Below are 70,844 nucleotides of genomic sequence, written 5' to 3'. Positions count from 1 at the left end.
GTAAATTTTTTTTTCTCGCAAACGCCGTGACCAAAAATTCCGAAACTTTGCACGTGCCTTCCTTAAGAGTCATCCTCGCCTACGGTCGGGTCAGATTTTCTCCGGAAAATTTGATGCGTTAAATTTCTAGCTTTGAAATTTTGAATGAAGTTGAGCCGCATTCAGAGCGGCTGTGCGCAAGGTATGGAAATTTGGCGACCACCGCCCTTTAATTTTGTTCTTAACGCGTCTCCAATTTTCACGTCGATGCCTGTAACGATGCGCCGTAATTTCACCGAACCGTGAACCTCAACGTCCAGAGGTCCCCCCGCCTGCTGGCCGGGCCCGGGGGGAATAAGGGATGGGCCCCCCCGGGTGCTCCCGTCCCCCGCGCCACTCCACCTCCACCTCCGCCCGCCCTGGCCGTCCTGACGGCGCTCTCGTGCGTGTCTGCGTGTCGCCATGTCAAACTGTCTTCGATTCATACCGCACCGCTCAGCATTTCGCGTCCCGTCCCCTGGCCAGGGCTGCGGCTGGACGAAGGCGCGAGGCGTATGCCGGAGGGAAAACCAGGTGCATCGCAGTGTCAGACTTGATGATGCACTTTGCTCGGGGTTCCCACTAGTTCACCTGGCGGTCGTCAACGTAATTAACAAAACTTAATAAATGTAATGAGCGTTCACATCAGGTGTACAAATTATTTGAAGTTATTACCAGGGCCAAAGAAAGGACCTAATCATGCACGTTTGTTCTACCTGCTTGTCGCGCCTGTTTCTCTCCGTTTGTCTCCTCTCCGTCTCCGTTCTTCCTGCCCTGCCTCCGTGCCTGTTCCTCTTTACTCCCTCTTCAGGGCCTGCGCGGAAACCCCTTTGATCTCGCGTGTCGCGATCGGCAGTCACAACACTCAGTCAGGGAACGCGTCATCAAGCACGCGGTGGAAAAGGCGCCACCGCTGTGGTTTCCGCGCCCGCCAGGTTTTCACGTCTTAGTTTAAAAAAATAAAAATATACATTTTTAACGCGGTGACTGCCCGAGGCAAATAGAGGTAGGCGCTTGAACAAAATTTCTCTGTTGAGCTGTAATCAACTGTATTAAACATTAATAACTTGACTAAAGCCACCTTGTTACCACCTAAATCAAATTCTCGTTTTGGTCTTCCATTCGGTACGCGCTTCCACTATACGCGCGGCCGGCAGCCGTGGCCCCGCAGGCCCGGCAAGCTGGTCTCGAGACGCGAAATGCTGAGCGGTGGGTAGAATCGGAAGACAGTTTGACACACTGGCGACACGCAGACACGCACCGAGAGCGCCGTCAGGACGGCCAGGCGAAGCGCGGCGGGTGGAGTGGCGGGGGGGACGGGGCCACGGGGGACCGGTCCCTTATTTCCCCCGGCCAGGCCAGCAGGCGGGGAGACCTCTGCCTTCAGCAGGCGGTCCTCACCGAAATCAACAACATTCGATGGGAATGAAATTTGTTCAAATTGGTGTAACAGTCTATTTTTTACAAAATTTAAACTAACACAAAGGGCAAAGTAAAACCCAAAACTATATAAATTAAATAAAACATAATTACATGGCTCCAGACCCATACCAGATAGACGACCTAGAGCTCTCGACCCGGTCTCCCCGCCTGCTGGCCTGTCGGAAAACTGGTGACACTCAGACACGCACCGAGGGCCGGGCCCGGGGGGGAGAGCGCGGCGCGCGGCGGGCTTATCTCGCAGGTCAAATTACGGCGCACGGCTGCTACCGCGACAGAACGCTGCGCCGAGTCCCCCCCCCCAGTACCGGCAACAACTTTTTAAAAAGTACTATATTTCTATTTTTAAAAGTGATTGGCATCTGCGCAGCCTTGTGGTGTAAGAAGGAAATTGATACTAAAAACAAGGGTTGCGTGCCCCAAAAAAACACATACTTCTAAGTCAGTTGATTGAATGCATATGTCTGCAGGGTTTCACTGCCATCCCAGTAGTAAGTTTTCTTGCCACGGATTTGGCAAGCCCCTTTGATTGCCAAAAATTTGGGAAGCTTGGCCCGGAAATACTCCCCAGCCCGGAATTACTCCCCCGCTTGCCAAAATTTGGCAAGCTTATGACGAGTGCCGACCAAAGCTTGCCAAATTTTGGATTCAAAAGGCTTGCCAAATTTGTGGCAAGCAAAATTACAAATGGCTTTGCAGTGTCTTTGCAATATCTAAATATAAGGCATGTCAATAATGCATTATGTTGACAAATTTTAAATTTTTAAAAAAAGTGTCACGTTAAGCTTTTTTTTCCTTCTTTTTGGCAGGTGAACTGTCACTCTTTCGCATTGCAGTACTTAGAATTTTTTTAATAAAAACCCCGGTAATCTTTGACTAAAATTGGGAGCATTGTTTTCCTCTAACGAATTGCTTCTAGTTCCCGTACCCAAAAAACACGCGACTTATCTCCTAATCTTTAAAAAAATTTTATTTGCTAAAGGGGACAAATCGCATAACCCCAACGGGGGAAAACACCCGAGAGATAAATCAACTTAGCTCATAGAGTGCATGAGTGTACAAGGGACAAGTCGACATGTCCCAAAAAACCCTTTAAACTTCAGAGAGTTAAGTCGACTAACTCTTTCAGCGCGTGAATGCGCAGTGGATAAGTCGACATAGCTCCAAGTGCTCTCAGGTCCGGAAAGATAAGTCGAAATAACTCGTTAGGTGCGTGAGTGGGCAGTGGGACAAGTCGACTTGTCTCGTTTTGACAGGCGCGACCAAACGAGATAAGTCAGAGTCTTGACATATCTACAAAACCATTAACGCTTTGTTGAAATGACTTTTTCTACGTTGATCAGCATTGCAAAGCGAACAAGATGGCGCACCCGAAGTAAAGAATATTATTCGGGAACATGTTTTTCGCCTCTCCTGAAAAATCGTGTTTTTCGACTTATCCCCTTTTTCCGCTTCGCCACTGAACTCCTGTTCATTGCACTCAAGTAAAACCAAGAAACTTCCTCCCGTCAGAACCCTCACATTTTTCTCGTTAAGGAATCATGGGAGTCCCAAATCGTGTGGGAAGCCAGATGACAATTCGATTGCATCTGGATCCTGCACTGTCGTGTGTACTCAAAAAAAAAAAAAAAAAAAAAAAAATGGTCAGCCCCTTGTCCATCATTCCCCCCAGTGCGTTGATCACCGAAGACCAATAAGGCTCTTAATTCATCGACTTTCGAAGCCAGTCAAATCCAAACAAACAACTGGAGACCGCTAAGGGAGGGTGGGGAACCATGACCACTTTTTTTTGTGCCTCCCTCTACTCCACCGTGTGGTTCGAAAAGTAAAGTTTCCAGCATGAGGGGATTCATTGGACCTCCAAGGACCTCTTCCACCCATTGGAACTTGTATGCAATGCACGGCAGGCTCACAGAACAGTTTGGAAAATAAAACGCAAAGTGGTCATGGCGCCCCACCTATGGGGTACCATGACCACCCCGTGGGGCACCATGACCATAGTAATTTTTTGGCCCAAAAAAGTGCACTTTCTACAAGTATTCTCATTGAAATTGTTTATATCGCTGTCCTTACCATCAGGCCAGTCAACTTAACCAAAAAACGCTGTAAAAACCTTCGAAGTATCAAACGTTCTAAGATGCCTTAAAATGGACGGTTTAAAACAGTTAACGCTCTAAGGCTTTCAAATTTCACATCCAAAGCTATGACATGTGTTAACATTTTATGTTTGTCTTGCTAAGACGAATCCAAATTCGTATGCAGATTTCAATTTGGTAAATTTTAAGAAAATTATCGCGGTTACTACACTGCAAACAAGTGAATTAATTGCTGTTTTTCATAATGCCAGAGCCATCTTGGTGCAAAGTAGCCACGGATCGCCTTCGCGGCCAACTTTTGCGGTTTGGAGCTCATTTAGTGCAAGAGAAACTATCATTTCATGTCTCAGTTTCAGAACCATTCTCAATCATCCTGGTGATTCACGATTTGTGATAAACTATCTATTCTGCAGCAATTATTCAACCTTTATACATTTTCAGAAGCAAAAAGCAAATTTTCGACGAAAAAAGTCATTATCAGGCCAAAATACAAGGTAGGTTTACGCCAGACCGCGTCTTGTCGTAACAGGCTTCGCGATGTCTCGCTGCCTGTTCCTCCAATCCACGCCTGGCGTACCTACCTTGGCCTGCGGCGCTAGCCTGCCTGCGGCAGGCAATGGCTTGTCCGTTGTCGGTTATTTTTTAACTTGTTGAATGCTGGGGGGCTCCGCCCCCCAGACCCCCCTACATTCTAAAAAGAGTTGTTTTATCTACAGATAACACGATCTTGACCCTTGTCACTTTTTAACTTGTCGAGGCTGGGGGGCTCCGCCCCCCAGACCCCCCTTTCTCCAAGACAGAAGTGGTCTATCTGCAGAAAACTCTATTTTTCGCCGTTTTTTAGGTGTTTTTCGCCTATAAAAACTGAACCAGTTGAGCTAGGATGGTGAAATTTCGCTTGTGCCGAGCCAAGGACATACCCAAGAAGTGTGCAAAATCTCACCGAGATCGGCCGAGCCGTTCAGGAGGAGTAGTGCGGACAGACAGACCGACAGACAGACCGACAGACAGACCGACAGACAGACAGACAGACAAAACTTTTCAACCCCACTGGAGTAACAGGCTTCGCTATCGCTCAGCCAATGAGGAAAAACACTCAAATATGTATGGTCATGGTGACCCACTAAAAAGTGGTCATGGCTCCCCACAATACAGTTTACGACTCTAAGGCTCCCCGAGCAAGCAAAAAGCTACTTAGAATTAAATGTGATGTTGGATATTTTGCCGGAGAGCCGACACTTTGAGAAAAACCTAAGACATCGAACTTATCTCCTCAAATGTGAGAGTGAGAAAAAATATCTCAGATTTGAAAAACGCCCAATTTAGCCAAAACGCTGTTACAAAAATTTTGGCGAAGAGCTATGGCCGTACCCTTGAAGCTAGAAGGTAGGGCTCTGGCTGAAAATAGTTAGAATTCTATTCTCTCGAAAGTCCGGTCGAGCGGTTGCCGTCGGCAAAGTAGTTCCCGAGAGCGAGGGGGGTGGTCATGGTGCCCCACCCTCCCTTAGTCATTTCACTGACCTGTCGGCACTGCGGACACTGGCGAGACCGCAGGCGCTGCACGCACGCTGAGCAGAGGGAGTGTCCGCATGGTAGAACCTTGGGCCGGGCGTCCCGGGCGTCGAAGGGTTCCAGGCACACTGGACAGTCCATTACCCCGCCAAGTGGTTTCACGCACTGCTTCGGCCAAGGGGAAATCACTGAATTTCAGTGTAAAAATCCAATGAATGTCAGTCTAATTTCGTTGAACTTCAGTCGAGTTCCAATGAATTTCAGTCAAATTTCGTGTTTGATGAACTTCGGTGCACAAATTTGGCTGGAGTTAATTCTTGGCTTTGGCTTGGCTAGCCGTCAGGAGACGTTTTGAATTTTCAAGGCTCTGAAAAGAAATAAACCAAAACGCTAAGGTGAACGATAGCAAATTCCGTGAGCACTGTCGTACGGAAAATGAACAGGAGAATGCATAAAATGGGAAGGACATAAAAGAGCTTACACCCTGGTCACTTGTCAGTGGTGAGTGGGGGACGTGGTCAGTGAGAGTGTGGCAGTGTGGTCGGCTGTCCTAGACCCGAGTGCACGGCGAATGTCCGATCATCGGCGAAACCAGGCTCCGGGCTTTCACCGGCAAGAGTCCGGTTTCGCCTACCCGTAGCGGCGAAAGCCAGTTTTGACATGGCTTTCGCCGACGAATGCCCGAAATCGGACTTTCACCTACAATGTTTTATGATCGGCAAATTCCCGGTTTCGCCGCCGATTGGCAACAATGAGGCTACGTTGCCGATGAACAGTTTTTAAAATTTTCAAACAGTACAGTACACAATGTAGGACCCCAACTAACTCTCGAACCGCGAAATTTTTGATCTCAAATTAAATGAAATTCTGAAAGCCAGAAAGGCACAAAATTTAGCATACATGAACGAAATTGAATATTCCAAATACATCGAAGAAGTGAAGGAGGGAAAGGCGAGAAGGGTGGCTAGGGATAAGCCGTGCTCGCCGATGATCGAACATTCGCCGTAACTTATTCAATATACTGTGAGGAACTGCAGACGGGCTGTGACCGAATCCCGATCCGCCCCGGCACCCAGGCACTTCAACCGCCGCCGCCGCGGCCCTCACTCAGCCAACTATCACTCTACGCCGCTTATCGTAAACCGGACGCCGCGCATCCGTCCTGTTTAGTATCTGAGCAACTTTCGAGGGTAATAAGGCAACAATGGCAAGGTCGCTGATTTTGCATCCTCGCGTGCCGACGAGGGAAACGATTCTAATAGACCCTTGAACCGAATGCGAGGGGGCAAAAACTCGCGCAATCATGTGTACACGGCCCCCGAAATCACACGCGAATCATTGAGAATCACGCGAAATCAAGCAATCCGCAATCAACCAAAATCACTTAAATCGACCGAAATCAGGCAGAATCACACGAAACCAGGCAAAATCAGTCTGAAATCATTTCTTTCCGAACACTATCGCATACAATCACGCTCAACATCACCCTGGTGCGTCGAGAAATAAGGCAGAATCAGCCATTAAATCTATTCAAACCATGCGCAATTACACAAATCACACAAAACCACGCGCAATCAAGATAAAATTTTCAAATGAGACAAAATCACGCAAATTATTCAAAACCACGTGAATTACGCGAATCATGCGAATCATGTGTACACGAAAATCCCCAGTTTTCGCCCCCTCGACCGAATGAATCAAAATGCTGTGGCTGATATCTAGCGGCTGATGTAGTGAACTTCGTCCAGGACTACGCTTTTGACCAATCGGGATTCGGCTTTAATGTTCAGATTAACAGCCACCAAATGGCGCAAAATAGTTCATGGCTTTTTGATTGCTTTTGTTCCCGATTGGCGAGGAGTGAAAGGGGTGAAAGCGGGTGAAAGCGAAATTGGCTGGCTGACCGGGTTTTCGATGGTGTGCGATGCGAATGACAACGAGGCGCACCGAGCCGTATGGGCCCATGGCCAAGGGCGAGTGCAGAGGAGCTTCTCTCTCTCTCCTCTCTCTCTCTCTCTCTCTCTCTCTCCTCTCTCTCGCTCTCTCTCTCCAGGCACTTGGCAGCCGCCTGGAAGGTAGGCGAATTGCGGCACACACTCGACAGGCGTGCAATCCACGCGACACCCACGAGCTTGTAAACAAAAGTGATGCGAGAAAGGCGCTGTCGGTCGAACTCCAACTTACCCCAGAAAAGATTCGCGCTTGGTTTGCTTACTCGCCGCGGCACAGCTTGCCGGTCGGCCGACGCGGGCTGTACTGAGACGGGCGCGCCGCATCAGCGTGAGCGGCGTGGTGGGAGGGCCGCTGAGTCAGTCAAGTCGTGACGTCACGCGTGTACACGTAGGCCGCGGTGCGTCGGTCTGCCGCTCCGCGCCATGCCTCAATGTGTTGCGTCACTAGTAACGCGGTGACATCAGAGAGAGAGAGAGATCCACGGGTGGAATGGTCTACGGGGTTTGAACTTTGATTCTGTATCGCTGTTGGGTCATTCCATATAAGATTTACACGGATCTGGGTGACCTTTGACGATTTCGACCAAATTTGGCACGAAGGTAGCCCTAGTGGTCAGGAACATGCCCACAAATTTTTAGGTCGATATCTCAAGTGGTTTCGTCAGAATCGGCATTTTAATTTTTTACTCTTAAAAATCTTGTAATTTCTTCAAAATGGCTCAACAAGGCTATTTTTTGTCCGATTTTTATGCGGTAAAGCTATTCTGACGTAAAATGCGATGAGGAATCCGAATCTGCCCTCGGATTTGGTCTAGCGTGATTACCAGTGGAGTAAATTGCGAAAAACATGAAAATGAAGCCATATTTCACGAGCCTGCGTACCCTAGTAGAAAATCCAAATCTGCACTTCCGACCGAGCTAAATTGTAGTTCAGTTCGTTCTATAGCGATTTGAAACTTTTTTCAACTTTGAATGTCGCATTCCTTGGCTACTTGGCATTTGTAATGAGAAAGGGACCAGCCAGGTTTCATTGGCTTACCTATAGACTATTGTATCCATATAAACAATAAAATTAGGAAAAAGATGAAAAACTTGGAAATATTTTTTAAAAAATGATTAAAACTTCACAAAAATAGAGCTTGCCAAAATAGGTGGTCCTTCCACATTGGTGATACTTGGTTCCGAGCTCACCTACCCTTAGTCTATCTAATAGACCGGGAAGGATTCCTGAAAAAGGCTCTCTAAATCATGTCGAGAGGCGATTTGTGCTACAAACTGGCAACAGGCGGTTCTAGACTAATTTGACCCCGCTGAAAACGATGCGCCCTGTTGCCAAGCTCGATTTTTGCATTTAAGCCCCTAAATTCAAGATGGCGTCCAAAATGGCCGCTAAAAGGCTTGTTTTTCTAAAATATCGAGGTACGCACAAGCGTCGCTGTGTTATTTTTACATTTCAGGGGTAAAATAATTTAAAGTACATATTGTGTAACCATTTCCAACCATCTGCACATTTTTCAGGGGCCCAAATGCCAAGATGGCGTACGAAAACGTCAAAATACACCAAATATCCGTGTTTTGAAACGGTTTTCTGCTCCTTTTGCTCGTGATTCACATCCAATGGCAGTTCTTGTCGATCTTCGTAAATTTCCACGATTTAGGAGTATACGGGGTCTAATGTGGGAGGGTTTAGTTGCTAAGATGGCGTCCGAAAACGTCAATAAGTACGAAATATTGCTGTTTTTCCTGGAAACTTGCCCTATTTCATTCGGGTTTCGTGTTCGATGTCAGTACTCATTATTCTTTGTACATAGTCACGTGATGTCTAGGTCGGGAAACACTCTTTTACGTCCCTCAAGGGGCGCAAGGCCTTTTATACCCTTCGAAAGGGCGTTAATAACGTAGGAATTGTTTAGCAAAATTTTAATGTCCTGCCAAAAGGCACAAATGATTTACGCCGCTCTGAGGGCGTAAGTCGTTTTCGCCCTTAAATGGCATAATTTAAACGCCTTTGTTTTACCACTGTTATCACCGTAGTATTATTTTTTAAAATCGACGGATCTTGGGCTGAAAGTCGTCCGATCTCAATGACATTAAGCTCGCTGGGAAGGTAATGAAATTCCCCATATTTAGAGACCTTCAGATTTATTGTGTCTCATGAGGTCCGTTCGTAGTTGAGAAAATACTCCAACTTTAAGCTGCATATCAACTTGGGACCCTCTACACTGTCTGAAAAAATGGTTCCCGTCAAATGCGGCTTGGCTATGATGATAAAACGGAGGAGGTGAGTTATTATAAACGGGTGTTACGCCCCTTAACTTCCGTCAAATTCGATGAAACTTGGTGTCTCAAGTTACCCCGTACAGTTACCATTTTCTTTTTAAAAAAAGGCAATATTGCCCGATGAGTGATGGCTTCCCCTCAAAACCAATTCTACATTTAGAATGTTCAAACAATAGGGTTGAGGAGATTCCATACGCTATGAGTATAGCACGTATGGTACAATGCAGCTGAGATATCGCACCATACGTGCAATGAGTCCAGAAAATGCCCTATGCAAATGCATGGGAATGGGGAGGTATTGCACTTCATGTGCAATGCTTTTGCATCGCACCAATTGACGTTAGCGTCTGGATTATTAGTCTAAACTGCAGTCATTTGAGTCTAAACAAGACTTGTTTCGAGTACCAAGAGAGACTCGTCACACTCCTCTAAAATTGTTAAAGTTCTTAAAATTGAAACATCGTTATGAAAGTGGTGAGCCTGGTCCTTACCCGCCGTTCAAACACCTTATCGTCTTTCCAAACAAGTATGAAACACGTGCTAGGGCAGTTTTGACCTCCGAATGTGCCGAGCTAGGTGGCACCTCCTAAAACGGCGGAAAAGCAGAAGTGTCTCAAGTTACCCCGGTTTACGGTAAGTGCCGCATGGTGGGGTGCGAAACGTCCACAGATACGACAAACGGATACTTAGTTTAATTTTGAACGTTTTAAACACTCTCATCCCAATAACGTGTGACAAAATGTCACGTTCGTTTCGATGTGAATCAGTCATAACTTACCTTATTTTCATTCAAACGAATGTGACACAATGCTCAAGGGAACGTGTCACATTCGTTTCAACGTGACGTCAAGTTCCTGGAATGAGAGAGTGGTTCTTCAACGTGTCATTTTAAGTATGAATTAGAGGCACGACTCATGAATGCAAGAATAAATTGAGACTTGCTTGCCCTCTCATGCATTTAGGCCCCTTGCTCGTTTAATCGATTGTTCGCCCTGGGGCTTTCGCTACTCTACCACATGCATAATGTGACAGAACTGACAACTCACGTCACAACGGGTCAAAAAAGGCAGAAACACTAATAATTATCGAATTTTCGTGTTATTTGATGTTTTCGGACGCCATTTTGGCACATACGTCCTCCCGCATTGGATCCTGGACGTTTCCAAATGTGGAAATTTACGAAGATTGACAAGAACTGCTATTTACTATGTACAAAGGATAATGAGTACTGAAATCGAACACGAAACCCGAACGAAATGAGGCAAATGACCCGGGAAAACAGCAATATTTCGTACTTATGGACGTTTTCGGACGCCATCTTAGCAGCTAAACCCTTCCACATTAGACCTTTTATATTCCCAAAGCGTGGAAATTTACGAAGATTGACAAGAGCTGCCATTGGACGTGAATCACGAGCAAAAGGAGCACAAAACCGTTTCAAAACACGGATATTTGGTGTATTTTGACGTTTTCGTACGCCACCTTGGCATTTGGGCCCCTGAAAAATGTGCAGATGGTTGGGAATGGTTACACAATATGTACCTTATATTATTTTACCCCTAAACTGTAAAAAGAATACAGCGACGCTTGTGCGTACCTCGATATTTAAAAAAAACAAGCTTTTTGGCGGCCATTTTGGACGCCATCTTGAATTTAGAGGCTTAAATGCAAAAATCGAGCTTGGCAACAGGGCGCATCGTTTTCAGCGGGGTCGAATTAGTCTTGAACCGCCTGTTGCCAGTTTGTAGCACAAATCGCCTCTCGACATGCAATTCTGTGGCATTACAACAAAGTGACGTAAGTGCACTTACGACAAAAACGAGTTAGTCGCACGATTGGAACCCTCTCATAGATGCAGACCTTGTCCAATATGCACAATTACATTTTTCTCGTTTGGTCTAGGAGATAATGACAAGTAAAATCTGACGTAAGTCAATTTCATTCAGAAGTCAATTTGCCAAAATGTCGTAAGTGCACTTACGACATATTTTTTGAAATCATGTCGTAAAAAATGTGTCGTAAGTACACTTGCGTCACAGATTTTTTCACAGCTGGGCAGGGACCTCGAGTACGATTATGTCATACAGCTAATGACTTGCACTGCCTGAACTTAAGGGGTCGCAACGGAGTAAAATATAAACTTTCAAAGTGACGTAAGTGCACTTACGTCACTTTGTTGGATTAAAAATCACAAATCATGTGACGTAAGTCTAGCGAAGTGGAAAACCAATCATTATTTTAACTTTCTCTTAACATAAAAGTATTTTTTAAGTGCCACAAGAAATTCTCCTATCATCGGTTAAAGTTTTAACCTGTTGCTTGATTTTGAAAAGTATTTTTTACGTCTCCTGAAATACTGATGTTTTTGACTTACGTCACTTTGTTGTATTGCCACAGAATTATCAGCAATCTTTCCCGGTCTATAACAAGCCCACAAAATTTCAGGTCTGGCCCAGCTTTTTAGCTATTGATCGGTTCACATTTTATACCTTACGACCCTATTCTGGTATCGTAACTGGTATCGAACGGCATGAGCCAAAAGGACTTGTGTTAGGTTTAAATCTTTTGAGCTCAGGGATGACCCCTAAACATTCATTAAAATAAGGCATTTCTTGTCCTTAGTCATATATTCAATTGTTGAGCCTCTACATTGATATCTTGGAGATAATGAGAAAAATATATCTACGCAGACCATTTCTGCCATATGGAAGTAACCTTTCCAGACTAAGTATTCTCCTTGCTTCATTTTAACCTTATTAAGATTTCAACACAAAAATTCCAGCTCAAAAGTGATTTTTCGATTTAGTACGAACACTCTTGGCTCATGCTGTTCAAGTTACGATACCAAAATGAGGTCTTAAGGTATAAAATGTGGACCGATCAATTGTTAGTAAGCTGGGACAGAGTTGAAATTTTGTGGCCTTGTCCGACTAAGGAGATGAGTTCTGAACCAAGTATCGTCAAAATCAAAGGACCGCCTTTATTTGCAAGCTCTATTTTTGTGAAGTTTTCGTCAGTTTTTTTCTTAGTAATTCCAAGTTTTTCATCGTTTTCCAAATTTTGTTACTTATATGAATACAAAAGTCTACAGGGAAGCCAATGAAACCTGGCTGGACCCTTTCTGACTACACATGTCAAATGGCCACGGAATGTGACATTCAAAGTTGACAAAAGTTTCAAATCGCTGTAAGGCAAAAAATCAATTGTGGGTCACATTTTTGAAAATTCCAAATTAAGGCCTTTAATTTTGACCTGATGATAAAAGTGCATGTGCGGCCTTTAACAATGGTCCTTGGACTAAGTTTTGCAGCATAGCAGCCCCGTCTATCATCCTTATTTACTAAGCTGCGGCTGTTTTAAAAATAGTCTGTTTTGGCCCACAATTGATTTTTGGAACCAGTTGTGGGTCAGCATTGTAGAAAGCTCAAATTTGGATATGATTTGCTTAGATGCGAAAGGAATTCTCTTTTGAATTTATTTTTCGGAATCGTGAAAACTGCAGGATCTGTAGCACAACGAATCAATTGTGGGTCATATCAATTGTGGGCCATTTCGTCTTTTTGCTTGTAAATTGGCCACTTTTGCAAGATATTTTCTTATTTTCATTAATAAAAGGTCCCTGATTCTCAATAAACCAAGCAGGCACGTTTTTCACTCATAGAGGAAATATACATAAACAGGCTTATTTCACTGTGAGACAGATGTGAGTTAAACGTCCTGGATTAGAGACGAAACTTTTACAGTGCATATTCTAGGGCCGCCGTTGTGGTAGACAATCCAACACCACACCCTGTCATCGTGAAGTATTGCTACAGTTTATAATCTATTTCAGTCAGAATATTTAGACTGTAGGGATTGATTTGACTCGTTTTAACAGGGCCGGACTGGCCTCGGGTGCCTAGCCTGCAGTTAGAGAGCGGTCCCCTTCCGGGCGCTATGTAAGCCCCGCAATGCCCCCCTCCCTCCCCAACAAAAAAAAGCCTTATGGCGGGCTGGAAGTAAGAGCTAGCGTTGTCATTCGGGGCTGTACCCTAAGCTGAACCACCTTCCTATCGTAGTACTAAATGTGACAGTGCAGAAAAATGGAATTTACAGTGATACATCAGTCATTCAGAAGCACAGAAAACAAAAAAATATAAGAAAAACTACCGTAAATTTCGTCTAAAGTAATGGGTCGGACATGGTAGCGAACGCTACTTTGCCATCACCCGCGCACCATGGCATCGAATGATTTCGGCTGTACTATGGTAAATTTATGTTCCCTGACCTATTATGAACCTAAATCAGCAAGGGCGTCCCGTTTTACCTAGTAATAGCTTCACGGTGGCAATTTGAAAAACACACGATTTTTCGCTTCGTTGGATGGGCGCTTTTTTCACGACTTTTTGAAGGGCCTTCCTTTGAAGCCTGATAGGAGCTGTCACAGTCGTCGCTCGGACATACACGCTATTTGGGGAGACAAAGAAAGGTTGGAGGAAGGTCTACCGCGAAATTCAAATCGATTCAATCTCCGTCGGGTCTGCGGTGACCCGTCGAAAAAAATGACCCACAATTGATTCGTGACCCACAATTGATTTTTTACCTTAAAACCTGAACGGTCACTCCAACCATCTCAGTTCAAATTACGATACCATTATTAGGTCTTAAAGTAAAAAATGTGGACCGATCAATAGCTAAATAGCTGGGCCAGACCTGAAATTTTGTGGGCTTGTTCGATTAAGGGTAGGTGAGCTCTGTACCAAGTATCACCAATATGGAAGGACCGCCTATTTTAGCAAGCTCCATTTTTGTGAAGTTTTAATCATTTTTTAAAAAATATTTCCAAGTTTTTTCATCTTTTTCCTCATTTTATTGCTTATATGGATACAATAGTTTGTAGGTAAGCCAATGAAACCTGGCTGGTCCCTTTCTCATTACAAATGCCAAGTAGCCAAGGAATGCGACATTCAAAGTTGACAAAAGTTTCAAATCGCTATAGAATCTGAACGGTTTGGAGTTGCTAAAAAAAATTGCAGAGCAACTCAGGGGGTCATCCTGAGTGGATTGACACCTATTTTGGCCAATTCCATCAGGGCAGGTTGCGGGAGGGGGGCGGGGTAGGGCGAGGGATAGTACGGGTACAGCTAGACATCCCAAGAGAGACGGAAAGACTGCGCGCCGGATTGGCTGCCTACCTTCACGGGGCGTCTCAGCCGATTCGCGCGCACAGGTTCAGTAAAATTGAGAATTCTTGTGTTTAGAGGCCGAAACCCAACTTTTTCTATATACCAATCGAAAGCTTATGAAATTTCGAGTAAGTGAGTACACATTTGACAAGTTAAAATGCTGCCGTTTACTTATTTTCTTAATTGGAAAAACTTGTATTGCAAATTTTGAGTTTTAGCGGCATTTTTGCGAAGTTTGGCATCCACTTACCCGATCGGGCTCATATTGGTACCGTTGGATTTGTCTTAAAATTCCCTTTCGAATGGTATAAGCGGCATGCGTGTAGCTCATCACCCTGAGCTATGAAGCTCAAAAATGTGTATTTTGCTTAGCTAAAATTTGAGTGCAGAGTTGTTTATTGCGGCCTACAGCTCCTAAGGGAGGGCCACACCCACTTTTTTCGCGATTTTCGCGATTCCGAAAAATAAATTCAAAAGTGATTTCCTCACATATTTAAGCAAATAATATCCAAATTTGAGCTTTCTACAAGGCTGACCCACAACTGGTTCCAAAAATCAATTGTGAGCCTAAACAGACTATTTTTAAAACAGCCACAGCTTATAGTAAATAAGGATGATAGACAGGGCTACTATGCTGCAAAACTTAGTCCAAGGACCATAGTTGAAGGCCGCACATGCACTTTTGTCACCAGGTCAGAACTTAAGGCCTCATTTTGAAATTTTCAAAAATGTGACCCACAATTGATTTTTTACCTTATAAGGTAAAAAGGTAAAAAATCCGAATATATTCGGATCAAAACTGGCCCCGAAAAGAAAGTTTCATTTTCCAAATTTGTGGCACTCAGAATTCGCCCATACGCACGGACCCCGTCCCCCTCTCCTTCCACTTCATGGATCATTACTCAGAAACTGTCACGTCTGGCTTCCTTTTTTTGTCTCCCGGGTCAGAGTTCTTTTGAAACAGCAGCGATGCTGCAACAGCCTTACTTCAGCGTGATGCGTTGATGAGTCATCTCCTACAATTGGCAATACATTGAAGGGTCCTCTTTTTTAGGGTCTGATAGAGAACAGTTATCGCTCATGATAAAAGCGCCTGTGATTGCCAACTCGGTGACACTCAGGTCGTAGCCACTCAGTGAGACGATGAACCTGGTCCTACTCGGTTGCATTCTTGCGGCGCTGGGGGTTCCGGGGACACCTGCCCCACTGGCCACGGTCACGGCAGTTTTGGACGCATCAAATGGTAAGTGCTAACGCGAGCCACATTTTTTCTGTAAAATACCAAGATTTTTGGAAATTTCAATGAAGTTATGCCCGGGCTTTCAAACTCAACATTTCCTGACATGTTGAACGACTATAGTAATCGAAAAACCTTGCGAACCGATTTGCTTGTGAAGAATCGAACTTGTTCGTAATCCAAAGAACGCATCCCGTATTGCAAAACGCATTGCAGTGCTCTGGTTCACAACTTGCAAACAGTCTGATTGTATGAACCCTTGCAAGTTCACAACAATCAAGCCCAAATTCTTCGCCGCTATGAACCAAACAGTGTGTTATGAGAGCATTCTTTACAAGATTCAGAGACTGGGCGGCTAGAACTACTAAAATCTGGCTAGTACCACCAAAATTTAGGAGCAAAGTTTGAAGTTATTGTGGGCATATGTTTAAAGTCTGAATTCACTGCAAATTTAAGGGCGAGTCTCACATCCTCGTGGGCGTGGTACATTTTGTCTCACACACTGTAAAAAATTTTGACACGAAATTTCGTGTTGTGGCTAGTGAAACGCCCCTTCTTAGTTATACTTTAAATAAATTTCGTGTGCGCCTTGTCTAAAACAATCCAAACGCCCTGCCTTGAACAACAATCAGGGGCTGTTTCAATGCCGGTTTACAGCACGGCATTTAATTGGTCTGGAGAAACCTAGTTCAGTAGCGGGCTCCACGCTAGCCACTTGACTTCAGTTCCCGTCGGCTGAAAAAGACGCTTCGCAGATCCCTAATATTTTTCTGTTCTCTTTGCAGACGCCCTGGACTTTCGGTCTTCGGAGCCCGTTGGCGCGGAAGGTGATATCGACCCTGCAACGCTCTCAAGTGGAAGAACTGTCTTGGAAACGGGACTGACGCAGCGCGTTCGCCAGGAAGCAGTGGTTCGAGAGCAAGCCGCAGAGTCACTCGGGACGTCCTCAGCGCGCCCGCAGACTCCACGAGCACCGACGAAGCTGAAGAGGTCGACTTCCGGACCATGGGCGCCAGCATCCTCGCGCCCTGTCACGTGGGCCCCAAGAACGTCGCGCCCCTTCACGTGGGCGCCACGGAGGTCGACGCCGGGGTCCTGGGTGCCGGGAGGCTCTGGTGGCTCAGGGGGCTGGGACTCGTGGGATGGGGACTGGGGTTGGGATTCGGACTGGGATTGGGATTGGGTCACTGGAAGTTATCGCCCGTTCGACGCAACCACTGTTCTTATCATAATGGGTCTTCTAATTTTTGTCGTAGCGTTTTTCATGGTGTGCAGGTTAGCCATAGGGTCGTGATAAAGAGGCAAATTATGTATTTTCATTATCCATAGCTATTGTCGTTATCATGTAAGGTATGCACAATGTGTAGACATCAATTGGGGACAAGTACTTCCTACAGTGCTGAAGTATTTTTGAAATTGTACTTAATTTATGCACAAATTTGTACAGACCTTGCACGTATATGGCAATAGCTGTGCACAAGAAGTCCATAGGCATTCAGTGTCGCCGCAGTAAGTTGCGTCACTTCGGCAAAGCCGGGGGTTTACACCAATGGAATGAACCGTGTTCGGACCGTAATAAAGGCATTCAATTACTACCAACACGTAAATTATTTACGTGTGAGCATATCGCGATGGATTCGCAATGGATTCTCCTCGGCTCAGTGAAAAGAGCACAGCATGTTGAAATCACATTGCTGATTTGGAGTTGAAGTAATACACAACGAACTCCGTTTTTCACCGAGTCATGTTCGTTAGAATGTGAATTTTGTCACTCTCGTTTGAATTCGATGTCACATTTACTTGAGCGTTACACGGCCTTCTAATTAGGGTGTCACATTCCTTGGATTGTGGATCAATATTCAAACAAATGTGAAATCTCATTAAAATGACCGCGACAAATTTCACATTCTAACGAATATTACGTCACATTCGCAAAATAACAGGTTGTGACGGTTCATAAATGTTGCATTTTGATGGAAAGGATGTGACAATTTCTCCTGCTGCGTTCGATGGCTCTCTTTAAATACATAGAACTTAAGTCAGGAGTAGATACTCAAATACAAAGTAAGGGAAGCTGGGTCCAACCAGATTCTTAGTCAATATTGGTGGTGTTCTCAAGCAGTGCCACACTAACCAATTTGTCAAGTCTCCTCAACCTGTTTTATGTGATATTTTAATATTGTATTGTATTTTATCGTGCAGTATTTTATGTATAATTTATTATAGTCTACTAGTAGGCGCTAGGTTAATACAAGTATATTTCAAGTTGTATTTTTAAACAAATGTAAAGTTTTATGTTTTATAATACCTATGTAGCTTTTTGTTATTGTGTGAGGTGGATATGGTGTCCGCTGGCAGACAGCGCCCTCTAGACTTGTTGGCTATGTGACCCGAACCCCTGGCCGGAATGTGGCTTCGAGGTTAAGGGCTGTACACCCTCGGACTCGAGCGAGAGGGAAGAGAGCTCCAGTGAGGATACGGGCGAAGTTACCCCTGCTGAAACTGTGAAGACTCCAGCAATCGTCCAAGCAGCGCATGATTCAAGCTTCTTTTCTTTATGTTAATATTTACCACCAGAGGCCATTTCAGTGTTTCTGGAATGTTTGCTCCTTGTTTTATTAAACTGATTCGTTTTTCTTCGGAAGCTGTAATGGTTCCTTAATCTTCGTGTGAATAAATCTTCTCATATTTGACAAGCTTTGACTTTCATCAGCTTCACTTTCTCGTTGTGTAATAAATCGCGACCGACTGAAAAATTTTATTGCGGTTTTTACAAGTGGTAGAAAGGGGCGCAAGAGTCCGTCTATTTGAGTGAGTAGTGCCACTCGGTGCCACGGTCTAGTTTGGCGCTTCTGCAGGTCTTCGGTTGCAATGTGTTGCAAGACAAATTTGGGTATTTTCGATCATGATTTCTTGTTGAACCCTTCATCACGGACAGCTCTACTCATTGCATCAACACAAATTCCTAAGACAGCAGGAAGCGCCGCAGGCCAAGGTAGGTGTTAACGCCAGGCGTGGATTGTCGTTAAGTGGCGCAGAATCGCGAAGCCTGTTAAGACAAGTCACGGTCCGGTGTACATCTACCTTGTATAGACTCTACCAAGACCTCGGCTCCACTTTGCGCACTTTGAACCGCTGTATCTCCTAAACTGTTTGACATAAAAATCTGCGCGTGGTCTCATTCGATTCATCGTGTCATTTTCTACAAGATGAGATCATAAGAAGTTTTAGTCCACACATTTTTCCCATAAACCCCAAGTAAAAACTTGTTTTTTTTTTAGGTGTTTTTAGGGTGTTTGGGGGTTTACTCACAGGTATTGATCCAGGAAGCGGAAGAAGGGAATAACTTGACTTATCCCTAAATTGAGTTTTTATTTTATTATTGTGCCTTAGAATGGTTTCCATCATTACACCAAATTATTTGACTGAATTCCAAGCAGTTTAGGAGAAAATCCACATGGAAAAAGGGTATAACTCAACTTAACCCCTTTTACGGTCTAAATTTCATCGGAAAATGGAGATAAGTCAACGGAAGGCCACATGAGTCCGTTTGACAAATTGGCAAAAGGATATAACTCAACTTGTATTTTTATGAATCTAGTGTAAAAAGAATCAACTCAACTTAACCCCCCCTTAATTTTAAATTTCAATTTGGAAAAAAGAGCTAAGTCCAAAAAATACACCAGAGAAACATACACTTTATGCAGACTATTGTTCCACTTGACTTGTCTCCAAATTCCTCTTTGTTTAGGAAATATAAGGTGAGCTGACTCTGTTTTCCATTTCAACGAAAAGTGATAAGTCGAAGAAATCCTCTACGGAGTGACCTTACACTTTTGATTTTTTTTCCAAAATTTTACTAATGCTTTTTGAAATTATTAACATCTGCAACATTCATTTGTTTTGTTTTAGTTTACCCTGCTAACAGTTTTTGGTTCCTCCTGGAAAATGGCCAAAATTGAGTTAGCCCCTTCTTCCGCTTCCTGGATCTATTCGTCGCAGGTCAAATCTGAGGTCATATTCTTGTTCCTTGGCCAATTTTACGTGACGTGACCAAATTTTAGCCCTCTACTATGAAAAGTGTAAGATTTAGTCCTAAATACCCAAATTCGTGTTTTTTCTCCAAAAGTTAAACTAAATTCGGCCATACTTGAAAATGAAAATTTCATTTTACAAATTTGTGGCACTCAGAATTCACCCATATGCATGGAATGACTCTCCCCCCTCCCCCCCTCTCCTTCCACTTTATGGATCATTACTCATAGAAACTGACCCGTCTGACTTCCGTTTTGTTTTGTCTTCCGGGTCAGAGTTCTTTTGAAACGCAGCGATGCTGTAACGTGATGCGTCATCTTCTACAATTGGCAATACATTGAAGGGTCCTTTTTTTAGGGTCTGATAGCGAACAGTTATCGCTATCGCTCATGATAAAAGCGCCTGCGATTGCCAACTCGGTGACGCTCATGTCGTAGCCCACTCAGTGAAACGATGGAGCTGGTCCTACTCGGTTGCGTTCTTGCGGCGCTGGGGGTTCCGGGGACACCTGCCCCACTGGCCACGGTCACGACTGTTTTGGACGCATCAAATGGTAAGTGCCGATGCGAGCCACATTTTTTACTGTAAAATACCTAGATTTTCGTAAATTTCAATGCGCGCTTTCAAACTCAACATTTACTGACATGTTGAACGACTATGGTAATCGAAAACCCTTGCGAACCGATGAGTTTGCTTGAGCAGAATCGAGCTTGTTCGTAATCCAAAGAACGCATCCGTATTGCAAAACGTACGGCAGTGCTCTGGTTCACAACTAACGAACATTCTGTTTGTACGAGCCCTTGCAAGTTCGCAACAATCAAGCCCAATTCTTCGCCGCTATGAACCAAACAGCGTGTATTGAGATCGCTCTTTACAAGATTCTGAGACTTGGGGGCTAGAAATAATAAAATCTGGCTAGTACCACCAAAATTTAGGAGCAATGTTTAAAGTTATTGTAGGCATATTTTTTTGTTTGGGGTCGCCAAGAACCCCCATTGTTTTTGGTCCAACCGTTGACCCCCGCCTTGTCTAAAACAATCCAAACGCCCTGCCTGGAACAACAATCTTCCGTCGGCTGAAAAAGACGCTTCGCAGATCCCTAATATTTTTCTGTTCTCTTTGCAGACGCCCTGGACTTCCGGCCTTCGAAGCCCGTTGGCGCGGAAGGTGATATCGACCTAGCAACGCTCTCAAGTGGAACACCTGCCTCGGAAACGGGACTGACGCAACGCGCTCGCCAGGAAGCAGTGGTTCGAGTGACGCAGCGCGCTCGCCAGAAAGCAGTGGTTCGAGAGCAAGCCGCAGAGTCACTCGGGACGTCCTCAGCGCGCCCGCTGACTCCACGAGCACCGACAAAGCTGAGGGTGTCCACGTCGTGGCGACCGAACAGGTCGACGTCCGGACCATGGGCGCCAGCAACCTCGGGCCCGGTGACATGGGCCCCAAGAACGTCGCGCCCCTCCACGTGGGCGCCACGAAGGTCGACGACAGGGTCCTGGGTGCCGGGTGGCTCTGGCGGCTCAGGGGGCTCGGATTCAGGGTCCTGGGTGCCGGGGGGCTCTGGTGGGTCAGGGGGCTCGGACTCGGGGGATTCGGACTGGGGTTGGCATTCGGACACTGGGAGCTCAAGTTCTGGCCCGTTCGACGCAAACGCGCTTATCATTACAATGGGTATTCTTCTTTTGGCCTTCTGTTTTTTCGTGGCGATCAAGTGTGCCATAGATTTCCCGCGTGGAAGGATCTGTAGTTGAGACGACAGTGGAAAAATATAGATTTTGTGTAAAAGTAAAATTTACTTTTAAATAACTTTTTTTTATACTTAGAATGCTTTTAATGTATTCTATTATTGCAGTTTAAGTGTAAAAAACTGTAGTTAAACTGCAAAAAAACTACCAGTTATTTCGGACAACTAAAGTTTTTGACCCCAGTTTGTCCCAGTTGACTATAAATTCAAAGTACAGTTCTACTGTAGTTTATTTACACAGGTAGACTTGGTTTAAAAAAGAAAAGAGACTGCAGTTTGAATTTTCCGGTCAAAATTAAAAAAAAATTGGAGCTCTGTTTTGAGGGGACTCTTCCTCCCTTCCACCCCATGGGTAACTGAAGTTGTGTTGATTGTGTTTCTTGGGTGAATGTTGTCGGGAGTTGAACCCGGACACTTCAGTTGCGAAGCAGAGGCCTTGACCACTGCTCCACTGAGGTTCCATATGGGAGAGGGCTTGGCCACTCGACCACATGGAAAGGCCTGCTATCCCCAGGAACTAGAGTGCAACTGCAAGAAAAATACAGTTTTTAAGCACAGCAACCTTCAGTTCCAGGGGCAAACTGTACATACAACTGTACAAGTTCTAAAGTTTGTTCTTGCAAAAACTGCAGTCAGCAACTGCAGTTTTGGCACTATAGTTTAAACTGTAGTTTCACTACAGATCCTTCCACGCGGGAAAGAGGCAAATTATGTATTTTAATTATCCATAGCTATTGTCATATTTGTGATATGTAATGTATGCAAAACATGTATACATAAATTAGAGACAAGTACTCCACTACTGTGCTGAAGTATTTATGAAATTGTATACCTAATTTATGCACAAATGTGTACAGACCTTGCACGTATATGGCAATAGCTGTGCACAAGAAGTCCATAGGCATTCAGTGTCGCCGCAGTAAGTTGCGTCACTTCGGCAAAGCCGGGGGTTTACACCAACGGAATGAACCCTGTTCGCACGGTAAAAACGGTACCCGGTTTTCCCAGGAGCCCTAAGGCGCAGACATAGGCGACTTCCAGGGGGTTCCTGAGAAAACCAGGAACCGTTTTTACCGTGCGGACCGTAATAAAGGCATTCAGTTACAGAGCGATTCTCACGTTTCGGGGTAGTTTCGTTTCTTCTGACTCCTGTGCCCAAACGAGCGCAGATATCGACATGGGGTTTGTTTCTGATGTTAGGGAGGGCCATTGCCCACTACACTGATTTTTTAAGTGTAATAATGAACTAATTTAAAAAGCAATAACATTTTTATTGCATTAGTAGCGCCATGAAAAAGTTATTGCATTATAAGTGCAATAATTATTGTATTGCATTGGCGCATTTATCGCATTATTAGCGTAGTTATCATTTTATGGCACCAAAACTGTGATAATCTGGGCCCAGATCGGCCAAAACCTAAGGGACTTATTGCATTTTTAATGCGATAATTTTTTTATTGCTGCCACAGATGCGATAATTTGAAGGAATCACACTTGCCTTTTTATCGCAGCAAATTGTATGAAACTTATCACATTAGAAATACCAGTGTAAACGCACACATTTCGAAAAGTTCACGTTCGTTGGTTTGGTCTACGTAGCGTTTTGAATACCCTAAATGTAACTTCCGTGATTGTCCAAAGAGAACATACTCGAACTTTCCGCCCCCAGTGTGGCGGTGTGGTTCGAAAATGCTGCCAACTGTCGATGGGGATTCGAAGCTTGGCATATCTCGAGCTAATTTCAACCGAAGACCAACACGCCAGACTTCTTTCAAAGGTACTTATGCTGCAACGAAAAATGTCCTCCGTAATTTCAATTTCACTACACAAATTTCGAAAAGGCAGCTCTGGACTTCTCCCCAAGCCAAACTTTAAACTTTCCATGACACAAGCCATCAAAGTGGAGTCCCTGGGATATAATTGCATTGGTCGCGGAAATCTAAGATGCTGTACACGGTCTCAAAGCGGGCTAGAGCATTATAAAATGGCGTGTATCAACAATTACCTGTAACTTCCGTGGCACCCTTTACCCAATGTTGCAGCAGCACTAGGTGAAAAAATTTTCCGCTTAAATGTCGGGCTTAGAGTATCATTTGACCTTGGAACGACTTTTAAGCCACAGCAAGCCCGAGTCAGCCGTTAAAGCCGATTTTCACACTTTGTAACTTCCGTGATAACGTAATTTCCGTGATCAAAACACCCACTAAAACGTATGGGAATACCTTATGGCTCATGTTTTTAGGAAGGTAGTACAAGGTCTTTATTACAAATTTCATTGCCATAACTCTAGTATCATCCAGGACCCCAATAATCAGAAAAACTTAATTGGATATTTCTCACTTTCGGCAAATCAGAGACTCCAAAACTACCCCGAAACGTGAGAATCGCTCTACAACCAACACGTAAAAGATTTACGTGTGGGCATTGCGACGGATTCGCAATGGATTCTCCTCGGCTCAGTGAAAAGAGCACAGCATGTTGAAATCACATTGCTGATTTGGAGTTGAAGTAATACACAACGAACTCCGTTTTTCACCGAGTCATGTTCGTTAGAATGTGAATTTTGTCACTCTCGTTTGAATTCGATGTCACATTTACTTGAGCGTTACACGGCCTTCTAATAAGGGTGTCACATTCATTGGATTGTGGATTAATATTCAAACAAATGTGAAATCTCATTAAAATGACCGAGACAAATTTCACATTCTAACGAATATTACGTCACATTCGCTTAATAACAAGGTATGACGGTTCATAAATGTTGCGTTTTGATGATGGAAATCATGTGACTATTTCTCCTGCTGCTTTCGATGGCTCTCTTTTAATACATAGTACAGAAGTCACGAGTAGATGCTCAAACACAAAGTAAGGGAAGCTTGGTCCAACCAGATTGTTAGTCAATATTGGTGGTGTTCTCAGGCAGTGCCACACTAACCAAATTGTCAAGTCTCCTGAACATGTTTTATGTGATATTTTAATATTGTATTCTATTTTATTGCTCAGTATTTTATGTTAAAATTTATTATAGTCCACTAGTGCGCGCTGGTTAATCTAAGTAAGGTCATGTTGTATTTTTAAGCAAATGTAAAGTTTCATATGTTTTATATTACCTAGGTAGCTTTTTGTTATTATGTGGGGTGGATATGGTGTCTGCTGGCAGACAGCGCCCTCTAGACTTGTGACTTGTTGGCTATGTGAACATGAACCCCTGGCCGGAATGTGGCCTACGAGGTTAAGTGCTGTACACCCTGATCTGATACCAGTTCGGAATAAACCAGCATACAGTTAACTTGGCTCTGATTCTACCACGTTCTTTCCCGGGTGGAAAGGACTATACTTTCGTTTACATTTCGAAAATGCACGTGTTTCACTACTTAAACTGTAAGACATCAAGAACCTATAAAGCCCCAATCCGACTGACTCACTCACTGACTCACTCACTCACTCATAGAAATGTTTGGGGTGAAGGAGTGGTCGTAGAGACTTGCGGTTTTTTCCATTCGATTCCAAATTTGATGGGAAAATTGGGAAAAATCCCAAAAGTTCAAAATTCCTCACCGTTTCCGAGAAAACCTACTTTATCTACAAAAAAGGGGAACAAATTTCTCACCGTTTCCGAGCAAACCTACTCAATCTTCAAAAAAGGGGACCGACCGACTAAAAATTTTTATTCGCCCCATCGGTAGGTCTGGTCGAGACATTTCCGAATCTGTGCCGCAATCCGGTCTCCGTCACTGGCAACATCCTCAAAAAACGATTAAATAGGCCTAAATTCAACAAAATCCACTCAATCTTCAAAAAAGGGAATCGTCCGACTAAAAATTTTTATTCGCCCCATCGGTAGGTCTGGTCGAGACATTTCCGAAACTGTGCCGCAATCGGGTCCTCGTCACCGGCAACATCCTCAAAAACGATTAAATGGGCCTAAATTTAACAAAATCCACTCTCTCTTCAAAAAAGGGGACCGACCGACTAAAAATTTTTATTCGCCCTATCGGTAGGTCTGGTCGAGACATTTCCGAAACTGTGCCGCAATCGGGTTCTTGTCACCGGCAACATCCTCAAAAACGATAAAATAGGCCTAAATTTAACAAAATCCACTCAATCTTCAAAAAAGGGAACCGTCCGACTAAAAATTTTTATTCGCCCCATCGGTAGGTCTGGTCGGAACATTTCCGAAACTGTGCCGCAATCGGGTTCCTGTCACCGGCAACATCCTTAAAAAACGATAAAATAGGCCTGCCTTTTCGGTAGGTCTGGTCGAGACATTTCCGAAACTGTGCCGCAATCGGGTCCCCGTCACCGGCAACGTCCTCAAAATCATTTCCGAAACTGTGCCGCAATCGGGTTCCCGTCACCGGCAACATCCTCAAAACGATGAAATAGGCCTAAATTGAACAAAATACAACCGTTTCCGAGCAGTAAAAGCCATGTAATATATTGCCGGAGAAATCAGAAATGAAAGACGCAAAAGAGGCCCATTAGTTTGGCCTTCGGTCACGTTGACCATAATGAACACAGATCTTATTCTTGTCAAAGCAGTCTTCAATATTTTCCGGACCTTGAATGCCGTTGACTGCCACAGTAGCCAATACAGTACAAGCTATCTATTTGGGCAGTAATAGTACCTTAAAAATTAATGGTCAAAAGCAGTTAAATAGACCCTTCCAAAAAGCAGGACAGTTACTTCATTAGAAAATTTCCCTTTGGTCACCACGGACTTACTAAAAATACTTCGGTACGCGCCCCACACATGCGGGGGTCTGGGGGCGGAGCCCCCAGCGAGCAGCGCGAGTTTGTTGTCTATTTGTGCATGGATTAAAGTTAATCGACTGATCACAAGTACATTTTAAATGTAAAGTAATAGTACTTGGACTGCAGATAGGTCAATGCAGTCCAGCTGCATTCCAACTGCAGTTAAACTGCTCAAACTACTGTTAAACTGTAGTTAACTACAGTTCAACTGCAGTTTAGCCTATGTACTGGGGAAGTGGTAGTTTTTTCGGACATTTGCAGTTTTTCTGCAGTTTTGAATCTAGTTGACATCGTTCTTTAAAATACAGCTCCAAAACGTATTTAAACTACAACCACCATTACAATCATAAATGTACTGAACACTGCAAAGCTCCATAACAGGAAAAGTAGCGAAATACATCGGCAACTTTGGCCCATCCCGTTCATCAGGGAATGTGCAAATTTCGCCTATGTTTATCCCTGACGGGATTTGAACCTGAGTCTGGGGTCAAAATAAATGTTATTTTCGTCATCAGCGCCCTCTAACACATCAGAAACAATGGAAATACTCGAGTAAAAAGAATGTTCAAAATATACCCCACTGGGATTTGAACCCGGGTAAAAACTTCTCCGATTCGCTTGAAACTAGCACCATTGGTTTTTTCTCGTCGCCCCGATTCCAAAAAATACCCCTACATGCCCTCCTAGCTAGACCAGCTCTTATTTTGCGAAAGTGAGAGTTCCGCTGGGTTCCCCGACTCAAAATGACCGAAATGGTGAGAAAACTCTTAATTTGAAAGCCCAAGGTCGTCAGACTTACCAAAGCCGTGCCCCAAAACCTTATATAAAGGCAAAAAGCCAAATTTTTTTTCCGACTTTTACCAAACTAAGTTTGACTCTAGAGCGATTCTCACGTTTCGGGGTAGTTTTGGCGTCTCTGATTTGCCGAAAGTGAAAAATATCCAATTAAGTTTTTCTGATTATTGGGGTCCTGGATGATACTAGAGTTATGGCAATGGTATTTATAGTAAAGACCTTGTACTACCTTCCTAAAAACATGAGCCATAAGGTATTCCCACACGTTTTAGTGGGTGTTTTGATCACGGAAATTACGTTATCACGGAAGTTACAAAGTGTGAAAATCGGCTTTAACGGCTGACTCGGGCTTGCTGTGGCTTAAATGTCGTTCCAGGGTCAAATGATACTCTAAGCCCGACATTTCAGCGGAAATTTTTTTCACCTGGTACTGCTGCAACATTGGGTAAAGGGTGCCACGGAAGTTACAGGTAATTGTTGATACACGCCATTTTATAATGCTCTAGCCCGCTTTGAGACCGTGTACAGCATCTTAGATTTCCGTGACCCATGCAATTATATCCCAGGGACTCCACTTTGATGGCTTGTGTCATGGAAAGTTTAAAGTTTGGCTTGGGGAGAAGTCCAGAGCTGCCTTTTCGAAATTAGTGTAGTGAAATTGAATACACGGAGGACATTTTTCGTTGCAGCATAAGTACCAGGTGGCTCAGAAACCCCGCGACAAAAAGATTGCAGGCTACACGCCTGCAGCCGTGCATGCGGGCTTGCCTACGCTCCGGTCTGCGGGCGCCGGGAAGCTCTAGGGTGGCCACTCGTCCATGACGCACTGTCAACCGCGGACCGCGGCGGTGACCTTCGCGCCAGGGCGCTGTCCTTCGCGGCGCTGTCCTTCGCGGCGCTGTCCTTCGCGGCACGGTGCAGTCCGCGGCGCTGTCCGCGGCGGACAGCCCCACGGCGACGGCGCTGCGAAGGACAGCGCCGCGGTGGAGTGCGTAATGGACGAGTGGCCACACTGGAGCGTCCCGGCGCCCGCAGACCGGAGCGTAGGCAAGCCCGCAAGCACGGCTGCAGGCGTGTAGCCTGCAATCAATTTGTCGCGGGGTTTCTGAGCCACCTGGTACCTTTGAAAGAAGTCTGGCGTGTTGGTCTTCGGTTGAAATTAGGTCGAGACATGCCAAGCTTCGAATCCCCATCGACAGTTGGCAGCATTTTCGAACCACACCGCCACACTGGGGGCGGAAAGTTCGAGTATGTTCTCTTTGGACAATCACGGAAGTTACATTTAGGGTATTCCAAACGCTACGTAGACCAATCCAACGGACGTGAACTTTTCGAAATGTGTGCGTTTAGTGGGCAATGGCCCTCCCTAACATCAGAAACAAACCCCATGTCGATATCTGCGCTCGTTTGGGCACAGGAGTCAGAAGAAACGAAACTACCCCGTAACGTGAGAATCGCTCTCTAGGGTAAACAGGCCAGAATACGACCCTTCGGGCGAAAATTTCGTCCGTTTTGCGATATCTCGACTCATTCATGCCCAAACGGCCTCCCCAACCGCGAGCATAAAAAAGACGCCGTGCGGGCGGTTGGGGAGGCCGCTTGGGCATGAAGGAGTCGAGATATCGCAAAACGGACGAAATTTTCGCCCGAAGGATTGTTTTATGGCCTGTTTACCCTAGTGTCAAACTTAGTTTGGTGAAAATCCGAAAAAAAAAAAAATTGGCTTTTTGCCTTTAAATAGGGTCTTGGGGCACGGCTTTGGTAAGTCTGACGACCTTGGGCTTTCAAATTAAGAGTTTTCTCACCATTTCGGTCATTTTGAGTCCGGGAACCCAGCGGAATTCTCACTTTCGCAAAATAAGAGCTGGTCTACCTCCTAGCTGCATCCGTTGCCGAGATCCTCCTCGACCCCATGTAGACCATGATGCACCTGCAGCAGCGCCCCCGGGGCTCGGATCGGATTTGCTGCCACCGGGCGGTTCTTAGGGTCACCCAAGGAGGCTGCATACCAAATTTGGTCAAGATCGGACCACGGGAAGTCCTCGGACGAACGAACGGACGCACAGCAGGGATCATACTATATGCCCGTCCCTCCGTCATTTTTTTTACAAAAAATAAACGGGACGGGCCAAAAATCAAAATTTTTTGACATTCCGACTCTATTTCTCTCCTTCTATGCCCCTCCCCTGTGCCCCCTCCCTCTCATGGTATGTTTCGTATCTTGGAATTGTGAAAGTGTAATTACAGTGTTGGGATTCGGTCCTGGATCTTTTGTGTTGTGGAGTAGTTGTGTTATCCACGACGCTGAGCACCCGTGGGGACGAGCGTGCGATGCCCCGACCACATGACAAGGCCTCCCGCCGTAACGACTGTTCAGATGAACCACAGTTTTTCTGCAGTTGAGCTTCACATAAAATGCACTTGCCGTTTCTTTCAAATTGGCGAGAATCAAAAGTCTCGCCATTTTTTGGCGAGAATCAAAAGTCTCGCCATTTTTTTGGCGAGAAACATAAGTCTCAGCATTTTTTGGCGAGAAACAAATGTCTCGCCAAAATATGGAAATACAGTAATTGACTGGGATATATTTCCCGGTATCCAATAGAGTAGGGTTGCAATTATTGCCATGTTTTGGCGAGACATTTGTTTCTCGTCAAAAAATGGTGAGACTTTTGTTTCTCGCCAAAAAAAGGTGAGACTTTTGTTTCTCACCACAGAATGGCGAGACTTTGTTTCTTCCCCCTAGGATGGAATGAATTCCGTCCTTTGACTTTTCAGTGAACGTAGTGGGCGACCGCTGCGCTGCCACTGGGCCCGTCTGACTTCGTCCTCGTGCGTGCTGCTCTGATGGCTTCGTGACATTCCTGCACAAAGGAAAGTGACAAACTGCACAACATTTGGTTGGCATCTTGGTCTGCAGTTTGCACTTGCGATAAATGTGAAGGAAAAAAAAAGAACCCACTGTTGGAGTTTTGGTCATCTATGCTACCTTATGAAATGGAGTGATACTGCTCAGCATGATAACGTTTTACTTCTGGTGAGATAAGTTGCCTTGTGATTCCTTCACATTATCGCATCTGAAGCCATACTTCCAAGCAGAGCCTCGAAAGTGTCTGAATAATGCTCTAACGTACGGTTACGATTAGGTGTCTATCTCTCTGAGGTGGGTTAAGTTATATTTTAAGATGAGAAGAGATTATAGAAAATAACGTTTATCAAAAATGTTTCCACTGGTTTTTAGTGTTTAAATTTCTTTATTAGATCCAACAAAACATCTTGTAAGCAGTGTCCTGGCGATTTGTATTCACAAGGTTTATCGTGACACGCTCAATGATAGACTCTTGAGACTCTTCCATAAAACCAGTGTAGAAACAACAAATATCAAGCCAATAACATTACCGGGAGCTTTAAAGTGAGGAATCTTTTCAGTAGAAAGTCAAGCAGGCACCAAAAGAGACCCCCCCCCCCCCCAAAAAAAAAAATAGCGGCTAACGTAAAGCATGACAGTCATCGGTCTATCAAATGAATTTCTTACTGACCTTCTTTCTGGAAGAGAGTCCTAGATACACTGTTCAAAAAGTTTGCAATTTTACAAAGCAGTTTTGATGACAATTTTCCAAACACGGATATGAATAAACTTAACATTGCAAATTTCATAACACGATTAGAAAATTCAAAACCCAGTCGTGAAACAGTTAATAGTAATTTTCATGTCGCATTCTGAAAATTACAACACTGAAATGTCGATTTTGTGCCGAACCTAATTTTCCGAATCCGATTGTAACTTTCTTAACCGGCTCATGGCGCATGGCCCGTAGAAGAGGGAGTTCTGCTTCAGACATAACTTTAAACCCACATAACTGTTTATCCACATAATTGTTGACAGACATAACTGGCTACAGACATAACTGGTGTCAGACATAAAAGAGGATTAATTATGGTTGAAAAACTGTAAACACACATAACTTTAAATACATATAACTTTATTCAGAAATAATTTTTAATTTAAAAAAATATATATAAGTTAAATTAAATAGAGGATAAATAGAAGAAAATGAAGCCTTGTCAAAAATTTCGATCATCAAGATTTCCTTCCTGCACAGCGGGCAAGTGGCGCTCTCGTCCAACCGTCCCGCGCAGGTCTTGCAACAGATGCGATACCCGCACGGCACTGCAGCGTGATTTCTAGGGCGGTCAAAGCAGAGGCGGCACTGCTCATCTTGCCCCTCTATCGAACTGGAAGCAGCTGTCCCTGCTGAGTCCACCATGCTGTAATTTAAGCTTTATCCATTAATCCCTCGGGAAGCTCTTGCATTGATCTGCCGACAGTTATGTCTGTCGAAAGTTATGTCTGTCGACGGTTATGCCTATCAAATATTATGCCTGTCAAATGTTATGTCTGTCAACAGTTATATGTATATGCGATTTGGTTATTTCTGTAAAATGTTATGTCTGTAGCAATTATAATTTTAATTCAAATAATAAATGCTTTTTTATATCAGAAATAAATCCGTTATTTCTGTCACTAGTTATGTGGATTTACAGTTATGTGGGTCGAAAGTTATGTCTGTCAACAGCAACTCGTAGAAGAAACCGGTTGAAAATGTGACAAAAGTATTTGAGCGTCCCATACGACCGTCTAGTGTACCTATCTGTCACTTTTTAAACTTTTTATGGTCCAAGAAGTCGTTCCGAACACTTAACTATTTTTGTTACATTTTTAGCCGTTTCGTACCACTTAGACGGGGCGCGTGCATAGTCAGGTAGTTGGTTGTCTGGCACCTGGACGACGTTGTAGCACAGCGGCAAAGATCTTACACCACAAGTCCAAGGTCACGGGTTCAAAACCGGCTGACCGGCTAAGCAAACGACGAATCGCTTGAATTGATGTAATGATGTAGGTAAGATGTGTGTTCATGTTCTTGAATACCTATTGCTTCACTGACCTCAGACAACCTCGAAAACAACAGATATGAATTTTCGCAACATGATTGTAAAACAATTTACACTTTTTTGTAATTGTAATTTTCGTATTAATTGCTTGTGGAAAAATGCAAACCGATGTTATGAAAATTTCAACTAATTTCTTTAACACTGCAGTCGTTAAGTCTCTGGTTTATGAATCACCCTCTCAACTTGAGACAAATCTGAGATCAATTATATTTGATTCTGCCAAAGTGATTAACTCGGTTATTTTTCATTTACGACTCATACAAAAAGCATACCAAAATAAAATTTGCACAGTAAAAAATACATTTTTTCACATGACATAACAGTGGTTCAACGAACCATCCCATTTCAGCGTAGCAAATTCGATGAAATTTTCATAGTAAATGATCTGGGGTCTTCAGAATGGTGCTAGCAGACACACGGATGGGCCCCAAAAATGCCCTATGCATATGGAAGGAGAGGCGTTGATTGATGCGATAAATACGTCTTCAAATGAACTGCAACAATTGACGCTATACTCAAAGTCTTTGGATTCTCGGTGCACAGACGCAGACAAAATTCATTTAACCTTACTTGAGGAAAAACGTCGAAATTGTACTTCCTCTAGCATTTCCAACGTGATTTAGCCTTATATAGCCTTCAGAAACCCATGACGCATAGCAAAGTACTAAGTGTAGGGAATATCGACCTTTTGCATGTTGTTTTAAAGTTATACTGTTCGGTTGGCGTCGATTACTCGTACTTCATGATAACACTTGATGATTACATACTTCATGATTACACTTTTGAAGGGGTTATTTACTGTTAGTAACATGCGGTAACACGGGTTTGAAAAGTTGAAGGATAAACTAAGATGTCACAGAAAACGCAACCGAGGGTGTTGAAAAAAAAATACTTCGCTCATGACATGAGAATTGAAATTGTCACCTCTAGCGGTGAAAGTTACAGTTCTCACGATGCAGTGAGAATGTTTCCTGTACCATATAAGGCGGTATAACAATTGCTGTAAAAAATTGGGTAACAAGTTCGACCCGTCCGACGGTCTGAAATTTCCTGGTCGAAGTAAGGTTACCATTTGACTTTCAGTGCACTCTCACTTTTAGCATCACATTGAACCAGATACGACAAAATGTCACGTTCCTTGGACACATTCGTTTGAGCGCAAATCAGCCAAAACTTAGCTTGTTCCCATTCAAACGAATGTGACACAATGCTCAAAGGAACGTGACAATACAGTACTCCAAAGTAGCTCAGGCCCGGAAGAAGAAGAACAAAAACGGAAGTAAGAATTTGCTGTTTATATGAGAAATATACGCTGCGAACCTTGTGCGCAGCGTATATTTCTCATAGTAACTGCAATTTCTTACTTCCGTTTTTGTTCTTCTTCCGCGCCAGAGCTTCTTTGGAGTACTCTTTTCGTCACATTCGTTTAAACGTGACGTCACGCTGGGAGTGTGGGGTTGCGGATGCCTGCATGGAGGTTGCGCGGAGGTTGCGCAGACTTAGGCCATCGGATTCGCGAAGTCCTGGCCGTTCTTGTTCGTTTCCATCTGGATCTTGAGGCTGTTGGCGCAGATGAGACAGTAGATGGGTAAACCTGGAGAACAGATTTTTGACATTCATAGTAAGTAAAGACTTTTCAAGTCCGCTCAACAAAATGTAACTGTAAAACTTGAAATAAACCTCAAGAAAATTAACTTGTGCATTGTACTCACCAATGAAGAGGAAGGCGAGTAGGAGTACAGGCGATACAAGAACAGACATGACGATGACAGCAATGGTGCCCACGACTAGCTGAACCCACATCAGGCGGATGTAGTGGGCCATCTTGCTGGGATTGCGCTGCCAAAAGAAACGCAGAAATAGCGTCAAAGGTTCTGAAGGCACAGGGCTTCTAAAGTATGGGATTAATTCGTGATGGGATGGGACGAGTAAGCGAACAGAATCGTGAGGAGCTTTTCCAAAGCTCTCTAACTCGTGATTGTGTCCGCTCGCTCGAAGCGTTCGGTCACTCATCGGATTCCCTGGCCCAGAGACGACGAGACCGCCCCCATCTCCCGATATGGATTCTCAGGCACCCGCAAACTAGTGTAACTTTGCAATTCCACCACAGCTGCCGATGTGACATCGCAAATATCGTCCCGTTCCACGTTAATTAAACGATAACCTGTTAATTTTGAGTGGTTCACTCGTTTCATACGAAAGAGCTTATACATTCATTGTAAAATTAACACGGTAGGGCAAATTTAATATTTTATAAAGCGCAAATTTTAAAAACAGTATTTATAAATTCTCAAAACTGCAGCGTCAGGAAGCTACACTGTGGCAAAAAGGTACGGAAAATCCTGTTAATTTTTTTGCCAGGATTCTCCGTAGCCCTCTTACCAATATTCTCCGTAGGCTCTTACAGTATTCTCCGTAGGGCCGCACAGTATTCTCTGTAAATCCGCACAGTCTTCTCCGTAGGACCTCGAAGACTGTATAGTCCTACGGAGATCACTGTGCGGTCCTACGGAGAATACTGTGCGGTCCTACAGAAAATACTGTAAGAGCCTACGGAGAATATTGATAAGGGGCCTACGGAGAATTACCACAAGCTGTTTACAGAATTTTCCGTAGCTTTTTGCCACAGTGTAGTGCGACGTACATTGGCGATGCCTTGAAGGAACAGCACGGCGGTCACCAGGAAGATGATCTGGATGATGATGTTCAACACGAGGGAACAAATGAAGAAGTAGAAGATAGACTTGAGATCCTCGTCACCAAAACAACTTCGCCCTTGCTGTAAAAAGAAAACGTCGGTGGATAAAAATGATCCGCGAGACGGGTAAAACGGGTGGGGTGAGAATATGTTAAGAGATCAAATAAGTACTTGGTAGAAAGCTGTGGGAGTGAGCTCAGAAGCACACATCTGTAGGAATGTGTTTGACAAGCACACTTCTACAGAAGTGTGATTAGAAACACACACCTAAAGGAGTGTAGTTGGACAAGCGCACAAACGCGTCCGTGCCGTGTTTTTTCGTGTCCGAGAAACACTTCGCGACCTCGTTCAACTCTGCAAAACTGGAAGGCCCACTCCTGAATCGTGCCGGCATGTACATTTCAACGAGCAATCAACTGCATGAACGGAGCTCAGGGCGGATGCAGAATTTACGTAATTTTGTAAATATGTAATCATTTTCCCTACATCGTTTTCCTACCTTGCGAGAAGAAAGTACATAAAAAGTGCGGAACATGTCTGGTCAAAAAATTGCCTGGATCGTCCGTACCTATCATAATATAGAACTTTTGTACTATTTTTCCGTACCCGATTACATGAGTTCTTATGGGACAAGTACGGACGTTCCGTACTTACGTACTATGTTCTTCTGTGCCTTTTCCGTGCTAAAGTACGGAATTTTTTTCTACATTGTTTTCAACTACCATAAATGAACAGGATCCAGTAAGCTGGGAGTGACTCAGGACTAAACTCACGCGGTCTACGTTATGGTGTGTAAAAGCCCGGTGACAACACACTTGTGGTTTCAACCGCTGGGCCATGTATGCAATTTCTTAATTCACTGTCTGACGTCCGCGTTAATTACAAACCTGTTTTAAAGCATTGCACCCTTCGGAGACGTTGTATAATTGGGCGATACTCTTCAGTATGTTCAATGTGGCACCGACCTGAAACAAGAGAAAAATAATGGTCGATGTAAAGAATTAAGTCAGAGCATATGTCATGGTTCCTCCTTCTTTACGACAATGTCGTAATCGGTCGTAATATTTTAAAATCTGAAATCCCGGGCAAGTTCGTAAAAAGTTACAAGTTTGCTCGCTTATTTACGATTTGTGTCGTTCATTTACGATCCGTAACATAAATTTGCGACAAGAGTCGTAAATGTACGACCAAAGTACATATTCCCAAACAAAATTTCGATCGTTCGTAAACTTACGATCAAGTCGCAAACTTACGACTTGATTCTTTTTAAAACGGAAAGTCTCGTTTCAAAATGAGCGACAAATATGTCGAATATTTAGTACTGAAGTCGTAAATTTACAACTTCACATTTGCAAATTTACAACAAGGTCGTACATAAATGTATCCGAGAAAAAGGTCGTACACGAATCTATCATCGAAAAAAAAGGTTGCACAAGAATGTATCACCGAAAAGGTGAGCGTGATTGGCCCAGTTTTTCGGTGATACATTTTAGCATCACCCTTTTGTCTCACCCCAGAGAGTGCACGGTAAAAACGGAACCTGGTTTTCCCAGGAAGCCAATGGTGAAGGCATAGGCGATTTCCAGGGAGTTCCTGGGAAAACCAGGAACCGTTTTTACCGTGTGAGATGTATCACCATTTTTTCAGTGCTTTTCAAAGAAAATACGATGGAACTTACTACCTAATTTTTCGTAGAAGAAACTACTATTCAAATGCTCAAAATACAAGGTTTTAAGTCTGTGTGGCCGTCCTGTCCGACGCTTGTATTTGCAGTGTTGTCATGAAGTGCCGAGTACTCACTATCAACAGCCATCCCTGCACTTTACAGCACGTTGCCAGTTCGCAGCAGCATCCCCGCTCCACTATCGGCAGGCAGGTTCGCTTCGGCTCGGCGGGCTCCATTTTAATACCTGCAACACAAGGAACGAACAAAAATTGAAATCAGCAAATATGATCCAAATACACACCAGATCTGGTTTATGCAGTATTTTTTTATCTCTAAAAAATCTGGAGTGACCCACAATTCGGACAAGAGTTACGGATGTCATGGTCGCGTCTAGTTTGCAAGGTTTCGCGTTCTATGAAAATCTTAAATATATTGAGCTTTACAAACACAATGAGCTTGTTATAATAAAGTTTTGTGAGCATGCAGAAGCTTTCAAAGAAAATACCTCGCAAAATACGAACTGAATCGTAATACAAGAAACTAGGTTTTTGTACCTTACATAGGTAATATTCACTCTCAGTCTCGTATTGACTATCTCTTGCCAAAATGTTTTTTGTGCAGAACGTATTATGTTCTATTTTCTTTGTGGCTATACTCTATTTTGTGCATTGTTTAATGTATTAGTTCATTTCACCTGAATTTTTGTCATTAGCAATTTACTTTACAATTTCTACATGATCTAAAGACAATTTTATTGATCTTTAAAACGATCAAAGTTGTGCATGGGTAAAGAGAAAATAGCACATTTTACGTATGCTCAAAAAAACAAAAAACGTTATGAGCAAGAGAGAAAAAAGTACGTATACACTGCAAACCTAACTGTCTAAGGGAGGGTGGGGCACCATGACCACTGGGGCACCATGACCAACCCCCTCGCTCTCGGGAACTAACTTACTTTGCCGACGGCAACCGGTCGACTGGACTTTCGAGAGAATAGAATTCTAACTATTTTTAGCCAGAGCCCTACCTTCTAGCTTCGAGGGTACGACCATAGCACCTCGCCAAAATTTTTGTCACAGCGTTTTGGCTAAATTGGGCGTTTTTCAAATCTGAGATATTTTTTCTCACTCTCACATTTGAGGAGATAAGTTCGATGTCTTAGGTTTTTTCAAAATGTCGGCTCTCCGGCAAAATACCCAAACATAATTTAATTCTAAGTAGCTTTTTGCTTGCTCGGGGAGCCTTACAAGGGAAGTGCCCCAGGTGTTACATCCAGATTTTGATCATATTTTGGGGATCTTTCTTACTATACAATTGACTAATTTTCCGCATAAAAGTTTTTGCTGAGATATATTACAAGGGGTTTTTAAAACCTAGGCCCAAAATTTTCAAAATCACTCAAAAATATTTTTTGACCAAAAAGTTTCTAAATGGCTAAAACGTCCAAAAATATTTTTTTTCGATTTTGGAGCAAAAAAATTTTTTGTCCTCACTAAAGTCCAAAAACTTGGAAAAAATTCAAAATCACATTTTTGACCCAAAAGTTTCCAAATGGTCTAAAACGTCCAAAACATATGATTTTTTTCGATTTTGGGGCAAAAATTTTTTTGTCCTCACTTAAGTCTAAAAATTAAAAAAAATATACATTTTGACCAAATAGTCTCCAAGATCCGCAACTTTAAAAAATATGATTTTATTCGCGTTAGGAGAATCTTTTTGTTCTGACGTTAGTCAATATTCGTGAAAAAACTTGAAAGCCAGATAACAAGATTTTGACAAAATAATTGAGGTATGGTACGCAATGTTCAACTCAGGAAGTACCTGACCTTACCCCTCCCGGACCTTACCCCCCTTATTTTCTAATTTCTTTTCTGAAAAAGAAATAAATTATTTTATATTAAATATAAAAGGAAAGTCCAGGACCTTACCCCTCCCAAAACCCTTTCCCCTCAAAAATTATTGAAAAAAATTATTTAGTGATTTAATTATTAAAGAAAAAATAAATGATAAATAATAAATAATTAAATAAATAAAAAATTAAATATATAATTAAAAAAAAATTGAAAAGCTGTTTTGCCAATTTGCCCCAGTAATAGACAATACATTTATTTACTTGAATTATTGTTAAACACTGTTAAAATGGAGAGGCTATGAAATCGAATCAGTACTTCCTGCTTTCACCTCCTTAATGGCTCAGGCGAACGAGTGAAGAGCGCTTTACGCTATTACTACGTTCGATCTCGTTCAAAGACAGGAACTCTACTAAACGAAGAGCGTACATTGTATGCTCTAACTGGAGCATGCCTGCAAGCACGCTCTAGCAAGCGCATGCCTGGCAAGCATGCACTAACTAGTGCATCTAGCGCATGCCTGGCAAGCATGCACTTTCATACATGCCATGCACAGTGCACACGCTAACTGAAGCATGCATCTAGTGCTTAAGGGATAGGGAGTTGCCTGCATCAGGAAGCGTGTACGGGTCTGTAAAGTTAAACCGTGCGCATGGATGCTTGCTTGCATGCATGCATGGGTGGCGGATCGCTACGGAATCCACTCAGAAGGCTATTGTTTCCATCTGGCATGACCCAAGAAGAAGTTTTAGCCATAAGAAGTTTTTCAGAATTGATAGCAGTGCTTTTAAAATGGTATTTTCAGCGCGACGCCCGACGCTTGCGTGCATGCATGCACGCACTCCCGCCCTGTCGCTAGTGCTCTTCCAAACTCCCTTTTTCTTTAAAGCCAAAATGTTTCGAGCATTATTATGTGACAAACTGTCATTCTAACTCCTGTTGGGTGAAAACAACACCTTTCTATATGGATTCCATGGCGATCCGCAAACCCCTGCATGCATGCATGCAAGCATCCATGCGCATGGTTTAACTCTACAGCCCTACATGGAATGTATGCACTAGTATGAGCATGCTTGCCAGGCATGCACTAGCTAGAGCGTGCTTGCAGGCATGCTACTAGTTAGGGGGTACAATGTACGATTTGAAGAGAGAGAAAGGTAAAATTCACCTCCCCCTTCCTCTAGGCTTTGAACGAGATCGAACGTAGTTATAGCGTGAACCGCCCTTGATTTGTTCAGCTGATGTGAGCCATAAATCGGTGAAAGGTGAAAGCAGGAAGTACTGATTTGATTTCATGGCCTCTTAATTTTGAAAGTGTAAAACAATAATTAAAATTGATAAATGACATATTGGTGTGAAATACAGTCTAAAGATTCCTAACCATATCTGGTCACTTGCATGCAAGCCGCCATCTTAACCCAAACACACTCCGTTCCATTCCTATACTATTGGCCTAGAGAGCTCCCTGCCAAGGACTCCTAGAATGGTCACTCACGGTCCTTTGGTTTACGAATGTACCCTCAACTATAAAAACAGCCGCTCAGCAGAGCCGGCATGCAGTTGTCGCCTAGTGTTGACCCTGATACGTCTTACAATAAACCAGTAAACCTGAACGTCTCTACCGTTCCTTAAGCCCTTGCACACACTACATTATCTATTAATGTGGAACAGCTTTTCAATTTTTTTTAAATTATTTATTTAATTATTTATTTATTTATCAGTTTACTTATATATTACTTATTATAAGGTCCCGGACTTTCCTGTTTTATATTTAATATAAAATAATTTATTTCTTTTTCATAAAAGAAATTAGAAAATGAGGGGGGTAAGGTCCGGGAGGGGTAAGGTCAGGTACTGACCCTGTTCAACTACGTCATTTTTTGGCCCGTCCCGTTTATTTTTTTGTAAAAAAATGACGGAGGGACGGGCATATACAGTAGTATGATCCCTGCTGTGCGTCCGTCCGTCCGTTCGTCCGTCCGTCCGTTCGTCCGTCCGTCCGTCCGTCCGAGGACTTCCCGTGGTCCGATCTTGACCAAATTTGGTATGCAGCCTCCTTGGGTGACCCTAAGAACCGCCCGGTGGCAGCAAATCCGATCCGAGCCCCGGGGGCGCTGCTGCAGGTGCATCATGGTGTACATGGGGTCGAGGAGGATTTCGGCAACGGATACAGCTAAGGAGGGCATGTAGGGGTATTTTTGGAATCAGGGTGACAAGACAAAAACCAATGGTGCCAATTTCAAGCAAATCGGAGAAGTTTGGACCCGGGTTCAAATCCCAGTGGGGTATATTTTAAACATACTTTTTATTCGAGTGTTCGCATTGTTTCAGATGCTTTTGAGGGTGCTGATGACGAAAACTACATTTATTTTAAACCCCCGACTCAGGTTTAATTCCCGTCAGGGTCAAACATAGGCGAAATTTTAACGTTTTTTAATGTACGGGACGGGCCAAAGTTGCCGATGAATATCGCTACTTTTCCTGTTATTAGACTTAAGTGAGGACAAAAATTTTTTTGCTCCAAAATCGAAAAAAATCATATTTTTGGACGTTTTAGACCATTTGGATACTTTTTGGTCTAAAATGTGATTTTGGATTTTTTTTTAGTTTTTGGACTTTAGTGAGGACAAAAAAAATTTTTCTCCAAAATCGAAAAAAATCATATTTTTGGACGTTTCAGGCCATTTAGAAACTTTTTGGTCAAAAAATATTTTTTGAGTGATTTTGAAAATTTGGACCTAGGTTTAAAACCCGTTGTAATATATCTCAGCAAAATCTTTTATGCGGAAAATTAGTCTATTGTATAGTAGAAGAGATCCCCAAAATCTGATCAAAATCTGGATGTAACACCTGGGGCACTTCCCTTGTTAGAGTCGAAAACTGCATTGTGGGGAGCCATGACCACTTTTTAGTGGGGCACCATGACCATACATATTTGAGTGTATTTTGGCCTGATAATGATTTATTTTCGTCGAAAATTTACTGTTTGCTTCTGAAATTGTATACTTAAAGGTTGAATAATTGCTGCAGAATAGATAGTTTTATCACAAATCGTGAATCACCAGGATGATTAAGAATGGTTCTGAAACTGAGACTTGAAATGGTAGTTTCTCTTGCACTAAATGAGCTCCAAACCGCAAAAGTTGGCCGCGAAGGCGATCCGTGGCTACTTTGCACCAAGATGGCTCTGGCATTATGAGAAACAGCATTTAATTCACTTGTTTGCAGTGTAGTAACCGCGATAATTTTCTTAAAATTTAACAAATTGAAATCTGCATACGAATTTGGATTCGTCTAAGCAAGTCAAACATAAAATAGTAAAACATGTCATAGCTTTGGATGTGAAATTTGAAAGCCTTAGAGCGTTAACTGTTTTAAACCGTGCATTTTAAGGCATCTTAGAACGTTTAAAACTTCGAAGGTTTTTACAGTGTTTTTTAGTTAAGTTGACTGGCCTGATGGTAAGGACAGCGATATAAACAATTTCAATGAGAATACTGGTAGAAAGTACACTTTTTTGGGCCAAAAAATTACTATGGTCATGGTGCCCCACGGGGTGGTCATGGTACCATACGTGGGGCGCCATGACCACTTTGCGTTTTATTTTCCAAAGTGTTCTGTGAGCCTGCCGTGCATTGCAGACTAGTTCCAATGGGTGGAAGAGGTACTTGGAGGTCCAATGAATCCTCTCATGCTGGAAACTTAACTTTTCGAACCACACGGTGGAGTAGAGGGAGGCACAAAAAAAAGTGGTCATGGTTCCCCACCCTCCCTTACTAAGTACACACTTACAAATGCATGCTTGCAAGTACACACTTACAAACCCATGCTTGACAAGTACACACTTACAAATGCATGCTTGACGCCGTATAACTCCACGCGTCAAGCATGCGCTTGTAAGTGTGTACTTGCAAGCATGCATTTGTAAGTGTGTACTTGGCCAAGCATGCGTTTGCAAGTGTGTACTTGCAGGCATGCATTTGTAAGTGTGTACTTAGTAGACAGTTAGGTTTGTAGTGTAGGTCTGAGAGTGTTTCGTAAGGTTTTAAACGTGTGTGTGTGTATGTGCGCATTAGATGCAGAGGCACAGACTGTTCTCCCGGGACTGGGGTGTCACTTGAGCCCTGGGTCTCCTGGGACTGGGGTGTCGTTTGAGCCCTGGGCCGAGCGCTGTGGAGCGCACTGTGTGCATTCACATTGCGTGCTGGAACCCGGGGTTAATGCAAATTAGCTGACCGGAACCAACCGGTTCCTGGCGGAGAGGCAAGGCCAACTGGGAGACGCGCACGCGTAGCCAGGCTGGGCGAGCCCTCTGCACAGGGATTCTATCCGACCCCTTGCCGACTCAGAGTCAAAATACTAGCAGGGAGGGACACATCCGAGCGGTGCCACTCGGAAATTGGCGGTATAGTTCCACATTCCACATTTACCTCAAATCGATAGTTTGACTTTGAATTACCGTTCAGTCGCACTCAAGTCCGTTGTGCGACCTTTCCCCCCGCAGGCATCACTGTGCGAAAAAACCACAGCGAATATCCCGTTAATTTTTTTGCCGGGATTCACTGTAGTTCAGAACACAGGGTTTACTGTGCCTGGCTACAATATTTACTGTACCTGGTACAGGATATTCCGTACTCCACCCCCGTGGTACAATAAATCCCGTACAAAGTACAGTAGATCCTGTAAAAAAGTACAGTAAATCCTGTACGCTGAACTACAGTGACAGCTGTACTAATCACAACAGGATTTACTGTGATTTTTTCCCACAGTGCACTGTTTGGCGGCAGAGGTACCGGTACCAAAACTCATCAGGACACAGAACCGAATAAAAGCTTCCCCACTCAAACAAGTTCAAACACACTCTCAGACTCGTACTGACTTTTTTTCTCACAATTATTGACTTTTAATCCTTTGCTTACGTAGTTTTTTAAGCAGCAATAATATGTGGTATTTACTTTGTAACCATGTACAATATTATTCACTATAAAACTAAATTGTCATCAATTATTGACTTTTTTTGTAGTCGATGACGTATTGACTCTGTCAATAGCACATTGGCTTTAAGTCAATATAACGAATGAAATCTTACATACATATTGAGGAAATAGTGCTTTTTATTGTTGTGTAAAATACTCTTTTTTTAACAAAGGACAAAAAGTCAATAACAGTCTGAGAGTGCATGAAGGGAAAATGCAAAACTCTGGTTGTAGTGGAGGGATACACTTGTGACGTCACGTCGCTCGACGCGCTGGGCGCGAGGCGCTCCACGCCACCCCCACCCCCTGCCTCCATGCGTGTTGCGCCACCCCCCGCGTGGTCCGGCGCGACGCGCAGTCCGGGTCGATAACATGGCCTCGGCGCCGCCCGGCCGGCGCTGGACAGTGGGAGGTGGGGGTGGGGGTGGTATTTACGATGCGCTAACACGAGTTGAGTGCTTTCTTAGCGGGATGAGGTGCACTGGTGGGATGGCTGGGAAAGCAGCGACAGAAATAGGAAACGCACGCAGCGAATTCAAGTCCGAGACAGTCTCACACTGTTAGAGGTCGCCCTAAATCAACTATAACCTCCCCCCCCTTTCCTCCATCCCCGTTTTACCCCGAAAGGAAGTGACAAATATCTGCAATATGTTCAAATTTGAGCTAAAATACCCAAATAGTCTCGAAAATTCGCTTGCTTCGCTCGCATTTACTATGGGCTTTCCGTTTCCACTATTCAACGGCTATTAAGCTGTATTCACTCGCCTTCAGTAGTATGTAAGGGGTCGTGCACATACCACGTGACCCATTTAAGGGGAGGGAGGGGTCGCGAAAAAGTCACGGCAAGTCACAAGGGGGGACGGGGGGTTGCCAAAAAGTCACGTGACATGAACTTTTCGGAACTTAACGGACTGCCCTGCACATTGTTTTTAAAATTAAAGATGATGCCACTTCAATAAAAATTACAATTCTTACAGCACAAGCACACTCTTGCCGAGGAATGTGTTATTCACATTAAAAACCACTCAGTTCGCAGCTTGCAAAGAATTTTGCTTTCGTAATTTGGCGAAAAAAACTTCAAATAAGAGTTCACAATGCAAACACGTTCTTTTTACTAACAGGAGGTTTGCAAACAGCGAACAAATGATTGGTCATCCCGACGACAATCTTTCTGTAACGAACAAGTTATCGCAAGGTTTTCAGTGAGCAAGCAAACAACAGTAATTTATTATCACACTGACCACGTAACGCATGGTTTCGTACGCGGGCGCGCACAAATACCTAATAGACAGTTCATGTGAACCTTTCCAGTCCTGTCCAGCTGTGGTAAAGCTTTCTTGTTCACACTCGAATCTTACGCAATCCAAGAAACAATGAAAAGACGACAATATTGGCGAAGCAGTCTTACTAAAACGCAATAACCAAATTCCAAAAATTACCACGTGACTTTTGGGGGAGGGGGGAGGGGTCGGCGAAGAGTCACAGAGGGTCACAAGGGGGGAGGGAGGGGTCTAAAAGTGGCCTTTTTGGGTCACGTGGTATGTGCATGATCCCTAATTTCCAAATTACGACGACTGTAGGCTCCCTTCGCTTGCTTCACAGAGTTTGAGGGCCATAAACTTCCTTCCTGCAGACCCTTTCAGTCCTCCCTTAGTTAAGAACAAAAATAATGGAAAAGCCAGGGATCCTTAACTTCACTCAACATTTAACTAACACTGCTGTCATAACGTAACATAAGACAATGTTCGCTAAAGGTTAAGGGTACGGACTTATGAAAGTACTTGCAAAAGTATATCCACACAAATTCGAGACATAAAAAAATAACCTACCCTTTTGAAAAGATGTTCGAAGTTAAGGGTAATAACTGTACGATGGGCCCTATGAACAAAGACCGATGTCCTTTGGGTCGCTCGAACAAAGTCCGATCTCCTTTGGGTCGCTCGAACAAAGACCGATCTCCATTTCCTAACCTCTCAACGCGTTCATTTTGAAGTCCCAGAACAATCTCTACGTTTGGATTCCACACAAATAAGTTTAAGATAATCATTCTCTAATATGTTAGGAACAAAACCTTCAAACTATTGTTTGAGTTGGATGTCTGTTGCGAGAACTACAATATAAAGAAGCGGCGAATGCAGAAACGGCCGAAATGGAGATCGGTCTTTGTTCGAGCGACCCGAAGGAGATCGGTCTTTGTTTGAGCGACCCAAAAGACATCGGTCTTTGTTCATAGGACCCATCGTGTAACTCTTATGATAACGTTATGATGCCCTTATGAGGTAAGTTAAGGATCCCTGGAAAAAGCGGGAACCAGCTGCGCGCCCCTTAGCGGCCACTGCTGTGAACTTCGTCCAGACCGAGGCTTAAATCAGGGTTGACCTTTTGACAATTTACAGTAACGGCCGCAAGGTGGTGCGCGGCTCGTTCTTGACCTTTCGATTACTATTTTTCTTCACTCGGCGGCGACCAAAAGGGTCGATTGCAATTTCGCAGTACACCTGATTCATCACTAGCTTTGCTCCAGATTTTCAACTGTGTTCAAATTGCAGTTGGTTACATTGGCCACCACCACCACCACCCCAACACGTCATGTCATGACGGAACGCTGTCCGGCCGACACGCTACAGTGGGATTTGGCCCTCAACCTCCCCGCTACGGCACCAACTGGGTGGCATTCGTACATAACAGCGTATCTAGCATGGGATTCCCCATGAAGATACGTTGTTCTGTCAGATGGTAACTCAACTGAGCCACGAAAGATTTGTATCCACGCTTTTCTGGCTACTGGTAGCCTTGTTCGGCTGTGTTCGATCGGTGTCGGGCCTAAGTGCGCACGAGTTGGCGCGCACAGCCTTCAGTGGGGTGACCGACGGCCCACAGTGGGCCAGAAGACCGGTGAGGCGGCCAAAACCCTAGACGCGTTTTGAGCTCCAGAGTCGCTAAAGAGGCCTCGAACCGAACGTGTGACCCCACCAATGGATTCCTCGTTCGGAAAGCAATCCATTGATGGGGTCACGGGTTCGGTTCGAGGCCTGTTTAGCGACTCTGGAGCTCAAACGCGCCTAGAGTTTTGGCCGCCTCACCGGTCCTCTGGCCCACTGTGCGGCCTCTGGGGGTGGGGGCACTTTTGTCCTACCTTCCAGGCGGCTATCTAGGTGCCTGCCCCTACCGACGGCCAAGGACACTAAGGTCCAGCACCACTGCAAATCCAATATCCAATTGCACGCTTAGTAGCAATAGAAGTGTTAAGAATGCACTGAACTTGATTCGCAAATTGCATCCGAGTCGACGCAGAGAGCAAGACACAATACGGCAATGAACTCCAGACCGATTTCCCTGGATGCATCCAACAGGTGGCCTCCGACCGGCGCAGACGCGACGGCTGACTCACTCCGCGAACCGCGCGTACTCTCAGTCTGGAAATCATTCGTGAACTCTCTACACTAGCCTACAGGCGACTTTAGGGTAGCCGGTTGTAACTGAGTATCTCCGCAAGCATAAGCAAGCAAGCCTAGAGGAACAACTTAGTTTTTTAAGAACTATTTCTTCACATAATAAACTAATTAGTACCTTACATATTTCCAATTTTTTTCCAAAGTCTGAAAATGTCATACACTGCGAGAAAAAGTGTGGATAGTACAACAAAAGTACAACAAAAACTGTACAATAAAAGTACAACAGGGGTTGTAGAATGTACAACGAGAATTGTACGAACCACAACGAGGCCTGGACTGCACAGCACTCGTCATGCCGATTCCACTGTACTTCGTACAACAATTCTTGTACTTAAAAAGTACAATAAATACCTGATTAAAAATTTGCCAGAAATTTGTGTACTTTTGTTGTGGTTATTTCTAGCAGTGTATTGGGTGGGCGGTGGTTACTGGTGACACAAAACACCAAACACAAGCAAGTTTTTTTTCCTCATGTATCTGCTTTTCTTTCTTAGTGAATTTAGTGCGGGAATCGAACTTCAAAGGGTGCGCACATCCAAATAACGAGTGGGAAGTCCGTCGCCCTGGACGCCTCACGCACTACGCCGCGGCAACGCCACGCTCCTACCTGTTGTCCGAAGCTCTGCGCAGACGGGGTGTGGCCGCGTGCTCCGAGACCCAGCCTCTCCAATGGGCGTTGCCGACGCACTGGCCGGGTCGGCAGTGGACAGGCCGCGCGAGGGCCCCAGCGCGCCGCTTGGTGGGGAAGAGGGGGGGGGGGAGGAAGGAGTGGCGGCTGACGCGCCAACACCCTTACGGCGCATGTTGTTACCCCGGAGTATTTACGGCGCGCCGGAGGGGCATGTGGTCGGACTCACTAGCGCTTGCAAGAAGGCTCCCCCCCTCTCCCTTCCCCTGAGGCCCATGTGTGGGGGGGACCTTCGGGCTATATTTGACTCCGTCGAGCCGCGCGGCCGCCCTCCCTCTTCAGTTCCTCAGACAGACTCGGCTTCCTCCTTTCATGTTTTGGATCCCGCCCGATTGGTTGGGAAGGGGATTTCCCAGCTGATACGTTTACATGCACAGCTCTACAGGGAAGAAGAGAAAGGAAATGTAAATAATAAATGTTGTGACATGCTTGTACTGTCGAATGGACAGCGAACGACTCGAGAACGACTAGAATGGTGTGATGGGCGTGGCGCGCTCTGGACGCGCCTGCGAGCCGCGTGCCCGGGGTCACGCGCCACGCATGAGTCCTGTAGGTTTCCACACGCAGCGGAACAACTAACTAAAGGAGAGTCTAAAGCCAAAATATTAGGTCCGGCAAAATTTATTGCCCGAGATATGGCCAACTTCAGTTTAAGGGGGCAGTAGCGTCATTTGAACGTATTTTGACGATATTTGAACCTCCTGTTTAGACGTTTACAAAGAGATAAGTATGAACGCCAGAGACAAACGGCAGGCACCATTTTAAGGAAAAAAGTTTTTGCAACATTTTAAAAAAATATTTTGTTTTAGCATTGAATTAGGATGTTTTGTGTTCTATGCAAAAATGGTCTGCAAAATTATAAGGGGTCACTGCGCGCACGATTGCAGCCAAAGTTTTTAACTTTTTACCAATCGGTAAAATGCATCTGAAAAAGCATGAAATCGCCCAGAAAGTGACCCTTGGGTTTCAATTTTGAGCAAGAAAAAATGTGGTTCATTTCCATCTAAAGTTGAAGATGAGCGTTCCAATAGTTTTTCTTGTTTTTTTGTTGTTTTTTTTGAAAATGTTGTAAAAACTTTTTTCTTTAAAATAGTGCCTGCCGTTTGTCTCTGTTATTCGCTGTTATTCAAATTTATCTTTATATTACGTCTAAACAGGAGGTTCGAAAATCGTCAAAACACGTGTAAATGACGCTACTACCCCCTTAAGGGGGGACCCTGGTGAAACTTTCAAGTAGGCTTCAAAATAATCCCAGAAAGTTGAAACTTTGCTTAATTATGAGGTTCATTATGGTGAGTTCCCAAAACAAAATTCAACCCAAAATGTTGAACGGTCTCTGAGAAAAGTGGCTTTTTAGTGTTTTTTGGAGCGTTGGGGAAAAATCTTCCTGCGTCTTTCATTGGGACGGAAAGTCTTGAAAATTTTTTTGGGTTATCCTAAAGATGTATAGAAGAGATTTTAGTGACGGAATTTTCAAATTGAACTTCTGTTCTGAGATATGAGTTTTCAAATTTCAACATTAATAAAAAAGTGATTTTTTCCCCTTTTTTCAAACTTTTAGGTGTGTTTTAAAAAAAGTAGGGCTGATATCAAGATTCCGTCACTAAAATTTGTCGACAAGTCATCAATGAATAGAGTCCATGCAAGACGACTCATGTAGGTGTCAACCAGGAACGCAGGAAGTCTTTCTACGACAAATTTTTTTGTCGACTGAGCAAAGCTGTGAAGTTGAGCGTAGAAGCCAACGACAACTGATCTCAATGTTATTTCCTTCCAAATGATAAAGAAACTACCCTTTTAGCTTAAAGGTGTTCAACCTGTTGAATTTGAAACCTTCTATGCACATTTTTATCTATGAACTGTGAAAATACTATTTTTTGGAATTTTGGCGATTTTTTCACCAGGGTCCCCCCTTAACTTTTGGAGAAAAAACACGAATTTGGGTATTTTGGACTTCTTTTGCACTTTTCATAGTAGAGGGCTAAAATTTGGTCACTTCATGTAAAATTGGCCAAGGAACAAGAATATGACCGCAGATTTGACTTCCGACGAATACCTGTAGAGTAAACCCCCCAAAACACCCTAAAAACACCAAAAAAAACAGTTCTTTGTCGGGGTTTCTGGTAAAAAAATGTGGACAAAAACTTTTGATGATCTTGTAGAAAATGACCCGCTGAATCGAATGAGACCACGCGCAGATTTTTCTGTCAAACCGTTTAGGAGATGTAGCGGTTCAAAGTATGCAATTTTTGGCATTTATTTTTCATGAAATGCAGGTTTTGAGCATTGTTTGACGGTCTCTGCCTTCTTGGTGTGTGTACGTAATCTTACCTTGTAGAAAAAGACACGCTGATTCGAATGAGACCACGCATAGAGTTGTATCTCAAACCGTTTAGGAGATAGGCACGGTAGTCCGCCCGCCCACACTGTGCGAAAAAACCACAGCGAATCCCGTTAATTTTTTTGCCGGGATTCACTGTAGTTCAGAACACAGGGTTTACTGTGCCTGGCTACAATACTTACTGTACCTGGTACAGGATATTCCGTACTCCATCCCCGTGGTACAATAAATCCCGTACAAAGTACAGTAGATCCTGTAAAAAAGTACAGTAAATCCTGTACTCTGAACTACAGTGACAGCTGTACTAATCACAACAGGATTTACTGTGATTTTTCCCCACAGTGCAACAGGCGTGTTTTAGTCTAGGCGGTACACGTCCCAACCCAGTAAAAAACCGCAAAAAGGTATAGAAGCGTGAAACTTGGTACACTTGTTCCTAAGACCATTTTAAAGGATTTGACCCGTTGCTCTTTTCGATTTTTGCATTTGGGTTCAATTTTTGAACATTTTTAACAAAATGGCGGCCAATATTCAAAATTTTTGATAATAGTCCTATTTTCACCATCCTGGGGTCGTTTCCGAATATTTCGAGGATGCTGAGGCGAATGCCGAGGTTTTCGAACCCGGGTGATTCCGTGCGTAGGGGCCGTTTTAGCCCCCTAGAAAGTCAAGTAATCAATCTTGCTTGTTCGACCGGAATGTGGCCTAGATGGCATCAATTGAACCCAGAAAGACACTTGAGCGTGGGCGAGCTAAAAATTGACTCTCGTTTTCTCCCCCTATAAAATATGACGAAATTAACTGAAAATATGACGGAAATTACGCTTCACGGAAATTACAAACAGGTGTTTTTGGCTCACTTCAACTGCATATCGCCACAGAAATATGCCATAAGTTTGGCACACTAGTTCGACGTCAAGACACATCTTTTCACGTGTAGGATGTCTTTCAAAACCCAATAGACGAGGAGCGAGAGGGGCATACGGAAATTACACCAATTGTTAAACCACGATTTACACACAATTTCCACTCGACACTCACCCCCTCACGCCACCGAAATTCTTCAAAAGTAACAGCCGTGTGATTCTGAAACGGCGTGGTTTAGCAGGAAGCACTCTTAGTGTTTTTGGTGCTTACTTTGAAACCGCAAGTGTAAAGTCGGGTACGGTGACATTTAGTACGCGTTCTGAAGTACAGTTCCAACCAATAACGATCTTCAAATTCAGCAAGAAAGTCATATTAGTAGAGTTTGTGGGTGTGGGGGAATTCGAGATTTGAATGGACGAAGGGTTATAGAGCCGCAAGTTGGTGTAAGGTGCAATGACAGACGGAACTTACAAAATCGACCCTTTGGCCTCTTCCGCGTCACAATTAGCTTTGAAAGTTTATACAAGGGAAAAGCTATTGTAGCCAAACAAGATTTTTTGTATAATGGACTGCACTCGATAAGTTCCTCTGGGAGGGTTGTGGACACGAAAAGGCCTCTACGCGCGAATCATTCCACCCCTCCGACCAACGGGTATTCCCTAAATCAGCCGTTTTTTCAAAATGGCGGCTATTTTCGCTTTCTAGCGTATTTACACTAATGCACCCGTGTTTGGTGTCGTTTCCGACCAATTTTGGGTCGCTAAATACATTTCTGCACTCAAAATTTCTGTTAGGTGGTTTTGAACGGATGATAAGCTACCAGGTTATAGTCAGTTTCGGTCAAAAATTGAATAGGTGCGTCATGGGTGTCGTTTCCGGCTAAAATGACCCTTGCAAAATGGAAAATATGTGGGCACTATATGGACAAAATATATGGCCCAACATGTATTGACGACCTATGTGGAAAAGATAATTTAGCAAGATACTTTTCCGATATAAAAAATATGTGGCAAATATATAAATTTCATACATTGCTCTTTATGTAGGCAATATATAGTGCGAATACACCATGGAGTCTGACGACTCAGAGACTTCCTTTACTATTATCAAAGAATGTAGCCTCGCCTTGCGAGAACACTCAATCGTGATCATGCCGTGGTCGCCTAGACAAACTTTTCGCGCTACACTCAAAAAAGACGTTTAAAATTTCCTAACTGTTCCAGTTAACTTGTTAAACAGGATTTCTTAAAATTTCTTGGAGACTTAAACGCATGGAAAAGAACCTTGCCCCTGCTCAATATATGGTGTCAATATATTTTACAACATAAAATCATGTTAAGAAATATAGCCGCCTTTTAACATCGAGTGCCAAGATATTAAGAAAAGTTAGTTGAAAAGTCTGCCCTCCTCACCCTGCCCCATCCCACGACGGGAACCGTGTCAGATATTGAAACATACATTTCGCGAAGATAATATTATATGGGGAAATATATGCATAATATATTAATGGGCACCAAGATATACCCCCATATATAAACCACGTATTGCGCAAGATAATTTGCAATATATTGAGCAAGATACAATTATATTGGCAATGCATGAAACATATATGGAGTCATATATTGACACATATTTTCCATATATTTTCCTTTTCGCAAGGGGAGGTCGCTGAACACGTTTCTGAACCCGCGCGAACGTTTTGACATCATATTAAGAGTAAAGGGTTGAACAAGGACAAGAAATATGAAGAGTTTGGTTCAAAAGTTGAATGTGTGAGTGATGGTTGTTATAGTAGGGTAATTTGAGGTCGTTGAACTAACTCTGCTGACAGTTGTATTAACATGTTCAATCACTGGTAGCTAACGAATGTACCGTCACGTTCGTTTTCACATGAAAACGGCGATGTTAGTTCGAGCGTGACAGACGGTGAATTTACCATTTCTTCGGGTGTGACACGCTATCAGCAGGTGAACTGTCAAATTTACAAACGAATGTGACATGCCCGATTTGTCACGTCACACTTTTAAAAAGAGCCGTACATTTCAAGGGAAAGGGTACGGCTACTAGACCGTAGCTCACGGTACAGAAGAACTGTACCTAAAAACCGTGCTTCCCATAAGAGCCCATGTTATGAAAAACCGTAAGTACTTCGTATCCCAAAAGCCTGAGGGTGAGGCTGACGTTCGGTGGTACCTGGCAAATTGTCTGCCAGACTGCGTGTACCTTTTCCCGGGGTTTTTTTCTGCAGTGTAAACCGAACGCGACACCCCATAACCTGACAACATTGGCGACACAGTAAAACGGTACCTGGTTTTCCCAGGAGCCCTATGGCGAAGACATAGGCGATTTTCCGGGGGTTCCCGGGAAAACCAGGAACCGTTTTTACCGTGGAGTCACATTCAAACGAACGTGGCAGTACTTAGGTGGTCATATTCCTTTGGATGTGCCACAACGTGTTGGAATGGGTACCATATGTCACATTCGTGTACCTGCAAGCACACTGTTGCTCTGCCTTACATGCAAATGGTAGGGGACGTCAGCAACAGTGTGTAGGAAATTTATACTTGTAAGATTTAAGTTGGCAGCGCATTTCTTGTCGTTCCTGTTCTTCTTCTGTTTTTCCGTTTCCTGTTACCCATGTGCTCTTGTGTCGTGTCAGTCGTAGTTGAAAAGTCGTTGAATAAACATCTCAGCAGCCAATTCGCGTGTCGCGTGTGATTACTTGAAAATCCCTACCCAAACCTGCAGAGACTTGGAAACCAACAGGTTATGGGCCCAGGACGCTTCCACTGCGCAATAGTTTCGGTTCGTACAATCCAACCATGGCGGAGACAGACGAGTTTCTGCAGGCTCTACGAGGCGTGTCCAACATCTTGAATCACGAGAACTACGACATCTGGGCTTTGAAGGCCGAAGCGGATCTTACTGAACTTGAAGCGTGGGACGCTGTGTTGACTGGTTATCCTGTCCAGGGACCTCTGGATGCCGAACAAACCAGGGTAAACCAGAAGGCCAGAGCCTATCTGATCAAGCACGTTAGTGAGGACATACTCGCTGACATCAAGGATTATGCCCGTGCCAAAGGAATGTGGGATGCCCTGGCGGCAATCCATGGAAGACAGACTCTGCTGCATACGGCCATGCTGATCAAGCAACTAGGCCGGTTTGAGAAGACCCCAGAAATGTCTATGACGAGTTACATCAGGAAGGTTCAAGATTTCTGCAGCAAGTTAGCTAGAGGAGGCATCAACTTCACTGAACATATGATCTCAGTATTCCTTGTGTCTTGTTTACCATTAGACAAGTATGGGGCACTTGTTCGCTCTATCCGAGTAACAAACAACCTGAATCTACAAGACGTGAAGAATAAATTATTGATCGAAGAGAAGTCAATGAATCTTGAACCCGATGTCGAACCAGCAGGAGCTCTGTTCACTGGCAAGACTCACCAGCAGAACCAAAACCAGATTCAGCCCGCCCAGTATTCTGGTAACAACAACAGTAACCAGATCAACAACAACCAACAACAAGGGAGAGGAAGAGGTGGTCGTGGACGAGGAAGTCGAGGCAGGGGACGAGGAGGTGGAGGCAGAGGTTCTAACAACTTCAGTAATCAACGGAGTGACCAAAACTACCAGCAAGGTTTCCAATCCAACAAGAAGCAGAGAAGCGATGTCAAGTGCTACAAGTGTGGAGAATGGGGGCATTACTCCTATGACTGTTCAGGTGCTGAAAATTTCAGAAACAAGATTGCTGCCATATCGCAATCGAACAACAACAACAACGGTGGAAACCAGAATCAAAATGGCAACGGTTCTGGTCCATCTGGCAGTCAACACATTGCTTGCATCTCAGCTGTTGGACTGTCGAGTCAAAGTTCATCCAATATGAACAATATTTGGTTTTTGGACTCCTGCGCCTCTGACCCAATGACCCTGACAGAGGGAAGTTTGTCGAATTCCAACCTGCCAATGGAACTGTCAAAATTGGCCGTGGATTTCTCCAAGTAAGAGGGAGAGGAACCGTCAACTTGAAGATGACCGAGAAGTGTGGTGGGTGGTCCATGACTCTAACTGGTGTACTCTTCGTTCCTGAGTTGGAGATGAACCTCATTTCCGTGAAGAGACTGGCGGTGAAGGGAATCCACACACTCTGCAAGGAGGACCATGCTTTGGGTGTGAGAGCTTCAGACGGTGCAGTGGCATACACAGCTGTGGCCCTCGATGATGTCTACGCCTTGGTGATGGAGCCTGACACATCAGCTTCAGCCGCCTGGTGTAGGGAGCTTCCGTCAACCCTGGTGGAAGCAGTGGAGGCCAAGGCTCTTCGTGCTACCCTACCCTGGCATGAACGCTTGGGTCACCTTCACAATGCAGCTCTCAAGATGCTACCTGGTCTTGACGCAGGAAGTGGACATAAAGGTGCCTGTGACGTTTGTGTTCTTGGAAAGATGACCAAGGTGAGCATCGAAAGTGTTGTGTGTGTTATCTCAAAGTTGTGGAAAGACATGAGTTTCACCGGATTCCATTACCTTTCAGATTGGCTTTCCATCGGCCAGTGCTAGGAAGTCTGAACGTGTACTGGACCTCGTACACAGTGATCTGATGGGCAAGATATCCCCTCCTTCAATTGGTGGTGCTCAATATGTGTTTACATTGATAGATGATTATTCTAAGTTTTTAACTGTGATTTTTATTAAGAAGAAGAAAGTTTTTAAAGAATGTGTAGATTTTAAAACTAGAGTAGAGTCGGAGAAGGGATGTAAAATCAGTGCAATTCAAACCGATAACGGTGGTGAATATTGTAATGAGGAGTTGAGTAATTTCTTGAAACAAAATGGTATCATTCACCGTAGAACTGTTCCCAGATGTCCTGAGCAAAATGGAGTGGCCGAAAGGCAAAATAGGACTTTGGCTGAAATGGCAAGGTGCCTTCTAATTCAGTCTGGAATGCCTGAGACCTTTTGGGCTGAGGCAGTGAATACCGCTTGTTACATAAGAAACTTGTGTGTAAATTCTTCCATTCAAAATCAAATACAAATTGTGCTCTGGACTAATGGAAAGGCTGATGTACCTCTAATGTTATCTAAACTAAAAATATTTGGCTGTAGAGTGTGGGCTTTGTTAGACAAGAAGAAGTGTACTAAATTTGGACCTAAAGCAGAAGAATGTGTATTTGTAGGCTATGGTGATAATGACAATGTTAAAGGTTACAAAATGTGGAACTTGGCTACTAGAAAGACACTCTACCAAAAATGTCCTGTAAATGCCGTTAATTTATTACCAGTTTTCACTGTAGGTCAATTCACAGCGTTTACTGTGATCTGCTCACGGGATTCACTGTGATCTTGTTCGCGGTGTTCACTGTGATCTGGTCCCCAGTAAACACTGTGAGTTTGACACCGCTAAGCACCGAAGTACTGCAAATCAGGCTCCAATTCACGGCGTTTACTGTGACCAGATCACAGTGAACACTGTAACCGAGATCACAGTGAACGCCGTGAACTAGTTCACAGCAAACGCCGTGAATTGCATAACAGCAAACGTTGGTAATAAATTAACGGCGTTGACAGGACATTTTTTGTAGAGTGGATGCAGTTTGGGCATCATGTAATTTTTGATGAGGAAGTGTTTCCATACAAAATGGATGTCAGTAGAGACTACAATGTTTTCAAAATACTTGAGACCTCAGATGATTATGATCTTGTTGATGACTTTGTTGATGTAAACAACGTAGCAGAAGACTATGTCAATGCTAAAGTCGATGTTGTTGGTGTCGATCAGAATCGAGAGTCGAGAGTCGAAACGGTGGAGGATGAGAATTTCGTCAATCAGGAGATTCCTGTTGCGAATGAAAACATTGACGCTCCTGTACCAACACTTAGGAGGTCTGCTAGAATTCCAGTGCCAAAATTGTGTTCTTGCTGTAATGTAGCTTTAGCTTCATGTGATCTTAGTGACTATGATGATGCTGTGAATGTGTGTGAGGCTTTAAATGGCCCTCTCAGAGATGAGTGGTTGAAAGCTATGGAGTCAGAAATTTTAAGTCTAAAGCAACAAAATGTCTGGGATGTTGTAGAGAAACCTAAAGGTAAACATGTCATTAGTAGCAAATGGGTGTTAAGAATCAAAAGAAATGTTGATGGCAGTGTCAATAAACTTAAAGCTAGACTTGTTGCTAGGGGATTCTCGCAAATTCCTGGTCTTCACTACTCTGAATCTGAAACATATTGCCCTGTTGTCAAGCGTAGAACTTGGAGATTGTTACTTGCTATCAGTGCTGAAGAAGGTTGGGTTTGTGAGTTCATAGATGTGCAAGGTGCCTACTTAAACAGTGCATTAAAAGAGGAATTATACATGTATCAACCATCTTTTTTTGAGGAAAATGGTAGTGAATATGTCTGTAAATTAAACAAAAGCTTATATGGTTTGAAACAAGGTGGCAAGGACTGGCACAAACACATAAATCAAATCATGTGTAATCTAAAATTCATTAGATGTAATGCTGATAACTGTGTGTATGTTCACCCATCTAAGGAGCTTGTCGTCACTTGGTATGTGGATGACGCATGTATTTGTGGTGTGCCTGAAAGAGTGAACTGGCTCAAAGAGTGTCTGTCTGATGTTTTGCAAATTAGGTGTTTAAATTCTAATTGTCAGTATCTTTCAATTGAGACTTGCCAAAATGTAGATAAATCCATTACCTTAAGCCAATCACATTATGTTTCACAAGTTTTGAAATATTATTTAATGTCAGATGCTAAAGGTGTAGCTTTCCCTCTTCAACTCAAACCCGAGTCAAATGTTCATGGTAATTCAACAAGAGAATTTGACCGCTCAGTGTATCAGGAAGCTGTTGGAACTTTATTGTACTTATCAAACAATACTAGACCTGATCTTGCATATTCTGTTAGTAAGCTTGCTCAAAAGAATCAGTCTCCAACAGTGGGTGATTGGAATAATGTTAGACATGTTTTGAGGTACTTGATTACTACTAAGGATTACAAACTAAGGTTTACAAAATCAGGGGAGGCAATTAAAGTTTTCTGTGACGCAGATTTTGCTGGTGATACTGTTGATAGGATGTCTCGTTGTGGATATGTGATTATGCTAGCAAATTGTCCTATCTCTTGGTACTCTAAGAAACAAACATGTGTAGCTTTATCCACTGTAGAAGCAGAATATATCTCAATGTGTGAAGTAACTAAGGAAGTAGTATGGTTGAAGCAACTTTTGTCTGAGCTAGGAATGTCAAAGTATATTGAAACTCCATGTATCGTTCATTGCGATAATCAAGGTGCCATTGGTCTGTCAAACAAAGTAAATGAAAATGTGTCTGAGAGATCTAAACACATTGACGTTCAATATCATTTCTGTAAAGACATGCAGTCTAAAGGTGTTGTAAAATTTCAATATGTACCTTCTAGTGTTAATGCTGCTGATTTATTTACTAAAGGTTTTGAAGGACCTGACATGTTAAAACTTTGTGAAATGTTTGGACTAAAATCTTAAGGGGAGGTGTAGGAAATTTATACTTGTAAGATTTAAGTTGGCAGCGCATTTCTTGTCGTTCCTGTTCTTCTTCTGTTTTTCCGTTTCCTGTTACCCATGTGCTCTTGTGTCGTTTCAGTCGTAGTTGAAAAGTCGTTGAATAAACATCTCAGCAGCCAATTCGCGTGTCGCGTGTGATTACTTGAAAATCCCTACCCAAACCTGCAGAGACTTGGAAACCAACACAGTGTACATGCCAGGTTGACTCCAGGTGGAGTGTCCATGCCACGTTGGCTCCAGCGGTGCAGTGTACTATGTCGTCACTTTGAGTTTGTAGAGTGCCAGTGAACGAAATCTAAAAAAGAAACATAAAGGTGAACAACAAATGTACCGATAAAACTAAAGGCATCAGTATCATAACGTTCCTCTTCTCGTTCTGCAATGTGGTGCTCAGAGTCGGAATGTAAGAACAAGGAAAGTAACAGTGACTTTTTACAGTAACCGTTACCAATAAGCATTTACGGTTAGCATCCCACGGGTTACCACACAACTCAGAATCATTCTTTGCATCCGTCGGGAAACCCAGATCATATGAGACCTGGGAAAGGGAGAGCAGTACTGAACTCAACAATGCCTTTCTTGCTTTGAGCAGAGCAAGCCACTTAAACAGAAGTGGTAGACACACTGCAGAGATATATGTACTCTACAAATCCAAAAGCGTACATTGTATGCTCTACCTGGAGTATGCCTGCAAGCACGCTCTAGCTAGCGCATGCCTGCCAAGCATGCACTTACTGGTGCATACATGATGCCATGTACACGCTAAATGAATCATACATCTAGTGCATATGGGATAGGGAGTTGGTCTGCATCGGGAAGCGTGTACATGGCATGTATGCACTAGAAAGTGCATGCATAGCAGGCATGGGGTAGCGAGAGCGTGCTTGCAGACATGCTCCAGGTAGAGCGTACAATGTACGCTTTTGGATTTGTAGAGTAATTCATTTGTGCAAAGGAGATCCTTTGTTTCTTCCTTCATTCAGTTTGTATTGCAATCACTGCAAATGCAAAGGCGATACTTAAGTACATTTTTTGGTGATACAATTGAGTATCGCCAACAAACGGCATAACGGAAAAGTATTGCCCTCAGAACGGCGATACGCAGAAGTATCGCCAAAATTTGGCGATGCTTTTGGGTATCGCCAAAACCGCGGCATTGAACTAAGGCCTTGCCCCCTTTGATTTTTTAAATTTTTAATGCCAAATCGTGGCAATACTCCGAAGTATCCCCAAAATTTTGGCGATACTTTTGTGTATCGCCGTTTCGAAGGCAATACTCTTCCGAAAGGCCTTTTGTTGGCGATAGATCCCAATTGTATCGCCAAAAAAGGTACCAAAATATTCCCTTTTGGGATTTGCAGTTAACTGACAAAATTCCATCACAGGGACGACACAACCATTAATAAACATTTAAGCCCAAACTTTCGACTGCAGAGATTTAGGCATTTTCATCCCTTCTGATATATGCTTTTTGAACCGAGAACGTAAATTCATTCTAGCGAGAACATTTATTTGAGACGCAGACATGGTCAACGACCTCAAATTACCCTGCAACAGTCATCACACTCTCATTCCAGGAACGTGACATCACGTTAAAACGAACGTGACAAAATGTCACGTTTGTTTGAATGAAAACAAGCTGATTTTTGGAAAATTCACACACAAACGAATGTGACACAATGCTCAAACGAGCGTGACATTTAGTCACGTTCGTTACAACGTGATGTCACGTTCCGGGAATGAGAGTGCACTCACACATCAAACAACTTTTGAACCAAAATGCTGTATATTTCTTGTCCTTGTTAAACCCCTTAAACCCCTTATCATGATGGGAAGCAGGGTTTTTTAGGTACAGTTTTTCTGTACACCGTGAGGTACGGTCTAGCCGTACCCTATCCCTTGAAATGTACGGCTTTTTTTAAAAAGTGTGACGTGACAAATCGGGCATGTCACTTTCCCTTTTTAAAATTTTACAGTTCACCTCACCTGCTGATAGCGTGTCACACCCGAAGAAATGGTAAATTCACCGTCTGCCACGCTCAAACTAACATCACCGTTTTTATGTAAAAAAAAACGTGACGGTACATTCGTTAGCTACCAGTGATTAAACAATTTTAAAAAACTGTCAGCAGAGTTAGTTCAACGACCTCAAATTACCCTACTATATCAACCGTCACTCACACATTCAACTTTTGAACCAAACTCTTCATATTTCTTGTCCTTGTTCAAACCCCTTTTCTCTTAATATGATGTCAAAACGTTCGCGCGGGTTCAGAAAAAGTGTTCAGCGACCTCATTTTAGCCGGGAAAAGACACCCATGACGCACCTATTCAATTTTTGACCGAAACTGACTATAACCTGGTATCTTATCATCCGTTCAAAACCACCTAACAGAAATTTTGAGTGCAGAATGTATTTAGCGACCCAAATTGGTCGGGAAAAGACACCAAAAACGGGTTTCATTAGTGTAAATACGCTAGAAAGCGAAAATAGCCGCCATTTTGAAAAAAAGGCTGATTTAGGGAATACCCGTTGGTCGGAGGGGTTCGAAAACCTCGGCATTCGCCTCAGCATCCTCGAAATATTCGGAAACGACCCCAGGATGGCGAAAATAGGACTATTATCAAAAATTTTGAATATTGGCCGCCATTTTGTTAAAAATGTTCAAAAATTGAACCCAAATGCAAAAATCGAAAAGAGCAACGGGTCAAATCCTTTAAAATGGTCTTAGGAACAAGTGTACCAAGTTTCACGCTTCTATACCTTTTTGCGGTTTTTTTTTCGCGTACCGCCAGGACTATTTGGCGGGCCTGCCTTGTCGGGTGTTAGCAGAAGCTCTCCCGTGCCCATACTTTGAACCGCTATATCTCCTAAACGGTTTGAGATGCAACTCTGTGCGTGCTCTCATTCGATTCAGCGCGTCTTTTTCTACAAGATCACCCACACACACCAAGAAGGCAGAGACCGTCAAACAATGCTCAAAACCTGCATTTTTTAAAAAAATAAATGCCAAAATTTGCATACTTTGAACCACTATACCTCCTAAACGATTTCATTCGATTCAGTGGGTCATTTTCTACAAGATCATTAAAAGTTTTTGTCCACATATGTTTACCAGAAACCCCAAGAAAAACCTGTTTTTTTAGGTTTGTTTTTTTTTTTTTTTTTTTTGTTTTTTTTTTTTTTTGGGGGGGGGGGGGGGGGGCTCTACAGGTCTTCGTCGGAGGTCAAATCTGAGGTCATATTCTTGTTTCTTATCCAATTTTACATGAAAAGACCAAATTTTAGCCCTCTGCTAGGAAAAGTGCAAAAGCAGTCCAAAATACCTAAATTCGTGTTTTTTCTCCAAAAGTTGAACTAAAGTTGGCCATATCTGGAAGAAGTGGTCCATCTTAGTCGATTTTGTTCAGTATAAATAGTATGTCAGCATGCTAGTACTCTCAGGATGTGAGGACCTAAGCAGCGAGTCAGAGAATGTCTGAAAAGGGACCGGATCAACCTGCACTGAGAAAACCTTACAAACTATTTTAGGCCTTACAAAGAAAAGCAGTTTGTAATGACAAAGTATTAAGAGCATACAAAAGCCTACTCGCTGGCCTGAGAGACAAATTGCTTCCTCTCTGCGAACCTGCTTGGGTCTTCCAGATATCGTAGGAAATCTGCAGGAGTCACCCTCAAAGACCCTCTGATGAAGAAAAGAAAATTTGTGAAAAGCCAAGAAGTTGATGGAATGAAAATTCAGGGAACCTCAGAGCCACACAGAGCATCAGAAATAACTGAATTGGTGAGCTCGGCAAGCTTAAAATTTACTACTGTGTAAAAATTTTCTTGCCTAAAGAAGGGAAGATACACTTATGCATCTGCTCAGAGCCAGCTGACTACAAAACAAGATTCTAGTGCTGCAGTATATGAATGCGATGGTGCCGAACAGGTTGGTGTCATACAGTGCTTCTTACCGTTACGTAATTGTTCATGTGTATCCATATGTAGTTGTAAATCTACTTTGTATGTTGTAATGGAAAAGTGGAAAAATGGAAACAAGACCTTTAATTCCATCCCTTAGTGTAGAATGCTCAATAACTTCAAGTTTCTTCCCAGAAACTAACGCTTAAGCGTCACAATTATTTTATTGGTTCAGTTGGTGTTCAAATGTTTCAAGTTGTTGGAGGTGAGCAACAAGTAGACGACCGCCGCTTGAGTGCAGCACAGCGGCTTTGATATCAATGAAGCATGAAAATGTCCAGTGACCTTGCTGCAGAACGGCTGTGCGAGGGTAGTTTTACTTGCAGCTGGTGATACTTTTATTTAGGGAATGTTGGCCCACTGGTCGACGCAGTCGGCAGCCTTGCTGGCCCAGTTCTCGTAGATGGAGGGCTCGGCCGTGCCCTTGTTGGTGACGCACGTCACGTACATCTGATGCCAGTCGCGACGCAGCAGGCGGAAGTAGGCGGTGGCGAGTTCGACGCAGGCCGTGAGCGGGTGCCTGTCGCTCACACCAGGCTGCACCGAGAGCCCGATGCACGTCGTCAGCTTCTCGTTGAGCGGCCGATCGGCGCGCGCAGCGACCTGCTGCACCAACTGCCGAGCAAAGCACAGGCGAGTGTATCAGTTGCATCGGTCCTCATGTTGATGCGACAATAAACGCGTTTGAAGTACACGAGTAGGCTAACCGTCGCACGGCCTTTAGAGGAAGGTGCGGCCAGTGATAGATAGTCGGTGTTAGGTGACAGAGATGTGACGATGAAAGGGTAGAGTGAACCGTATGCAGTGCACCATGCATCATTTCGAAGCTCGACTCGTAGCAAACGCTACAAGGTGCGGTTCTCTAACTACAGAACAAGTGCGAGGTCACACTATTTCAACGTCATTCCTCCGTTATTTCAAAAGGATTCCAAAGACATTTCAAGTTATTTTGACGTTGTTTCGAAGTTATCTCAAGGGAAATTTTCAGGCTTATCTATACCGAGGGGGCAACCACGTACGATGTTTGAGGGGGGCTACTAGATTTCTTAAGACAAGAGATTTCGTAAGATTTTTTCCATTTTACGCCTAAAATCTTTCGGATTTCGAATTTGAAAAGATTTTGGATTTCCAGAGATTTTTAGGGCTTTAGGGGACACAGGACTTCTCGAGTGGTTGCTCCCTCGATCTAAACCAAAATTCAAGTCGTTTTCCCCTTGGTAATTAAAAGCAAAACGAAAGAAGCTCCGAGGAAAACGCGCGTCTTTGATTTGTAATTATACGTCTTCACGTTTATGAGTTTTCTCGAGCTTTATTTACCACGGATTGGCAATAATTTTGCTTTCCTAGCTGGAGCTACTCGCTTATATAGAAATCTAAGAAGTTCGTACCTTACAAATACTCAAAATACTTCATAAGATTTTAGGATTTGCAGCCCATCTTGTGGATTCCTCCTTCTCTCTTCGAGTTGCAGAAATACATGCCTCATTTAAAAAAGTTAGCAAACGTCTTCCGGGAGAGCAATGCGCGCTGTCGAGCATTGCGTCCTGTCTCGTACCTTTTAGCCACCTGTTGGTGTCCAAAAGAAAGGCTATCTTTTCCCCACCCGTCGGTATCACCTGACTACGGCTGTAGAAGCGCTGTCATGGCGGCCTTACCATCAAAGTGGCTGCCACCACGACGAGGACGAGTTTCATGGCGGACATCTCCATGGCGAATACTCCGGTAGCAGCGACACCCGTTCCTCAAGTAGCCGCGCCCGGGAACGCAAGCACTGCCTTCGTGTCCTGTGGTCACGCCACATCGTGACAAAACCCTTAAACCGACACAAACAAGTGGTGCGTCTTTTCGTGGAAGTAAAAATCGTTAAAAAGATAGGACCACAAGTTGATTTGTTTTGAATAGCTCGCCTAGAAATAACTTGGTGAAGTGTTTGTTTGTCATGCAAATTCCCAGTTTTGAATGCCGAAATTTGGCAAGCTTTGGTCGGAAATCTTCATAGCTTCCAGTTTAGGGGCAAAGCAAACTTACCACCGGCTTTGCAGTGTTTACGTTAGAATGTGGATTGATTTATGGAACCAATTGTGGGTCAGCAATTTTTAACGCTGCCCGCGCACCAAGCCTTGCACCCCTTCTGCCAAACTTAGGTTGACTTATGGTGCTTCACCTATTGTACGCTTAAATCGGTAACGCCGTCCCACTTCATTCCATAATTCTATTTTCGTAAGTGTTTGAAAACGGGGCATTGTGTCCGTTATGAGGATACGGATGATGGTGATGGTGGTGTGTGTGTGTAGGCATAAGGATGGTATTCAGGGTAATACTACGGCCGTGGTGGGTAGTATGAGAGATGGGGAGGGTATGTATGAGGTGGTGGACAGACACACTGTTCAAAAAGTCGAAAGTTTCAGACTTTATAGGATGAAGTCAGTTTTGAAACCCCGAGGTCTGAATTTTCATACCCCCAGACCCCAAACATGGTTCCGTGGTCCATTCCAACGTAAAGATTTAAATCACAGAAACCGTCTACAGAGTGGCGCTACACTTTTGAAAATTTTGACAGTTATTTCGTAGGCTATCTTGACAAAAATGCAATTGCATCATTCATGTTATTGGATTACGTTCACCGAGCAAACAGTTTATGTTTCTCCTGAAAAATGATGAAAATTGAGTTATCTCCTTGTTCCGCTTCATGGATCATTTGATACCGGTAAATACATCCCAGTCAAGCTCACTCCAGTAAACACATCACTAACTGCAGACTTTCAATTATTCAGGTTGAATATAAATGCTGAAAGCTTTCACATTCAGTGATGACAATATTAATGTAAGGTTACAGGAAGCTAATTTCGTTTGCGTCAGCAAAGCGTTGCCCAACTATTTACTCCTTTTTCCATCGTTTAAAAGGACATTGGTCCAGTGAGTCAGATCCTGGAAGGTCTCTTTCAGTGACCATGTAGATAAAGATAATGTGTTAAGTAAACACAAAGGCCTAAACAAAGCGATATCCATGATGACACAAGCTTTTACTCATTCCTTTGACTTATTCCAATCCCCAGCTAACCTGCAACACTTGGCCATTGTTAGAAGTTCCATGGACAGAACTCGGGATAAGAAAGTTCCATGCACTATCCAGCACTCTCCCTTTCGTCGTCTTCACTGAACAAAATGCCAAAGTACAGCAGCACCACTTTAAATCGCCAACTCAGATATAATAAAGAAATCATTTTAGTTCACACACGAGCAACAGGACTGCCAGGTTGAAATTCATTTTGTTGTCCTCGCTTGTGTATCCCTTCTCTTTTACTTTTCTTGCCCTGGGGTAGGCCAAATTTTCTGTTTAATTTTGAACGTCTCTCTTTGCTGCCCGAAAGGTGGCGTTGTGGTCGTTGCTCAGACATACGCGCAGTTCTTGAAAACGACACGTTAGCAGCTTACAAAACCTAAAAAAACAAAAGTTAAATTCACTTATCCACACAAGAACATGGTCCTCGTTTAGTAAAACAAATTATAATTGCCCGAGCTACCAAATAAACCTCAGTTCAGGCGCAAGGGACCTGAAATGACCCCCTACGCAGGGAATCACCCAGGAGCAGTGCAGGTAGTTGTTCATGAGACGTTTCGAACTGTAAGCGCATCTTCAATAAAGGAATTTTTTTTAAATCACAATACAGATCCCAAGTAACAATACAGATTTTTACCCCAAAGTCCTCTTCAAATCAAGTGAAGAAAATTTTACGTTCGAAGGACAGGTGTAACACTACGCTTTAATGAACCAACCATCGTATCCGCGATCTATGACGTGCCGTCGTACACGACTCCGATCAGTGTGTTATCTGCAGCTCGTGGCGTGGGCAGTCACGATCGGTCATGTGGAATCCTTTAAGAAGCTGGTCGTCCGCAGAATGCAGACATTCACCAACATGAGGCTCACCTTCGCCCTTATCCCCTGCCTGTTGGTGGTGTTAGCGTTTCACCCAACCCACCAAGCGGTAAGACCATGCTGCTTTTTTTTAACGTCCGTTGTTTCGAAGTTCTAAACTGGTGGAAGGCGTGCTCAAACACGCAAAGCTCAGAAGAGAATGGCATTCTGACACGCTCGTTTCTGCGTGGTGTCATTCTCCTGCAATTGGAGTTAATTATATATTTAATTATGGGGGAAGAAGGCATCAGTTCGGTAATGCCGTCAAAGCGGCCAATATGGACGACGGTGGGTAATATGGACCACCCTTCGCCATCCTTGGCATTCTTCACCTCTGTGATCGGTGCTGCCGCCTAGCTGAGGCCTCAGAAACACTATCCGGCACTAGCAACCGAATTTCTATGTACCGTGGCTGAAATAGTGCCAGCCGTTCGCGTAGTCGCAATATACGTACATTCACTGAGAATGAAAGAGTCATGATCATGACTAAAATTATGGGTGAGGAATTCTTTATTACCCAAATTTGGACGAGGAAATTTTCCTCGCCCAAATTTGGGTGAGGAAAGTTTCCTCACCCAAATTTGGGTCATAGTACTATGGTGCTATTTGGGAGCTGATACACCCTTCCTCACCCAAAATTGGGCGAGGAAGCTTTTCTTGCCCAAATTGGGCGAGGAAACATTCCTCGCCCAAATTTGGGTGAGAAAGTAAACCTCGCCCAAAATTGGGTATTGATCATGACTTTTTCATTCTCAGTGAATTCGCGTAATAGTTGGGTCACTCCATCCGTATTAGTTCGCGTACAAGCAGGGATCCTTAAATTACCTCAAAAGGGCATCATAACGTCATCGTACGAGTCAAAGTTATGACCCTTCACATCTAAATTCTTTTCAAAAGGATAAGTTATTTTTCTTGTGTCTCGAATTTGTATGGAGATACTTTAAGAAGTACTTGCAAAAGTCCGTACCCTTAACCTGTAGCGAACATTGTTTTATGTTACGTTATGGAAGAGGTGCTGCGGTGTTAGTTAAATGTTACGTTAAGGATCCCTGCGTACAAGTACAGTTATAGGGAAAATTCTCAGATTTTGTTTTTACGGTTTTTGGGTTGTTTTGAGCAGGTTTTAGAACCCGGTTATTTTGAGACGTAGTGGTTGTAATAGATCTTTCGCCCGCCAGTAACTGCATATCGGGTTTACTTTCAGAATGATCCGCTCGCAGTGCCGTGGGCAAGCAAGCAGGGTCTCCTCAAGAGCTGCATCGCTTCCTCCCAGGCCGTCACACACTTCCCCCAGAATGTAATCAACGACTACAACAACTGCCACACCGCCCTGCTGCGAAGCTACGCCAACCGCCACCAGACGCTGCTCCTGACCGGCTACGTGTCGGGCATGATCGAGTGCGGCAGGGCCACCGCCTCCTGGCAGCTCGGCTCTTTGGTTGGCGACGTCATGCTTTGCGTGGCTCTGGCCATGGCCGCCGGCTAACAATCCGATACTTGGCAACCTCATTCCGTGGCCATACTTCTCAGGCTTACCCTGTGGCGGTGGGCTTTTCTTCGAATTGTTAAATAAATGAATAATTTGTAAAAGTTTTGGGCCCTATTTAAGTATATATATGAAAGGATGCGTCGAATGTGTTCACCAACGGGTTTATTGACAGACTCTCTGAGGTACAAGGGGGCTGTTGCCAAGGCGACAACAGGGAAGGACCGCGTACAATGCGCATGCGCGAGCGCACTGAAAAAAAAGTCTAGTAACGATAACCAGAATCCTGGTACCAAATACCAGACTGTCTGATAGAATATAACTCAACTAGAATTCTGGTAAAAAATACTACACTGTCTAGTTGGCCTCAGTCTAGTAAACCGTACCAGATTTATAGTTATCCTCACAATGCCGCTAGGTCCCCTTCTGGTAGTTTTTACCAAACATCCTGGTTAGTTAATGTGCTTACAAAACTGAAGTAAGAAGTCCAAAATTTAATAAAATATTTTTTCGTAGTGATGAAACCTGATGTGACGTCGATTTCGTTAACGAACAACCTCTGAATTGTTTTTTCCCTCCTCCTCTCCTCCGGATTCGAACCGGGATCTCACACTTGTGAGACGGGCACGTTACCACTGCGCCACCACGTCGCCTGTGGGTCGAGGGGATCCCCACCAGGTGACTCTCTACGTGTCTGGCTCAGGGAAATACTCCCAGTGTTTCTTTCGGATTTAAGACTCCGAAAATAACGAAACCGGTTGCAGTTTACTTTTTGACACCCGAACATTTAAATTGAAACGAATATTTCGAAGTTTTACGTATGGTGCCAATTACGGAACAGTCTGGTAAAATTTACCAGGATTATTAACCAGACACCTGGTAAATGTCACAACACCCGATCTGGTTACTGCAACTGATCATCTGGTGAGAGTTACTAGGATTCTCGTATGAGTAACTAGTACTCGTTTAACTAGGATTGGTCTGGTACTTTTAACCAGACTTTTTTCTCAGTGCGAGGGGAGGAATGTGCTGCCAACTTTATAACACTACCCCCTTCTTTTAAAGACGGAGGTTGCAGCAGAATTTAAAAAATTTAGCGATCAATGAATTTAGAGAGGCGGTATATATATATATATATATATACCACTTACACTGAGAATTGGTGGCCGGCATAATATGTAATGCCGGCCAGATTGGCCGGCATTATGGTCATTTTGCCGGCCGCGGAGGTGAGCGCCGGTGCCGGCCAGGGTCGAGCCGCGCGACGCGACTCTGGCCGGCATAAATTGTGTCGTCCTGGCCTCCACAATATTTGCCGGCCAGGGACGTCTCAGATCTGTGAGAGGTGGCGGTCCTTGCGGCGGCCAGCCGAACTACTGTCCCCTGGCGTCCCCCCGCATCCCCGCGCAGCGCCGTGTGTTCCCCCACCCCTCCCCCTTCCCTTCCTCTCTTCCTCTCCGAGTGGCGTACGCGTACAAGCAACGTGCGTGCAGTATCAATCCTCGCTCGTAAAATGAACCTCCACGCCAAGGTTGTGACCTCCGCAGTTGAGGAGGAATTTATAAAAAGCGTTCAGCAGTCACCCCTGTTCTGCAACGTTGACTTCTTGGAGGCTTGGAATGACCTGTCGCCTGGAATTACGCCGCTCGCCATCTCCATGGGCATCACATTTGGCAACATGCCATATGCTCTCGATGATGGCAAGTAATAACTATGTCTCTTAATTACCTCTTTATGCATCAACCATCTGTTTTGGGTAAGGCGTGGAACTGTGGAGTGATCTTGGCCATTCTCAGACCCTTAAGAGAGTTTTTCACTGTCATATAAGTTGAAAGTGGTGGCTGAAACTGAGCGGGGTATTATGGACACTTTTTCGCGAAACTGGGCATTCTGAAGCGAAACGCGTTTGAGAAGTCTTGTCCACACAGCATTTTAAAGTGGGGCGGCAAGTGGCGCTGCCAACTCGACATACCATGACATGTCATACCATAACATGACAAAGGTGTCATCATGTTTCGAGACAAAAGTATTCGTTACGCGGTGGGAGGGACGTTTGCAATCGTCCCGCCGGGCCTAACGCCTACGCTTTTGCGCGTTGCCCGTGGTGCTATTGAACATGTACACTTGTCGGCAGCGCATGTTGGCAGCGCCGGGCGCAGCAGCCCGCGAACGCCGCACACCGACGCGCACCCGCCGCCATTTGCAATCGCGCCTAGACCCAGCCCCGCCAAGACCCATCTAAAATTGTCCAATTTAAACCATCATTTACGGCTATTGTGAATTAAATCCCATTGGCGTGCAGCTTCCAGGATAGAAAGTAGGTGACGCTTCAACGGAAAACATGTTCGCAGTCTGTTCGGAGCGCTCTATGGCTCCAGGGCTGCTGGGACTGCTGCACAGTGGAGCGAAACGCCAAAAAATGCGACATCGTGCGACATAGAATCATTTTCCGATCCCTCAGCTTTTTTCACGGCATATGGTCATTTCATGATGTTATCTAGTAAAAGAAATGATTTCCTGGTATTGGCTAGGCTTATAGAGCAAAAAATCGCGAAAAACACGAAAATTTTGTATCAAAATGTGCCATTTTTTACACGTTTTTTGCCCGTAAAACTGTCAGTTTTTCGATTCTGCAACTTTTCTCAACAGATTCTGAAAGCTAAGGACAAGGCCTACAACTTTTGTTTTGGTCGCAACGCTGTAGCGAGGTCGGCTCTTCGACTTTTTTGGCCTCAAAGGTTTTTCCTATAATAAATTGCACTGGAAAATTATTCTTATTTAGACAAATTTAGGTATTCTTGTGCCCCTGCAGTCCGCTTTACATCCCAACCAGTTTCAATTCATCCGATCGAGTTAATAAGAACCGGAAACAGATGTAGCGAGGCAACACAGACCTCAAGGGCACAAAAATACCTAAATTTGTCAAAATAGGAATAATTTTTCAATAAAATTTATTATAGGGAAAACCTTTGAGGCCAAAAAACTCGAAGAGCCGACCTCGCTACAGTGTTGCGACCATAACAAAACTTGTAGGCCTTGTCCTTAGCTTTCAGAATCTGTTGAGAAAAGTTGCAGAATCGAAAAAATGTCAGTTTTACGGGCAAAAAACGTGTAAAAAATGGTACATTTTAGTACAAAATTTTCATGTTTTTCGCGATTTTTTGCTCTACAAGCCTAGCCAATACCAGGAAATCATTTCTTTTACTAGATAACATCATGAAATGACCATATGCCGTGAAAAAAGCTGACAGATCGGAAAATGATTTTATGTCCCACGATGTCGCATTTTTTGGCGTTTCGCTCCACTGTGTGCTGGGCGCCAAGCCTCTTAACCCTACCAAGGCACCCGGCAACTATTTTATGTTTGTTTCATGATCAACCTGACCAGGAGAGTGCCCCATGTTC

General features: G+C 43.8%; 6 protein-coding genes across 6 annotated transcripts in view; 4 read left to right on the top strand and 2 right to left on the bottom strand.

The window, feature by feature from the left end:
• The first annotated feature begins 15,565 nt into the window (after positions 1–15,565).
• Positions 15,566–18,396, top strand: LOC117640686. The gene is made up of 2 exons (XM_034377488.1): positions 15,566–15,706; positions 16,486–18,396. Exons 1-2 carry the CDS (start codon positions 15,607–15,609, stop codon positions 16,992–16,994), a joined length of 609 nt encoding a protein of 202 aa, XP_034233379.1. The 5' UTR covers positions 15,566–15,606; the 3' UTR covers positions 16,995–18,396.
• A 1,715-nt stretch (positions 18,397–20,111) lies between these two features.
• LOC117640685 (fibrinogen alpha chain-like) lies at positions 20,112–23,126 on the top strand. Its single transcript, XM_034377487.1, has 2 exons — positions 20,112–20,288; positions 20,861–23,126. The coding sequence occupies exons 1-2, from the start codon at positions 20,189–20,191 to the stop codon at positions 21,484–21,486; spliced, it is 726 nt and encodes a 241-aa protein (XP_034233378.1). The 5' UTR covers positions 20,112–20,188; the 3' UTR covers positions 21,487–23,126.
• A 10,209-nt stretch (positions 23,127–33,335) lies between these two features.
• On the bottom strand, positions 33,336–47,312 carry LOC117640075. The gene is made up of 6 exons (XM_034376302.1): positions 47,232–47,312; positions 36,478–36,587; positions 35,565–35,642; positions 34,624–34,758; positions 33,692–33,818; positions 33,336–33,573 (listed from the first exon to the last, which is right to left on the bottom strand). The coding sequence occupies exons 2-6, from the start codon at positions 36,577–36,579 to the stop codon at positions 33,479–33,481; spliced, it is 537 nt and encodes a 178-aa protein (XP_034232193.1). The 5' UTR covers positions 36,580–36,587; positions 47,232–47,312; the 3' UTR covers positions 33,336–33,478.
• A 14,846-nt stretch (positions 47,313–62,158) lies between these two features.
• On the bottom strand, positions 62,159–63,847 carry LOC117640362. Its single transcript, XM_034376825.1, has 2 exons — positions 63,690–63,847; positions 62,159–62,649 (listed from the first exon to the last, which is right to left on the bottom strand). Exons 1-2 carry the CDS (start codon positions 63,741–63,743, stop codon positions 62,377–62,379), a joined length of 327 nt encoding a protein of 108 aa, XP_034232716.1. The 5' UTR covers positions 63,744–63,847; the 3' UTR covers positions 62,159–62,376.
• Positions 63,848–65,868: 2,021 nt separating this feature from the next.
• On the top strand, positions 65,869–67,546 carry LOC117640365. The gene is made up of 2 exons (XM_034376829.1): positions 65,869–66,023; positions 67,158–67,546. Exons 1-2 carry the CDS (start codon positions 65,937–65,939, stop codon positions 67,437–67,439), a joined length of 369 nt encoding a protein of 122 aa, XP_034232720.1. The 5' UTR covers positions 65,869–65,936; the 3' UTR covers positions 67,440–67,546.
• A 2,091-nt stretch (positions 67,547–69,637) lies between these two features.
• Positions 69,638–70,844, top strand: part of LOC117640134 — a 4,740-nt gene continuing 3,533 nt past the window's right edge. The window contains exons 1-2 of the mRNA XM_034376395.1: positions 69,638–69,756; positions 70,828–70,844. The exon at positions 70,828–70,844 is cut by the window's right edge and continues 209 nt beyond it. The gene's annotated coding sequence lies outside the window, so the exon portion shown is untranslated. The remainder of the gene's footprint in view (positions 69,757–70,827) is intronic.

This window comes from Thrips palmi, unplaced genomic scaffold (genome assembly GCF_012932325.1).
Source record: "Thrips palmi isolate BJ-2018 unplaced genomic scaffold, TpBJ-2018v1 HiC_scaffold_12, whole genome shotgun sequence".
Classification (NCBI taxonomy): Eukaryota; Metazoa; Arthropoda; class Insecta; order Thysanoptera; family Thripidae; genus Thrips; species Thrips palmi.
This window is presented reverse-complemented; position numbering and strand designations above follow the sequence as displayed.

Coding starts and splice junctions, on each gene's coding strand:
- LOC117640686 (XM_034377488.1), top strand. CDS start 15,607: ATGAACCTGGTCCTACTCGGTTGCATTCTTGCGGCGCTGGGGGTTCCG. Junction 15,707..16,485: donor AGTTTTGGACGCATCAAATG/GTAAGTGCTAAC, acceptor TTCTCTTTGCAG/ACGCCCTGGACTTTCGGTCT.
- LOC117640685 (XM_034377487.1), top strand. CDS start 20,189: ATGGAGCTGGTCCTACTCGGTTGCGTTCTTGCGGCGCTGGGGGTTCCG. Junction 20,289..20,860: donor TGTTTTGGACGCATCAAATG/GTAAGTGCCGAT, acceptor TTCTCTTTGCAG/ACGCCCTGGACTTCCGGCCT.
- LOC117640075 (XM_034376302.1), bottom strand. CDS start 36,579: ATGGAGCCCGCCGAGCCGAAGCGAACCTGCCTGCCGATAGTGGAGCGG. Junction 34,759..35,564: donor GGTGCAATGCTTTAAAACAG/GTTTGTAATTAA, acceptor TTCTTTTTACAG/CAAGGGCGAAGTTGTTTTGG. Junction 33,574..33,691: donor ACTCGCCTTCCTCTTCATTG/GTGAGTACAATG, acceptor TCTGTTCTCCAG/GTTTACCCATCTACTGTCTC.
- LOC117640362 (XM_034376825.1), bottom strand. CDS start 63,743: ATGGAGATGTCCGCCATGAAACTCGTCCTCGTCGTGGTGGCAGCCACT. Junction 62,650..63,689: donor TGGTGGCAGCCACTTTGATG/GTAAGGCCGCCA, acceptor TTTGCTCGGCAG/TTGGTGCAGCAGGTCGCTGC.
- LOC117640365 (XM_034376829.1), top strand. CDS start 65,937: ATGCAGACATTCACCAACATGAGGCTCACCTTCGCCCTTATCCCCTGC. Junction 66,024..67,157: donor TTCACCCAACCCACCAAGCG/GTAAGACCATGC, acceptor GTTTACTTTCAG/AATGATCCGCTCGCAGTGCC.